Consider the following 70,771-nt stretch of genomic DNA (forward strand, 5'->3'; position numbering starts at 1 on the left):
AAACCCATCTAGTTGGTTTTTTTGGGGGGGGGGAACCAGCTCCCTCAAATATTTTATTGAGGTGGGGGCATTGAAGGGACCTCATCCCCCATGAGTTGGCTCTTACAGTTCGAACCCACAACCCCGAGAGGAGGAAGACCCATGGCCGAGCCATCTGAGCCCACCTGAGGCGGACCACAAACGAGCGCCCTGCTAGGGATGACGGGGTGAGGGAAGAGACCCTTCTCGCCCCTACGAATCCTGCCGCCTGAGGCCGTCGCCTCCCCTTGCCTCAGGGGTGGGCCGGCCCTGACCCCAATCCCCACTTAACGACTTGGGAGGGTTGCTCGGGTCCCGCCGGTTGGCGCCCCCACCCCACCCCACCGACGACGACGACCCCCTCGGCCCCCGCCTCCCCTGACAGAGGCGCCCTTCTCTTCCCCTCCCGCACCTGACGACGCCGCTGCTGAGGGAGCTGCTGCTGCTGAGGCGTTTGCCGGCCGACGGCAGCCTCGGGGAGCCTCCGCGACGCCTTCTCCGCAGCAGCAGCAGCAGGAGGCGGCGGCAAACGGGGGCGCAGGTCGCCGCCGCCGCCGCCGCCATGTCCGAAGGCCGAGGACGTCGCCGGCCTCTCGCACCGGTCCGGGTCGCCGGCCGGCTTCGGGAAGGCTCCGCCTCCGGCTCCTCCCTGCGCCCGCCCAAAGGAAGGCCTCGCCGCCGCCGCCGCCGAGAGAGGCACCGGGGCGCTGGGGGGCAGCCCGAGCGGGGAGCGGGAGGGGGAAGGAAAGAGGGACCGGCTTCATCCGTATCAGGGAGGGGAGCTGATCTGTCTCTTTCTCTTTTTTCTTTCTCTCTCCACCCCCCCCCCTCGTTTCCCCCCCTCTCTTTCTATCTCTGCCTAGCTCTCTCTTTCTATCTACCGCTTTCTCTTTCTTTCTTTCTTTCTTTCCTTCTTTCTTTCTTTCTCTCTCTCTCTCTCTCTCTCTCTCTCTGTGCACCTCTCTTTATTTCTGTCTATCTCAACCTCTCTACCTCTTTCTTTCTTTCTCTCTTTCTTTCTTTCTCTCTCTCTTTCTCTCCCTCTCCCTCCCTCCCTCTCCCTCTTTCTTTCTTTCTTTCTTTCTTTCTTTCTTTCTTTCTTTCTTTCTTTCTTTCTTTCTTTCTTTCTTTCTTTCTGTCTATCTCCGCCTCTATCTCTAGCTCTGTGTATCTATCAACAGTGCCGGCTTTACATATAAGCTAAACAAGCTATAGCTTAGGGTCCCACTCTCTTGGGGGCGCCAAAAATATACTTCTTCTTAATTGTATTTCACTATTAATATACTACTTCTTAATTGTATTTCACTATTAATATACTTCTTCTTAATTGTATTTCACTATTAATATACTTCTTAATTGTATTACAGTTCAACAATTATTTCGATAAAATACATATTTTGTTATGTGCAAATGTGACCTCATGAGGGGGGATACTTTTTTGCACTGCGTAAATGGCCACCCAACCTTTCTCAACCTTGAGTCCCCTGCTGTTGCTGGACCACAACTCCCATCATCCCTAGCTAACAGGACCAGTGGTCAGGGATGGTGGGAGTTGTAGTCCCAAAACATATGGGGACCCAAGGTTAAGAAAGGCTGCTCTTTACAAATTTCTTCCCCACCTACCTCTGCATTAACATTCATACGCAAACACTGCGTTGGGCGTGGTTTTTGACTTGTGTGCCCTTCACCTTAAAAAGTGCTCTTTCATTTGTTTTTCTATGTACAACCACCAGATGTCAGCAGATGGGTATTTGTTGGAAAGTGGGAATTTATAAAGTTCTGTAGATTTTGTTTGGATAAAAGTCTTAATTGCAGAACCAGCCCTACCATTAGGTGGCATAGTGTGGCTGCCTTAGGGGGCTGATTTGGGGTATTGTGAAAGCATAGCAAATTTATATTTATTGCATTTTTTATTTTTATTTTTTTACAGCCAAGGTAGGAGAAGCGGCATTTCTCGGGTTTTCTCTTCAGGTGCCAAAAGTTCTGAGTAAACATGATAGTTAGGATCAGACTGAAGTAGTACCTAATAATCTTTTCCTCACCTATTAAACCAAGTATTTCTTTTGGGTATTTTTAAGAGTCAACATTTAGAGAAATGACATCCTAATGCTCATTTAGCATTTTCTACCACAGGAACATCTTTTGGGAGAGTACCGGTATATATATTCTTATATGTGACAGCTGCTGCCAAGATTCTAATTGCAAAAAAATTGGAAGGGAGATATAGTTCCTTCAATAGCGGAATGGCAGACTAAACTCTGTGAATTTATTGAACTGGCCAAAATGACAGCAGCAATTAGATTGCAATCTAATCAAAAACTAAGGAAAGAATTGGAATGTGTAGAGGAATATATGTCCAAACATTGTTCCAAAAGAAACTTACTGATACACTCAGACTGAAGTTCGTAAAGTTAAGAGATGGAAAAGATTATACGGGTTATTATGTAAAGTATTTTGCATTAACACAACATTGGAAGAAATAAGATAACTGAGTAATGCCAAGCACGGGTGGAGGGAAGTCACAGGGATAGAAAGGGAGAAAACATATAGTTGTAAATGGATGTATAGTAAGAAATGTAAAGTAAGAAATGTTGTGTTTTCTTTCTTATATGTAACATTGCAAAAAAAAAAAGATTAAAAGATTCCTTCTCTTTGCATCTCCAAGACAAATTTGAATTTGTTTTGTACATTTTTGCAATTTTACTTGGTGTTAAATACCAATAGTACATCATTTTCATATAGTTTCCTTTCACCTGCACTCTTGAGCTGACGGGGAATTTTCCTCTGCATTTAAATCCCCATCGCTCCTCAGCAGGGCAGATGTTCCAGGAACAGGAGGGAAATGAAATCTGCTACCCCTGTTCAGCTGTTACAGCCAATGCTGGTCACTGTCAGAGTTTCTGCTGATGCCAGGAAGGGATTCCCAGTGATTCCCAGTTCCATCCATCCCTGACCCAAAAGAGGCAGATTTAGGGCAGCATGACCAGTTCTGCCACATGGGGCGCTGAGCCAAGGGGGCGCTGCGGGGCATCGCAACTGTGACACAATGAATTGAGCAGAACAGAAAGCGATAGGGCAAGTTGGAGGGCAAATTTTGGCCTTGCGCAGGGCGCCGCTAAACTTTGAAAACACAAAGTCCACCCCTGAACCCAAACACCTTCTGAATCACCTGAGCCATCTCATTGCGGTTCTGGTCTTTTCTGTAAAAAGGTAGCTCCAGGTGGTGGTGCTTTGCAGGTGCGACTCAAACTGTGCCTGGAAAAAATTGTTTGTTCCTTTGCATTCCCAGACTGGCTTCAAGCTATGCCTGCACTCTCGATTCATTCACTTGAGGTTGGTGACATCAGATGATTGGCAGGCGGGAAACCCCACCCAACTCTCAAGGTGTTTTGCATCCAACCCACTGGTCAGATCCATTTTCATTACACTCTACAGTGGTACCTTGGTTCTCAAACGCCTTGGTACTCAAACAACTTGGAACCCAAACACTACAAACCTGGAAGTAAGTGTGGCGGTTTGCAAACTTTTTCAGAAGTTGAACATGCTCCGCTTTGAGTGTTAGGCTTCCGAGTTGAGTGTTACGCTTCCGTCTTGAGTGCCACACTTCCCTTTTGAGTGTTACGCTGAGGTTTTGCTATTTATTTTTTGTTTTTGTTTTAGCGGCTCTTTTTTAGTTTGTCTTTTTGTGATTGTGTGGAACCCAGTTCAGCTACTGATTGATTGGTTGTGTGACTGCAGTACATGGTTTATTGCAGGGGTGGCCAACTCCCAAGAGACTGCGATTACTTTCTATGGGGAAGCGTGCCTTGGTTTTGGAACACTTTGGTTTTGGAACGGACTTCCAGAACAGATTAAGTTTGAGTACCGAGGTACCACTGTAGTCCGTAACTATTGTTTTCCAATCTTTTTAGCAACTCTGCCTTTAGATAGAAGAGTGGGATAAAGGAGCATGGAAATATTAATGTATACTGTATGTGTGTAACCTTCTCCCTGGTTTATCGGCCATGCTCCCAAAGCACAGGAAATGAAGTGATGTCCCAAAAGGAGAATTACTGCACATCGCTTGCATGCGATACAAGTGACGCACATTGTCTAGAATCACTTGAAGACACTGAAATTGTCAGCCCAAAGCTAATGACCAAAAAGGAAGACAAAAGATGATTCAGCAAATTCATCTTTAGCTTTCCAACGTTTCTGGTTTCCCCCCAAAGCGATTATTTCTGAGACTTCTGCGCTGCCTTTTGGAATCCACATACACCCCATCATGATATAAGGGCTGAACTCCATGGTACATGCAGTTTGACGTTCTTTTAAGATGAGATTTCTAATGTTTCTTATTAGAGAATTAGAAATATATGTGACAGTCAGCAACTGGAAGAAGAAGGAAGGCATGGGAGTTGGTTGAACAGAAGGGCTCATGTCATTTCCCTTATGGAAAATCTCCGCTAAGCTGCTATTACCCCCACTGGGGAAAATATTACAGCTATCCCACCCCAGTAGTGATAAAAACAGGAGCGGGAAGCGTGTTAAGAAGTGCCATTTCCTCTCCCACCAGTCTTCCTTTTCAAATTACTGTCCAAGCAACTGTCTTGTGCAAATAGTATGGAGAATTCACACACACACACTAATCCATAGCATTAGTGAAAATGTTTGTGAACAATCAGCATCCCATGGATTGGGGTTTCCATAACCGAGTTAAAACGTGCCTGTTTTCCTGAGCATTTGGAGGCAATATATTTCATGATTTGGAGTCTTCAGTTTCTATTCTGCGCTGCTGTTACTTTTGCTGTTTGATGAAGATTTGTTTTTTTATTATAAACTATGTTTTATGAGATATGGGGAAACTCTCTGTGATCACTATATGAGCTAAAGGGCGGTCTACAAATCCAGTAAATACATAATCACATTTTTAAAAATTCATTTATGTACAGTGCTGTCCTGTCTCTCTTCTGTCATGAAACCCAAGGCAGTATATATGTGATCCCGTGCATTGACCAGATGGCCTGCCTTAACTTCATAAATAAGTGTTGGAAATGTAAAATAGATGAATATCTGAAGTACAGTGGTGCCTAGGTTCTCAAACTTAATCCGTTCCGGGAGTCCGTTCAACTCCTGAAATTGTTAAAAAACCAAGGCGCAGCTTCCGATTGGCTGCAGAAGCTTCCTGCACTCAATCGGAAGCTGCGAAGCCGCATCAGACATTCGGCTTCCAAAAAATGTTTGCAAACTGAAACCCTCACTTCCGGGTTTGCGGCGTTTGGGAGCTGATTTTTTCGGGAGCCAAGCCGTTCGAGTACCAAGGTACTACTGTAGATGAATAAATGAGTGAATGAAGTTAATTTGGAATGTGCAGAAAATATAAAAAACAAATTGAAGGAACCACAGAAAGAGGGGGAAGGAAGTCGAGTTTTGAAATGTTGAAATGATTGTAAAATAATTATTGAAAGGTCTAAAAATGAAAATCATAAATAAGTAATAAAAAAGGCCTGCCTAACTACAGCACAGTGGCAGTTGCACGTGATTCGGACCATGTTAACATGAAAGTGATAAGTGAAGATTGTCTATCAAATATTATTCTATATGGGCCAGTTGTTTGGTCACACATGGAAAAAAATCCACCATAAATCGGGTCCTCCCTAACAAGCGGGCACATGTTGCAGTGGGACCAGGCAACCAGACCCTGTGTTGTGGGTGGGAAGATTGGAGCAGCCACAACACCTTATTGGTGGTGCCTCGATCTTGGGAGCAATTGGGCCTGAGGGACGCCAGTCAAAGCGATCGAGGGACCATTATTTAACCCGCTGCACGTGTCCCTGAGATTCCTCTTTCAGGCTCAGTGCATCGGAAGACCCGCCCACCTCTCCCTATATTTAGGGTTTGCGCTTGACCTTGCTATGCCGTCGTGTGTCCCCTGTCATTGGGACAGGGGCACAGCAGGAATTTTCCCCACTTGACTGATTGGCTGGTACCACTTGGGTTTTGCCTGCCGCCGTGTAGCAAATTGTCACAACTTGTAAGGTTGCGGATAGGCTCTGGTTCAGGTGGATGGGGTGGCAGGATGCCTAGCCATCCCTATGCTTGGGTATTCCTTTAACAAGGAATCCACGGATTCATGGTTGGTCTTCCCCGTGCAAGGTTGTGCCCTGAGCCTGAGTCCAGGGGACATCTGGGTGGTGGCCTAGCAGGGCTCCTGCTTGCCACTGTCCCAGGTGTTCACCCAAGGCTGACTTACGGTTGGTGCCCAGGGTCAGCGCTGCCTGCAGGGCTGCAGGTAGCTAGTCAAACCAGAGCCTATGCAACCACTCACTTGATTGTAATCAATAAAGTTGTGGCCTAAATTCTGCCAAAAACCAAACCAAAAATTTGAGTCATGCCTGAATTTATTTCTTGGGGGTGGTTAAAAGGTCTCCACACAGAATTAGGTATCAGAATTTCTTCACCTACAAGAAAGAGCTCCGCCAAGAGGGAACATTTCAACTGCAAGCATCCGGGGTCTGCAAACAGAACAGAAAATAACCAAAGATAAATAACAAGAAATGCTGGGGAACATGTTGGAAGCAGGAAGAAGGGTAGAGAGTTGCAACAAAAACCCTGTGCCGGCATTCGGTAAGGGTGGGTACCTAATCATAGCTGCCAAGTCTCCCGTTTTCCCCGGCAAAACCCCCTTTTTTACTTACCTTTTCCCGGTGGTCCCCCATATCACTTCGTCTCCCATTTTTCTCCGTTATTTTCTCCTGCCGGTGGCCATTTTTTTCTTTCCGATTTGCCCTTCTATGGGCACAAAAAATGGCCGCCGCCAGCTTCAAAAGTCGCATCTACGCATGTCCAGAAGTGCATAGACGTGACTTCCGGTGTTGGCGGCGGCCATTTTTGGTGCCCATAGATGGGTGGAGCGACACCGGAAGTTGCGTCGGCGCACTTCCTGACATGCGTACAAGCGACTTTCGAAGCCGCCGCCAGCCATTTTGAGTGCCCATAGAAGGGCAAAGCGACACCGGAAGTTACATTGACGCAACCTCTGGTATCAAATGGCTGCCGGTCCCGGATTCTGCAGTCCGGAACTTGGAAGGTAAGTACCTAATGCATGAAGTGGTTTCTGAAGATGTGGTCAACTAGGCCTGCCCCCTAGATGTTCATGGGTGCCCCCTGCTCCCCAGCGATGCACAATTGATGCACTGTCTGAAGGAACATATACATCTGTACCAAACCACTGGACAGGGCTGAAGAATTACTGCAACAGAGCAGACCCAGTTTAGGGTGGGCTGTTTTTGTGTACTCCAGATTCCTCAACCTCGGCCATCCAGATGTTTTTGGCCTACAACTCCCATGATCCCTAGCTAGCAGGACCAGTGGTCAGGGATGTTGGGAATTGTAGTCTCAAAACATCTGGAGGGCTGAGGTTGAGGAAGCCTAGTCTACTCAATGACATAGTGTGAGCTGAGAGGGTTAAATTGCTAAGTGTTTGCCCTGCAATCACAGGCCTATGACATCTACATCCAGGAATAGTATGTACTGTTGTATTCTCTGTAATGTGAGACGTCCTTATTTTTTTCTGTATTGTCGTGTCATTGCTTTACAGTCAGGAGGAAGTGAAACTCTCGGCTGCGGAGTTCCTAAGTAAACATCTGTGTTTTAATGAGAAAGGAGTTGCTCTTCGTTATTTACGGACACAGAGGCTGACTACTTTCTAGCTGCTAATTAATACTCTGCTAGTTTGGACTGAGAAGAAAGGTTTTTGAGACTTTGGCAGCAGAAATGTGCACAGTGCGTACTGGGCGAAATGGCACAGCCTGATATTGCTAGTGAGCAGATAGGTTTTTTTACCTTATGCTTCAGCTGCTGTGCCGTATCTTTTTCAAGATACGCCTTACATGGTTCACAACGGGATTCTGGAATAAGATCTGAAGATAAAAGAGGAGATAAAAGATTGTTTATGTATGCAACAGCAGCAGCAATAATTCTTTTAGCCCAAAAATGGAAACAACAAGAAGTACCAACAAAAGAAGAGTAGCAGGTGAAAATGATGGACTTTGTGGAACTGGCAAAAACACAGTGTGTTTTTACATGAGTAGAATGCATGCTTTTATTTAAAATGCATCCCTGGGCTATTTGTAGGGCACATGAATTCATTCATCCACACACACACCCAAATATAATTCGGGCCCCCCAGAGGTCTGAGGGACAGTGGACTGGCTCCCTGCTGGAAACATTTGCTGACTCCTGGTATAGAACCTGTTTGTTCCAAAGCAGCATCTTACAATGTTAAGACCTGCTTCAGACTAAAGCCCTGTTCATGCTCCCCCCCCCACACACAATTCCTGCCCTCACCCCATTGTTATGTTTCTGAGCACAATTCAAAGTGTTGGTGGAGACCTTTAAAGCCCTAAACGGCCTCAGCCTAGTATACCTGAAGGAGCGTCTCCACCCCCATCATTCAGCCCGGACACTGAGGTTCAGCGCCGAGGGCCTTCTGGCAGTTCCCTCCCTGCGAGAAGTGAGGTTGCAAGGAACCAGGCAGAGGGAGAGCAATCCTGAAGCCATTTGGACTCTCCCAATGACCTCAAATATTCCTCTGCAGTAAAGGAGGCAAATGGTGAAGGCCTTCCCATTGTCTTTTTGCTTACGAATCCTGTCTTAAAGGTGTATTTATGTATGAAGAGGGTGAGCCTATATACCTTTCAACACACAGCCCATTGGTTTTGTGCACCCTGTATGGGAAACACTGTTATAAGCTATTTGAATTTCCTTTCTGTAGGTTGGGAGGGGGAGTGTTCTTTTAAACAATCTAAGTAGGCAAAATTTCTTTTGCATATAGGAATGGAAAATTCAAAATATGGCCAAAGAAGTGTCCCAAATATTTTATGACTGTCCTTGTCACACACAGCCACTTGCCACCAATTCTTCTGCCATGCTTGCATATTAATTTTAGTTCATTTCCCCTTTGAACTATTATCAGCCAAAGCTTCGTTACAGATACCTACCCTGTCTCCTTTAGGGCCTCGTTTCCACTGAGGACCCTGCCAAATAGGAAGATAATAGTGATTAGCTGGTTATCAAACAGAAAACAAAACTAATGCTTAGCTGCCAAGTATCTCGTTTTCGCCGGGAAACTCCCTTTTTTCCTACCGTTTCCCGGCGATCTCCCGTATTGGTTATTATCCCGTTATTCTCCCTTAAATCCGCTCCTGCCGGCGGCCATTTTTCTGGTGCCGCTTTGCCCTTCTACGGGCACCAGAAAATGGTGGCGCCGGAAATCGATTTTACGCGTTTCCGGTCATGCGTAGAAGCGACTTCCGGCACCGGTGCCGCCATTTTCTGGTGCCCATAGAAGGTCAAAGCGCCACCAGAAGTTGCGTCTATGTAACTTCCGGTGTCGCGCGGCTGCCGATCCTGGATTTTTCCGTCCAGGACTTGGCAGGTATGCTAATGCATCCAAATAAATGGAAGTTAGGGTTACCAAAAGATAATTTACCTCTGCTCCAGTGGCTTCTGGGAAAGGTTCACTGGAGTCTTGAATACAAAGGGAAAAGGAATATTAAGAATCAGAACCATCACCCAGAATTTGTCATCATCACCTGGTACCATTAAAACCCCTCCCTTGCACCCACAATGCCCTCTGGTCTATCAGAACATCCTCCCCTTAATAAACATGGAATGAAGACCAGGCTTCTTTTCTTGTTGCTAAATCCCAGGCAAGCGTTAACAGGACTCTCATCTGAGTAGATCCATCTATGTAAGACAAAACACACAAGCTGTTTGTTCAGATCTATGTGTCTTATGACGCTGGTTGCTGGCAGCATTTTTCACTTGTAGTTCTCTGGCGGAAAGGGGTTGCATAATGGCTATCGATGTTTAGGGCTTAGCATAGTAGGGTATCTAATCCTAGTTTGTTTCTAAGCTTTCGTGGAGTCAAGAATATAGCTTTAGAAACATCTGTGTTGGTTTTCCTTATTATCTAAGTGTTTTACAACTGGGTAATAGGTTTAATAGACGTTTTGATGTTAAGAATCTCTGGCCACATTTTACGCCGTTTGTCGTTATTTTGGGCTTTTTGTATAACCGCGGTAGCTGGCACGAGACTAACCAGCCCTATATTATTATAGCTGAGTCAAGTTTTCACTTATAGCTCAATGTTTATTACTGCTGATTTACCCGTGGGGGTGTGGCATGGCAAGGCATTAAGTGTTTAGGTTAAAGTGCCCTCTTTCTGCGGTTCCTTAAATTTAATTTTAATATCTTCTGCATATCCAAATTAACTAAATTCACTCACGTATTCATCTATTTTAAATATATACTCTTATAAAACCGCAGGTTGTTACACTGATCCTGCCAATGTTTTTATCTGTTTATCTGTTAAATATTCAAGAAACCATTTCCATTCTTTTGTAAAAGATTTGTTATCTTGATTTTTATATATATATATACTTCTGCTGGGTCTGATGGCAGTTGGGATCCAATAAATTCTGGAGGACATCAGGTTGAGAGCAAGTCAACATTGGGAGGAAGAAAACAACATGCTTTTCTTATCATTCCATCAGTGCAAGCATTCCTCTCTATGCCCTGTTCGGGTGTGTGTGTGTTCCGCCCCCCCTCTCTTACACACACCGAGAGAGAACCAATTTTGGGGGCACCAACTGGGGAGGAAGGAAACCCCATTGTGCAAGCAGAAATCCCTGCTCAGGGCTTCAGCTGATGTGACTCCTTAGGTAGGGTTCCTAGGCAAGCAAGTCCTACCCAGATCGGAAGATTGGCAGTTCGAATCCCCGCAACAGAGTGAGCTCCTGTTGCTCTGTCCCAGCCCCTGTCAAACTAGCAGTTCGAAAGTACGCCAGTGCAAGTAGATAAATAGGTACCGCTGCAGCAGGAAGGTATATGGCATTTCTGTGCGCTCTGGTTTCTGTTACGGTGTCCCGTTGCGCCGGAAGCAGTTTAGTCCTGCTGGCCACATGACCCGGAAAGCTGTCTGTGGACAAACGCCTGCTCCCTCGGCTGAAAGTGAGATGAGCGCCGCAACCCTATAGTTGCCTTTGAGTGGACTTAACTGTCCAGGGGTCCTTTGTAGACCACAAACTTGACATGAGTCAGCAGTGTGATGCAGCAGCTAAAAAAGCCAATGCAATTCGGGGCTGCATCAATAATAGTATAGCATCTAGATCAAGGGAAGTAATAGTACCACTGTATTCTGCTCTGGTCAGACCTCACCTGGAGTACTGTGTCCAGTTCTGGGCACCAAAGTTCAAGAAGGATACTGACAAGCTGGAATGTGTCCAGAGGAGGGCAACCAAAATGGTCAAAGGCCTGGAAACGATGCCTTATGAGGATCGGCTTAGGGAGCTGGGTATGTTTAGCCTGGAGAAGAGAAGGTTAAGGGGTGATATGATAGCCATGTTCGAATACTGCATATAAAAGGATGTCATATGGAGGAGGGAGAAAGGTTGTTTTCTGCTGCTCCAGAGAAGCGGACACAGAGCAATGGATTCAAACTACAAGAAAGAAGATTCCACCTAAACATTAGGAAGAACTTCCTGGCAGTAAGAGCTGTTCAACAGTGGAATTTGCTGCCAAGGAGTGTGGTGGAGTCTCCTTCTTTGGAGGTCTTTAAGCAGAGGCTTGACAGCCATATGTCAGGAATGCTTGGATGGTGTTTTCTGCTTTGCAGGGGGTTGGACCTGGTGGTCTCTTCCAAATCTATGATTCTATGATTCTAAATAGGTGATGGAGCTATAGGTGGGTGGATAAATGGATGGGTGATTAGATGGCTGTTGATTGGTTGATAAAAAGAGAAGAGAGGGGAGAAGAGGAACTAGATAGGTAAACGAATGGGTTTTGGTGTACATTAGTAGAAGGTGGATGTTTCGTTTGGGCAGATGGGTGAATGAGTAAAATTAGAATACTGTAGATATCATGAGTAAATACGTTTGCAGGCAGGCAGTTTCTCCAGGAGATAGATTGGAGTATGTTTAAATGGAATGGGGGGTAACTGAGTGACCGTGGATGGACGGAACTGTAGGCAATACTAATGGTATGAGTGGATGGAAGAAGAGTAGATAAAGTCAGATTCCATACCAGGGCAAACAGGGCAGCATTCTCCAAAGCTGATCTTGGGATTTGGGCAGTCAGTTATTTCGTCACAGATCACACCGTCGCAAAGGATTTTGCCACTGTTGCACACGCAGGTCTGGCAGGGCTCTGGTTTCCATTTTGGTCACTGTACGTTATTCCGTCCTGTATGCAGCTTCCAGATGGAACTAATTGTAAGGTCTCAAATATAGAATAAATATTCGTAAATGCACATATATCTAAATATATAAACTATGTGTCTGAAATAGTATGGGAGAGCAATCCTGAAGCCATTTGGACCCTCCCAATGACCTCAAATATTCCTCTGCAGTAAAGGAGGCAAATGGTGAAGGCCTTCCCATTGTCTTTTTGCTTACGAATCCTGTCTTAAAGGTGTATTTATGTATGAAGAGGGTGAGCCTATACATTTCAACACACAGCCCATTGGTTTTGTGCACCCTGTATGGGAGACACTGTTATTAGCTATTTGAATTTCCTTTCTGTAGGTTGGGAGGGGGAGTGTTCTTTTAAACAATCTAAGTAGGCAGAATTTCTTTTGCATATAGGAATGGAAAATTCAAAATGCGGCCAAAGAAGTGTCCCAAATATTTTATGACTGTCCTAGTCACACACAGCCACTTGCCACCAATTCTTCTGCCATGCTTACATATTAATTTTATTTCATTTCCCCTTTGAACTATTATCAGCCAAAGCTTCGTTACAGATACCTACCCTGTCTCCTTTAGGGCCTCGTTCCCCCTGAGGACCCTGCCAATTAGGAAGATAATAGTGATTAGCTGGTTATCAAACAGAAAACAAAACTGATACAGCCAAATAAATGGAAGTTAGGGTTACCAGATAATTTACCTCTGCTACAGTGGCTTCTGGGAAAGGTTCACTAGAGTCTTGAATACAAAAGGAAAAGGAATATTAAGAATCAGATCCATCACCCATAATTTGTCATCATCACCTGGTACCATTGCACCCACAATGCCCTCTGGTATATCAGAACATCCTTCCCTTAATAAACATTGAATGAAGACCAGGCTACTTTTCTTGTTGATACCAAATCTAGGTACATTTAGAGGTTGATAGGAATTGGCAACTCCTATCATTGGCCTAATCAGAATATGTAATGGGCCAATCTGAAGGACCATCCGAATTCACATCATCCAGACTACTTGGGCAATCCTATTTGAAGGGTTGACTTTTCAAAGAAAGGAAATGAAGCCAAATTTCCTTCCACAATGCACCAATATAGCATCAACTAAAGCTAAGATGCCCAAAAGGCCCTCTCCCAGCTCTTCACTCTCTGCAGAATTTTCTTGGCCAAATTTCTGCAATCTCTCAAGGAAGGGATGCAAATATATGAAACCCGTGGTTTGTTGTTGTTGTTTACGATGAAAACAAAACCTCAGGCAACTGAACCAGGAGACAGACGGTTTGGTGGGTGGATGGACAGTTAGATAGCACATAGAGGGATGGATACGAAGAAACAAATAAATAGGTGATGGGGCTATAGGTGGATGGATAAATGGATGGGTGATTAGATGGCTGTTGATTGGTTGATAAAAAGAGAAGAGGAACTAGATAGGTAAATGAGTGGATTTTGCTGTACATTAGTAGAAGGTGGATGTTTTGTTTGGGCAGATGGATGAATGAGTAAAATTAGAATAGATATAATGAGTAAATACATTTGCAGGTAGGCAGTTTATCCAGGAGAGTGATTGGAGTATGCTTAAATGGCATTGGGTGGGGGGGGGGTGACTGAGTGTCCGTGGACGGACAGAACTGTAGGCAATGCTGATGGTATGAGTGGATGGAAGAAGAGTAGGTAAAATCAGTATCCATACCAGGGCAAACAGGGCAGCATTCTCCAAAGGGGATCTCAGGATTTGGGCACTCAGTTGTGTCGTCACAGATCGCATCGTCGCAAAGGATTTTGCCACTGTCGCACACGCAGATCTGGCAGGGCTCTGGTTTCCAAACATCTCGGTCACTGTACGTTATTCTGTTCTGTGTGCAGCTTCCAGATTGAACTAAAGAAGGAGGTGAAACAAGAAATGAGGTAGGCGAGGGAGGAAGGGAAGGGTCCTTTGAGAGCCAGCAGTGTTGGCAGAATGGCTAAACTTAGCAACCAAGGTGCAAACGTTTGAACCTCTTAAAACAGATCGATCTGGAGAGCGCATACATTTTTTTAAAAAAAATTAAATTATTTCTGATGGCTGGCTTCCCTACCCTGCTCCTCCTGCTCTCCACTTAATGCTGACATTTTGTGTGTGCGCTCTAAGAAAACCCTCATTTGCTTTTCATCAAGCAAATTCTATGACACAGGAAACGAGCCAGCCTCACAATACCTCTTTCCAGTTGCTTTGGAATTTAAACAAAACTTCTGGCCGGTTGTTGCATCCAAATTGATAACCTCAATGTTCTGAGCTGAAGCCAAGCCAAACACAGAAAGGAGAAAGAAATTCACAGCCTTCTAAGAAGGAAAAGAGATAAAGAGGAGAGAGGGAGAGAGAGTGTGTGTGTGTGTCAGGAATTTGGATTTTGGATTGGAGGAGGACCCACGTAGGGGAAGAAATTGCATCCCACTGATGGTGTGTGGCCTTGGGAAATCAGCTCCACTGCAAACCATTTAGGTAGGTTGAGGAGTCAGCAGGTGTGGAACATGATAGGGCAGGCTCACTAGGCCTCCCACCTTGGCTGAAATCCGACACCAGCTTGTTCAACCATGGATGTTAACTGTGTAGCATACCTAAGCTAAGGATGGTACCAAGAGATATGACCAAGGACGAATGCTGGAGAAGAAGTAAGAATTTGTTTTTCTAGCAGATTTTGTTTTTGGTTTTTAAATGAGGGACTGTGCATTTTATAAATTATTTCCTCCTTTTAAAATTGAGCACTGGACCGTTGATACTGGACAGGGAGGGAGAAAGAAAATCCGCTATTCTGGGGAAAAGTTAAGGGGAAAGGAGAGATAAAAGAGTCAAGGAGCTTTGGGAACATGAAACTTATGTTAGATAACACCCTCCTGGGATGCTGCAGGAAAACTTCCCATCCACTAGATGGCAGCAAAACTTCCATAATTGGAGTGAAGAATATACTACACAAAAAAAATGTTTCTTGCTTGATGGTAAATTGATTTCCCTTCGGTGAGGAGTTCTTTACCAATCCTATTCAGTTGTTGACCCTGGAGATACACTCCCTTTGATCATTGCTGATCCATTTTAAGGCCATTCCCCACAACCCATAGCTGCCAAGTTATCCCTTTTTTAAAGGGATTTTCCCTTATGCTGAATAGGCTTCCTCGCGAGAAAAGGGAAAACTTGGCAGCTATGCCACAACCCCACCCCTGGCATGTCTATAGAAGAATGCCAAGGTGAGGCGAATCCCTTGATGGCCAGTAGATGTTGCCATTGGACTTGCTCGAAGAGCAAAATTGATTCCCTCCAATCCTTTACCACCCAAAAGGCTTTGTCTATGAAGTGATGTCTAGACTCCAGCGCTTTATAAGTTCCTGAAACATTTTCCTTATGAATCATCCTGAAACTTCTCTCCCCCCCCCCCAAATATTTACCTGGTGGGGTGGCTGTTGCAGACTTCTTCGACAAGGCAGGGAAAACAGCTTTGTCCTCCTCTCCCCGCCTCTCCTCCCTCTCAACCACTTGGCTTTCCAAGAACGCACAATGAGTTTTCCATCATTTGCCATGCTCCCCTTTCCTCCCCCCCCTCCAGTGACAAGGGACATGTTAAGAGAAAAGAGGGAGGGAGGGAGAGACCAAAGGTAAGACGCCCAAGGCTATGCACAGTTTGCTTCTAGAAGAGTGGTTTGTTTTCTCCATAGAGCACTTTCAGGAGAAATCTGTGGGGTGAGAGAGATACCTTCTTTTTCAGTCTCTTAAGCCTTCCTCCCCGCATTGCCTTCATGCCAACTCCTGAAGGTTTGGAAAGGTCACAAACATGTGTTGACCTTTCTCAATTTTTTTCTTTCTTTTTTAAGGAACCTTAAGACCATATATAACAAGCGCTTTCTTCGCCTGGCCTTAGATCTACATCTCTCAAAGAGATGTACGAGAGTACATACGATGCTGTACTTACAGTCTTCTTTGCCTTGACCTTTGGTGAGTAGAACAGTTGCTGCTATCAAAAGCAGTAACCGGGAATCCACAAAGGTGAACATGTCTAAATAATAGACTTGAAGACTTGTATCCTTGGTTCTGCTTTAGAGACCAGTCATACAGGGATGGTCTGGTTTATGTAGTTCCACTCCAGACCCCAGCAGAAACTTCCTATTGACTCTGTCAAGTTTTTAGCCTCCCTTTTTATACGGTCCAGTGTCCCAGAGGTGGATCCCTTCTTCGTTTGCTTCTGAGTGTTGATGGGGGGATCTTGGGCCAATCAGAGGAGCCCAACCTGCCCCCAAGGCGCACACAGACGCACAGACACACACACTCACTCCCAAAAAGTGGAGAAACCAAACCAAGCCCCTTTCTAAACAGTACATTCTGCAGGAAGGGGAAGGAATGTAATGGGGTACCTGTAATCCTCTGTTTGTATAATATCTACAAGTGTATCCGTTTTGCTGATGAAGCCAGAGATGGCAAAACAGGGATAGATTAATCCGGATATCCTTGTCCTTCTCACTTACTACTTCATAGAACTGCTACTTCTCTTGTTTGGATTGTTACTGAATTCTATGCGACATCAAAAGATCACGTTTTGTCACCTCATGGAATATCCAATGTTTGGATGGCACTGGACTCTATGAACCTTCATATGAACTCTTAGATGTATTATGGACTTTTGTGTTTAGCTGTACCATTGACGACGCATTGATTCATTTTGGTTCATATTATGTTATGTTATGTTATGTTATGTTATGTTATGTTATGTTATGTTATGTTATGTTATGTTATATTATATTATATTATATTATATTATATTATATTATATTATATGACTGATTTGGTCGTTCTGTATGTCTCATGTTATGGTGATTACAGAATAAGGAGATATTAGAATTGTGATAATCAGCCTAGGTTCATTGTTGTCTGTTGGTTTTGTCCAATATTCAAGGCATAGCTCAGCCGATAGAGCATGAGACTCTTAAGCCCAGGGTTGTGAGTTCAAGCCCCACATTGGGCAAAAGATTCCTGCATTGGAGTACATTGTCAGCAATATAAAGGTAAAGGTAAAAGGTAAAATACTCCTGGGCAGGGTTAAGTCCAGTCAAAGACCGGACTTAACCCATAGTTGCGGCGCAACTATGGAGTTGCGGCGCCCATCTCGCTTTCAGGATGAGGGAGCTGGCGTTTGTCCACAGACAGCTTTCTGGGTCATGTGGTCAGCATGACTAAACCACTCCTGGCACAATGGAACACCATGACGGAAACCAGAGCGCACGGAAATGCCGTTTAGCTCCCCGCCACAGTGGTACCTATTTATCTACTTGCACTGGCGTGTTCTCGACCTGCTAGTTGGCAGGAGCTGGGCCAGAGCAAAGGGAGCTCACCCCGTCATGGGGATTCGAACCGCCAACCTTCTGATCGGCAAGCCCAAGAGGCTCAGTGGTTTAGACCACAGCGCCACCCGCAAAATGCTGATGACACGCAGCTCTACTTTTCCTTTACAGAACCTCCTGGTTCATTATTTCCTATCAGCAGAAGTGCAAAGATTTCCTATTTATAACTCTTGAGTATCTTTCATGTGTCCACAAGGCACATCTTTCATATATCTAAATATTTAAAAGAGTAAGACATAAAAATACTAACAACAACAATAACAACAACAATGTATTCCATATCTAAGAGAATGGGCAGACATGTAAACAAGTGCACACAATAAGACATTACAAGTTTGAGCTGCCTCAACATGCATGAGATTATCATTGCGACTTTTCCAAGAAAAGATGATGAGTTATCAGAATTGTTAACAGAAGGACTTTAATGGGCCTTCATGGCCTTAAACTCTCCCCTCTCCCCCTCTGGAATGTGATATTATAAGAGCAGAGGAAGAGATGGAGAGAAGCAGGTCAGTCAGAGTTGGACAGAATCGGGAGCTGGCTGAGAAATCCATGCTTCCTTCCCTGTTCCCAAACTGCTCTCATCACATATTTGTAAACAAACAGCTATGTCTTATCCAAAGGAAATTAAATCCTGGACTTCTCAGTGGTCAAGAAAGTGAGGAGAAGAAGTTGGGACAGAAAACACATCAAAGCTAGCGCCTTCCGGTTATGTACTGGGTTTAACGCATCTTTGGTTGCCAGGTGCGCTTCCAACCAATCGTATAAGCATTGGCAGACGAATGTTCTAATGGCAATAAGCGCAGGCACTCTCAACTGTCAACTGTCAACTGTCAGTTTCTTGCTGGGGTTTTTAGTGTGTGCGTCCTGTGAGCTCTGTTCTTGTTTGTTTGTCTATGAGTGAACGGTTGTCACTGACAAATATTTAATAAACGTAGTTGATGAATTTATACTGCCTTGGGCCTCTGACTTTTCTGAACATTTAACATTGGCGACGAGGATGGGATGCTGATCTCCCGCCAGCTACCAGAGGCCCAAGACTGCACCGCAGCACTGCCGCCTGCTGCCACGCAGTAAGTGCGACCTCACCGCCACGCTGGACTCAGTAAGAAGCCCCGGAAACGAGACCGCACCTGCCGCGTCATCTCTGGTGTATGGGAAAGGTGGAAACTGGGAACAGGGCCATTTCTGTGCTGGCGACCACATTAGGGAATACTCTGCCCAGGGACATCTGTCTGGCACCAAGTAAGTTTCAGTTTCCAGGTCCAAACAATTTTCTTGCTATGTGGTTCCATGCCAATTTTACCGTTGTTTCGTGTACCAATGGGAGCTTTTGAAAGGTACGTCTAATTGCTGCAGAGGAAGGTGACTTTTGTGGGGAGAATCACGTTCTCCACGGGTTGTGGCCCTGATTCCAATTGGCTTCCCTAGCCCTTATTATTAAATGAACCCCCACCCTCCTAGCTTATGACAATGCACTCTAAGCATTTAATGTAGCCAGTTCTTCTTCCTGTTGCCAGATCTGCTCAAGGAAGAAGAACTTGGAAGGCTATGGTGGAGAGTCTTGCCATCTATGACCAGTCTTTCCCCAAGGGGGAAACAAAAAACATTGGCTAGCTTGTCCAATATCAAACATACCACACATGAACGTAACCGGCTGAGTATCACAATTCTAATATCTCCTTATTCTGTAATCACCATAACATGAGACATACAGACAGAACGACCAATTCAGTCATATCATATAATATAATATGAACCAAAATGAATCAATGTGTGGTCGATGGTACAGCTAAACACAAAAGTCCATAATACATATAAGAGTTCATATGAAGGTTCATAGATTCCAGTGCCATTCAAACATTGCATATTCCACGAGGTGACAAAACGTGACCTTTTGATGTTGCATGGAATTCAGTAACAATCCAAACAAGAGAAGTAGCAGGTCCGTGAAGTAGTAAGAGAAGAGAGAAGGACAAGGATATCTGGATTAATCAATCCCTGTTTTGCCATCTCTGGCTCCATCAGCCAAACGGATACACTTGTAGATATACAAACACAGCCTCCAGCCATGTCTAGAGTACCTGTAATCCTCTGTTTGTATAATATCTACAAGTGTATCCGTTTGGCTGATGAAGCCAGAGACCGCACCTGCCACGTCTTCGCACCACCGGACTTTGATATGAGCCATCCTGCAGAATGGCCGCAGTGGCTCCGCCGAAGAAGCTACATCCGACTACAAGACTTCACTAGGGAAGCAAAAAAGGTGGGTGTGCTACTGACGGTGCTGGGAAGTTCCGCCATCACTCTACTGGAAGGTCTGATGGCACCCAGGGACATAGAGGCATGCATTTTCCAGGAGCTGACACAGGCTATGACAAGACACCTCGCGCCTCAGCCAACTAAGAACCCTTGCCGCTACGACTTTACGCACAGAGAGTAACAAGCGCAAGAGTCACTGAGGGAGTACATCACAGCGCTCCGGGCAATTGTGATGTATTGTCAATTCACTGACATCGAGGAACGACTCAATCATTGGCCGTGCAAGATAGCTGTCTCCGCTGCATGCTGCTAGCAAAAGACGACATCACAATGATGGAAGCAATGAATATGGTCACGGCCTTTGAGAAGCATGACGCCCATGAGGCGGCCCACAGCCCACGAACCGAAAGGAGAACTCACCGCATCCAGCGAGACCAGTCGTCGTCCATAGATTGCCACAATGAGGATGTCCACTGAGCTTCAGACCAATCCGACCAACACCACTGCTCCCAAACTACGAGCGCATCGCCGAACCATCAATAATCTGATGCACCTCGAGGGAGCTGCGCCAGCTGTGGGGGAAACCATGAGCATTGGACATGCATGTTTCAGGAGGCCACATGTTGCAGCTGTGAGAAGACTGAACACATTGGTCGAGTCTGCCACTCCAAGACCTCTGGAGCAATGTGTCCATGAAGCCTACATAGAGGAGGAGATACAGTCCACATCTTCAGCCAAGGTACTTCAACTTCCATCCCCGGGGTCCAATAAGCCTAGGGTGCAACTCAAGATAGAGGGAACCCCGTGTATGGAGTTGGATACCGGCTCATCCTACTCCACAATATCTGCTAAGACCCTGAAAGAGCTTTGCCCTGACGGCGGTCCTCCTCTCCGCCCGGCCCTGTGGGATTTCGAGAGAGAAAGAATCCAGCTAAAGGGTATGGGCACCTTCAAGGTCCAGTTTAAGAAGTACACCAAGAATTTGGATCTCATCATAACTGAGGGCCCATTCACTAGCGTTCTAGGCCTAGCATGATTTGGGCCATTAGGCTTAGGTGTTTCAGGGCTTAATCAGATTTCCCCAGGGACAGAATTTGAATCGATCTGCCAGGAGCTTCCATCAGTCTTTGATGGAACCCTGGGCCTGTACAATGGACCCCCGATTTCCCTACAGCTCAACTCCATGGTGCAACCCATCCAGGTCAAGGCCCATAGAGTCCCGTTTGCACTTAAACCCAGGATCAATGAGGAGCTTGATCACTTAGTCGCCCAAGGGGTCTTAGAGCCAGTAGCTTTGGGGACCTGGGAAACCCCAATCGTCACACCAGTTAAGCCGGATGGCTCAGTCCTTATCTGCGGCAATTACAAATGCACCCTGAACCAGGCCTTACAGGACCATGTGTACCCGGTTCCTGTAGTGAGCCACGTGTTAGCGACCCTGGCTGGAGCCAAGATCTTTGGGAAGCTGGATTTATTGCAAGCTTATCAGCAGCTAACTGTTGACGAGGCCACCGCAGATGCACAGACAATCGTGACCCACAGGGGTGCTTTCAGGGTCAAACGCCTACAGTTTGGAGTTAGCGTGGCCCCAGGGTTAGCTGCTTTGGCAATGTTTGGAGGGTCATGGCAATGCCTGCTCCAGTTTGGCCGTACTTACCTACCTGCCTTTATTTACAAAGCAGTAAATCCAGCGTTTCCCAGTGAACATCATTCTATGGCTGCTCTGGTTGGAAAAGGAAACCAGAATAAAGCGTACAGAGACAAAGAGCAATGTCCCGTACAGTGGTGCCTCGCTTAACGAATGCCCTGCTTAACGAAATTTCCGCTTAACAAAAGGTTTTTTCTAGCAGAGGTTGCCTCGCTAGACGAATTCGTTTTACAAAAAATACGTCTAGCGAATCGCGGTTTCCCATAGGAATGCATTGAAATTCAATTAACGCGTTCCTATGGGCAAAAAATTTTTTCAAAAAAATTCAATGTATTCCTATGGGATTTGCTAGACGAATTTTTCGTTATAAGAAAAGACCCATGGAACGAATTAAATTCGTCTAGCGAGGCACCTGTATGTGCTATGCCCACCCAATCTCCCAGCATCCAGTGCGCTTCCAGCAGAGCATTAACCCTGTCAGCTCTGTCACACCTCACATAATCTTCATTCCTTGGGGATGTGTGGTATGGAGGATTCTCCCTGCACTGCTGACCACAGTCTGTCCAAAGGTATTAGGAACTACAGTTCCCACAATGCAGCACAAGGCTTAGGCTGTTTGCAGCTTGCACTCCAGCAATCAGCCCTACCTTGTTGCACGTGTCACCCCCAGAAGATTCTCAAGCTGCCAGGGAGGACCCCAACTCATTCCACACAGAGACCTCAAAGTGCCGATGAAGGGCGGTCCTAAGCTCAGCACTGTTGATGCTGCAGCTGTGCACAAGGGCCTCGGGAAGTTCTCCGCCTAATTTGTGGGCAGAGAAATTGCAGTGCTGCTGGGGAAAACCAGCTCACTAAATCTCTACAGCCGAAAGATAAATTCTCCCAATGGTTTCTCTGGGGTGGGGCTCACCATTAGCAGTGGTAGGAGCACAATGCTTCCCCTTCCCCCAGAAATATTTTGGGGGCACCAGAAGCCACTTGCCAAAGCTCGCTTCCCAGGAGCGGGGGGGCTCACTTACCAGAAGGGGGAAAGCCGAGGGAGCAGGGAGGTCGATGTTGTGGGCAAACAGTGGCGCTTTGCCAGCTGCCCCACCACCCTGCCCCTCTCCCTCCTGGTGAGAACAAACGACCCAGCTGCTAGGAAGCTAGCGCAGCGGCTCTGCCCCAACCTCCTAGCCACTTCTGGCTGCTGCTTCAGGTGGCAACAGCTGCTGCCACCGTACTGGCAGCCCGGCAGCCATTTTGCCTCAAATCTAGCATCGCCTCAGGGCCTTGTGTGTATGAGATGTGCCTCCCCCCAAAAAATCCAGAGAAAATTCTGCACAGCTCCTCCAAAAGGCTTTGCACTCTACAAATCTGTCTGATTGTTGGGTATGTGCACACACACCCTCTCATCTGGAACAAGGTGTTCCATTCATCTCTACACCCCTCACTCTGTACCAATATAGATCCGATTTTTTGACAGGATGGAATCTCATGTTCTTGAAACCCACTTTACAATATATCTACAGTACCTAAGTGGGCAAGCCATAGGTCCCCTATCCAGAGAATTCACAGGAAGAAAGGACCATGTGGGCTCTAGTACTTGTGCAATTACCATACGCACGGACCAAGAGGGACTCATTACGCAGGTCAAAAACCACACTCACTCTCGTTCGTATCCGACCTTAGAGTCTGCTCTGACAGCTATACTCCTCCCCTTTACCCACGAATTACCTAACCTAGACCTCATGGAAACCTTCCGTACAGGGCGCATTGAATGGCCTCTGGCCAGATTGTTTTGGGTGTGGTCATCAAGAGCATACATGTGGATTACTATTCACATGCAGGGGTCCCGCTTCCTCAGCCATATTCACCCCAGATTCCGGGCAACTCTCACGTTACCTAACAGCCGCTTGAGAAATAGGCGATCCCTTGAATGCATCACATTGTCAAAGCCCAAAGCGAACAGGAAACGTGGCTCAGAGCCCTGCTCCCTGCTTACGGCACATTCTCTAATCATTTAGATATCCTGAGGTTAACGGATGTCCTGCTTTAATTTATGAAGGAATCTGAGGCAACTACTAAGTCCCTCCTCACAGAGCTTACACAGGTCCGTCAATTCTCGATTCAAAACAGACTTCCTTTGGACTTTTTATTGTCTTCCCAGGGAGGGGTTTGTAAGCTCATCAGGGCAGAGTGCTGCTCATGTGTCACTGACCAAACTCTTAATATTACTGCCCATTTAAATACGATCAGTTCCCTGACAGATACCCTTGACTCCATCCAACATGAAGGTATCTCTTCCTGGGACCCCTTCTCATGGCTCCTGAACACGCTATGGATACGTGAAACCCTTAAAAGTATTCTTATAACATTCTCACAGCTGTATTACCTTGTTTTGCTATGCCAAATTAGGAGCTAGGTCTTTAATCATTGGATCTTGACTGATTAAAGTATTCCTTTCATTGGCTTAAAATCGCAATACCTCGTGGGGTTAATGAGGATATATACTCGGCGTCTAGAGGTGCAAATGGCCCTCCCTTGACGACCTTTGTCGAAGCAAATGCCTGACGTTGAGAAGATTGCTGAAAGTCGGCCAGAGTGTTTGCCATGCCCCTTGTGGGAGTGCAGGGGCGGAGGGAGAGACTTTGTGATTTAATTTTAAGACGGCACTTTTATGTGTGAGTATGTTAGATAGTAATATCAATTAAGGTTTTTTGTTTTTATGTGTATGCTTTGTAAGAAACGTGCACCCTCTTTATAAGTAATTTTAGTTACAATAAATACTGAAAAGTGTTTCTTGGTTGGTCTTACTTGCCTTTGAATGAGTGAAGCTGAATCCAGAGCCAGACCATTCAACCACTACTAGATACTTTGTTGTTAATTGGGTTATAATTTGTGAGTTAAACTGTGCAACCCAGATAAGGGCAGCAGGAGTCTCCCTAAACCTTCTAAGTAATAGCACGACTGGGAGTGGTGGCAGCCTAACTGTATTGCTAAGCTCTAAGAGAGCCCCTGGCTTTATCTAAGTTCCCGCTGGGGTAGAAGGGGCTACAAAGAATCGCTACAGCCCCTCTCCCTCCCCCACTCCCTTACAAGCAACTTTGAGAACGGCCAACTCTCATCCTGAGATCCTTCCCATGTCCCACCTTAGGGAAGGTGAATACGTCACCATTAATGTGAGGCAATAAATTTTGATATAAAAATTAAGCCTCAAAGGGGGGAATTGTTGTGAGAGGTTGCCATGGTTACATAGGACACGAGTTTTTAAAGAAACAAGGGGGGGGGTGAAGGTAATTGCGCTGCAAAATAAAGGAATCATTCCCGCAGTTCCAAACCTCCGTATGCAAAGCCACCACCTTAATAAAATAAGATTGTTTTCACACCTCACTACCTTATTATCGCTCCAGGCTTAAATAAACTGAGAAGGATCACTCATGGAAAAACAAGCTGCGGTTCTGTCAAAATGCTATATGAAACAAGAAAACAATTGTATAGTCTCAAAGCTTGCAACTCTGTATCTCTGGTCTCTTGCTACACTCTTCTTTATGCTTGAATTGTGAAACCGCCTGTTTAAACAATGTATCTCTGAAATGTACACTTCCATTCCCTTATGCAAGACTTCTGTACCCCAGGAGCGAATGGATCTGTCCCTCCCAAATCCCCGAATTAACCCAATGGTCCATCATCTTCATTTGCCATTCTTCAATGGTTGGCAATGATTGTTTCTTCCAATATTTTGCCATTAATATTCTCGCTGCTGTTGTGGCATACAGAAAAAAAAGTAACATCTTTTTGGGGGATTTCTTCCCCCACTATTCCAAGTAGAAATGCTTCTGGTTTCTTAATAAATGTGTTTTTCAACACCTTTTTCATCTCATTACAGTTACAGTTATATCAAAAATTACTGATTTGGTTATACTATTAGAAATACATAGATAATTATGAAATCATTGTGAGGTTTAATAAGTTAACTGTTTATATTTGGACAACTTTTCTGCTATGCTTTATTGGAAGGAGAAAAATAATCCTTTCCTTAATAACAATTTGAGCAATTTATGTAACTAAAACAACAACATTATAGCATATTTATCCACGTTTGTTAACTGATGTGGTTAAACATTTTTTAAAAACCAAACCCAACTTAGACTGAGTTTCAGCACACATGAAAAACTTAAAACACATCCTTATTTTCTGTTGAATAGCCTTTGGACTATAATGTAATGTAACTTAAATAGAAAACTATCCTTAGAAATATTTTTCCTCCAAAAGCATTTTATTTTAAAAAATCCTATTAATTTTTTTTAAAATCCAATTTAATTTTTTTTTAAAAAAATCCGATTTAAATTTTAAAAATCCTATTATTATTTTTAATCATTGATTTTTATCCACCCTGGACCAAATGAACTACATGCAAGTCTTGGCTGCAGATTGAGATCCATTCCAAGATGAACAAACAACCACCCCCAGTGTAAAGCTAATAGGCAGAGAATGAATTGCCTCTCCCCTAAGTCCCAGTCAGCCGTCATCGCCAGAAGCCAGGTATGAGAGTAAGGTTAAAAAAAAATGGTAAAGGACCCCTGGACTGCTAAGTCCAGTCAAAGGCGACTATGGGGTTGCGGCACTCATCTTGCTTTCAGGAGAGCAGGGGGGGGGGAACCCTGGAAGGGCTGCTTGAGATCTCATGGGGGCCCTCATGCAAGGCCCTCATGCAAGCCCAGTAAACAAGGCAGGGGGCTCAGCGCTGGCTTCAGACAGGTATCAATGGTCTGTGGGGCCATGCCGGCTTTATGCAATTTTGCTTATACACACAATAGCCTCTCTCTTTTTCTACCCTTCTATCTCTATCATCTATCTATCTATCAATCATCTATCTATCTATCTATCTATCTATCTATCTATCTATCTATCTATCTTTTTATCTCATTCATTCTCTCCCCCCCCACTCTTTCTATTGTGATCTACCTCCCTGTCGCTCTCTATCATCCCTTTCTCGTTTTTTCTCCATCTCTACCCTACCATCCATTTATCTACCATAGTTATCTATCTTGGATAGCTCAGCCAGTAGAGAATGGGACTCTTAATCTCAGGGTTGTGGCTTGGATCCCCACATTGAGCAAAATGATTCCAGCATTGCTGGGGGTGGACTAGATGACCGTTGTGGTCCCTTCCGACTCTACAATTCTATTATTCTATTTCTGTCTCTCTACCTTTGTCTGTCTATCCATCTAAATTAATACATAGGCTGCAGTTGACTATACTCACTTACATGGGAGTAAGACCCATGGGTCTCAACAGGACTCACTTTGAAGTAGACTCATATAGCAGAGACTTCTGCTGCAAGTTGTGTGAGTGGAATTATAAGCATTTCTTCAACGCATGATTCCATTTGTAGCATCTGTAAACAAGGCCCTTCGGTGTCCTGTGTCTCCTGTATCTTATACAACGCTATGGAGAGCAGGGGTGCCAACTAAAATAAAATATTAGGGTGGGGGCAGGTAAGTCCTGCCCCACATAACCATAAGAAGTGGGGGACACACACCATTTGAATGGCAATGCACACACTTTTTGTACAGACCTTTAAAGCCCTAAACGGCCTCGGTCCAGTATAACTGAAGGAGCGTCTCCTCCCCCATCGTTCTGCCCGGACACTGAGGTCCAGCGCCAAGGGCCTTCTGGCGGTTCCCTCGCTACGATAAGCCAAGTTACAGGGAACCAGGCAGAGGGCCTTCTCGGTAGTGGCACCCACCCTGTGGAATACCCTCCCACCAGAGGTCAAAGAGAACAACAGCTACCAGACCTTTAGAAGGCATCTCAAGGCAGCCCTGTTTAGGGAAGCTTTTAATGTTTGATGGATTTCTGTATTTTAATATTTTGTTGGAGGCTGCCCAGAGTGGCTGGGGGAACCCGGCCAGATGGGCGGGGTATAAATAATAAATTATTATTATTATAATTCTCCCCAGTAACAAATAAGGTGACCATGAGTCCTGCTTTACAATCCTCTGTTTGGAGGAGTCTTATCTGAACAGTTAAACAATAAAGGACCACAAGAAGGGAGCTTGAAGTAGCCCAACAAAAGTTAACAACAGGCTGAGCAAGCACACACCTGGCCACACTCTTCCACATATGCTGAGATTTATTGCATTTTTGTTTAGGTTCTAGTCTTTACTTCTAAATTTGCACCCATGGGTATAAATTAGCATATGCAAACCAGTGACCTCATGAGGGGGGGGGATACTTTTTTTGCAATGCGTAAATGGCCACCCAACCTTTCTCAACCTTGAGTCCCCTGGTGTTGCTGGACCACAACTCCCATCATCCCTAGCTAACAGGACCAGTGGTCAGGGATGGTGGGAGTTGTAGTCCCAAAACATATGGGGACCCAAGGTTAAGAAAGGCTGCTCTTTACAAATTTCTTCCCCACCTACCTCTGCATTAACATTCATACGCAAACATTGCGTTGGGCATGGTTTTTGACTTGTGTGCCCTTCACCTTAAAAAGTGCTCTTTCATTTGTTTTTCTATGTACAACCACCAGATGTCAGCAGATAGGTATTTGTTAGAAAGTGGGAATTTTGTTTGGATAAAAGTCTTAATTGCAGAACCAGCCCTACCATTAGGTGGCATAGTGTGGCTGCCTTAGGGGGCTGATTTGGGGTATTGTGAAAGCATAGCAAATTTATATTTTTTTATTTTTATTTTTTTATTGCTTTTTTTTACAGCTGATATAGGCAAAAATCTGCCTTTATTCCCTTATTGGGTTCTCCATCGGTTGGAGAATATAACAGAGGCCAACCAGAGAAGTTTGAGAAGCAAAGCCTTTATTTTCGCTGTTGCAACAGGGTCCTTCCCCTCACGCAGGAGAACAAGGAAGGAACCCCAAACAAAGGTGTCTTGCCCTTAAAAAGAAATTTGAAATTGGTTTCAGCCCACCCCCCAGAAGCATCATCCATATGTCACAGAAGGGGTGTAGCCCAAGACCCCTCTCCCTAGATTCATCATAGGTGCATCATGAACGGGGAGGTCTGGTGGCAGTAATCTGAGCATCCTGGACCCTGCCCCCTGCCCCCAAAACCTAATCAACAAAAGAGAGAGATATTTACATTTCACTGTTCCCCAGCCAAGTTAATCACACCCTTTTGTCTGGCACCCAGGTATCAGGACGCCAGGGATTATCACTTTAATTCCTGAGACAATGAGAAGGTTCCCCCCACCCCACTTCTTCCTTGCAGAGGAACACCTGGTCAGAGAGAGTCAAAATGGTGTCAGTCAGGCCTGTTTTCCTGTGCTGCTTCAGACATGTTTCTGTACATTCATGTACATGTTTTATGAACAATTATTATTATATATATATATATATATATATACGACCTCAAAATTCTTATAACACAGCCAAGGTAGGAGAAGCGGCATTTCTCGGGTTTTCTCTTCAGGTGCCAAAAGTTCTGAGTAAACATGGTAGTTAGGATCAGACTGAAGTAGTACCTACAATCTTTTCCTCACCTATTAAACCAAGTATTTCTTTTGGGTATTTTTAAGAGTCAACATTTAGAGAAATGACATCCTGTTATAAGGGGCAGGGTAAGAGGAATTTGCCCCCATGCATTACGAGACTACCAATGTACAGAGAGGGGACAGTTTAGCCAGAGAGAAGCCATTTTCTTGACTTCATGGTTCAAAAGTCAAGAGAAGCCTATTCTGCCGTATCAAGGTAAATTAATCCCCTGCTGACCCAGACAGTTCCTCCAGACCTCTTGGAAAACACACGCACCCTTTTACATAACCCATTGCTAAATCCTGTCTCACACCCACATGGAAACTTGCATAATCGCACCTCCAGCCAGATAACCAAAAACGATAACGATCACCCATTCTCGGAACTTCCACCCTCCCAAATCCCCGCCTGAGGTGCCCTCCCTTGTACTTTTCATGACCCAGATTCAGCTGAACCATGGACCTTTTTAAGATATATATATTTATCCCTAATAAACTATTCCGTTGTTCCTTTAGTAATGTTATGGTGTCCTCTATCATGTTACCCGATGCATCTCCCTATTCTCTACTCTGTATGAAACTGTATCTATTTACGAAACCGCAATAATATAACCTTGCACTGATACCTTGAACCTTTCTATCAAATTGTACCTGTTTAAAAAATCCTGCCATCCTGAAGAATTAATTGTTTGACTCTACTATTTGCAAAGGTTTCCACTTATGCACCCTTCTAAGCTTTTAGTTCGTTGTCCTTGATAAAATGTTATAAGCTGTCAAACATCGCTCTGAACTGTGAACGTTTTACCGCTGTTAGAATTGTATCCTCTCTGTGTATTATTAGTTACTGTATAATATCTTCTTCTTCTTTAACTTTAAGTGTAGTCTTTTCTCTCTATTGCAAACGTTGAATATTTGTATAAACTTTGTTGCAAGTTAATAGGCACCTCTGTGGCACAACATATTTTACGGACTGTTTCCACTTCTTCTTGATACCACACTGCCACCTAGCCAGTCTAAAAGAGCACGACTCAAATACACACTTTCAGTGAGAACAACAATTTTATTTGATAAACAGGTGTTATCAACAATCTTCCCACATCCGCAGAGTCTTCCTGTCAAACAATAAGGAGACATGCATAATCATTACCTGGACTATCACCATGATATCTTACATCAAGAATTCCATCAACCCCTTTGTCCTCTCGCGATTACCCCCTCCCAGAACCCATTTCCCCACCTTTTATGCAATTCTGTACTATTGGAAATGAAACCTATAAATTTGTGAAGCTTCCTTTGTTCGGGGTCCCTTCACTTCAACTTGCTTGTGTGGACGGATCGCTATTGCAATAGCTTTATTATTTAATTAATAAAGTACCTTGCTTCGTACGTCCTGGTTTGGCCTCTGTTATTTGGTAGGCAGGAGACGCTCAAACTTCGTCTGCCTGCCAGGATACCTGGACTCTTCCTGGGTCAAGGATCCACTTAATTCTAGGACCGTGTAGCTCTGCAAATTTTTACAACAGTTTGGCGACCACTTCGGGGACCCAGTTTTGCCTTGAGCTCCGGGTTCACTGAGGAAGGGGAGCCCAGCGCGCCCTTGCCTCTTTTGCAGGGGGGTAAACCAACCTCAGGACCCGAGGCGCTTGGTAGTAATTGAGAGTCCAAGCGGGACCCCCAGGACGAAGCAACGTTTAAAGGGACAAGGCTGTTTTTTCTTCAGGAACCAGTGGGAAGCTGGAGACAACGGGATTCGACTGAAAGGATCGGTCGTGAGTATTAAAAGGGGACACGCGGTGGGCTGATTACTGCAGCAACTAAAATTCTAAAACTTCACTCTTCACTGTTCTCTCCTTTTCTGTTTCTTATCTTGGGCTCTAGTTGCAGCTAAGCTGTAAAGGCATAAGGGATAAAGAAGAATTAGAGCCTTTGGGATCCGTCCTTTCGTTAAACGAAATACCCAGAAGGACGGACCCAGCTCGCTCCTGCCAATCTGCGCAGGAGTTCTGAGCAATCTACCCAACCTTTTTTCCGTATTCCTCTGCTCTTAATCTTCGGGTGAAGCCGCCCCTAGACACCCCCGATCCCCACCGGGAAGTGACGGGGTTGTTCTAGATCGCAAGGTCACCCGTTCTTTTCAAAAAACCTTCCTTCCAAGGCTAACCACCCGGCATTGCGTGGGCAAGCGTCCAGGGCAGGTAGTCTTTCTATTAGATTGTAAGAGGCAGGAAAGTTGCTGCAGGACCCTAGGCAATTGATGACCAGAAGGGGGTCCTTAGGTATCTAGCTGCACCAGGCCGCCTAGTAGTTAGTGCACGCGAACGGCAGGCAGGAACACCACAAGGACGTGGGGGTGAGTCATAGACTCGGGAAGTTAAGAGTGTCCAGGAACAGGGTCGGGGACCCAGAACTGCAGTATAAAGAGCCAGAATAAACATGGGTGCGCATAATTCAAAGGAATTCCTGTCCCAGACTCCCAGCCGTGGCAAAGCTCAATGGAAGCTTCGCCAAAGTGGGGACTCTGAGGATGAAAGCCCATTACAATTCATATTCGAACATTGGCATGAATTACCTGGGGTGGAAAAACTTGACAAAAATCGGCTAAAAAGACTCTGTCAGAAAGACTGGATCCGCGTCACTGCGGACCATCCAGAGGGGGAAAAATGGATCCCGAGAGGTTCCCTTAATGCCCAGCGAATCTCTGCACTAAGAATAACACTGGAAGACCAATACCCCTTGCAAATTCGATATCTCAACTTATTTGAAAAGGCAAAAATCCTTCTTAAAGGGACTGAAGGTCCAACAGCCCCACAAATGCCAGTAATAACGGAAAGGAGTTCAAGACCCCCACCGTACCAGGAAACAATTATAGAAGAGCCGGTAGACCAGCTCTGCAGCCCTGCCGAAGCCCCGGCACCATCTCCTTCTAACGCAAACAGACAACGGGAGGCTGAGGTCCAAGACTCCCGGAGTGCAGTGGAGGGCGGATCTGTAACTCCTGCCATGCCTAGTCTAAGTCCAGCACCTCAGGGCAACCTCGAAGCCCGAATTCCTGCTGAAGTACCCCCCCAGCTAAGTCCTGTTGCTAGCAGAACTCGTAGTCGTGACCCAGAAACCAATTTAGTGGAGCAACTAGTGACAGTTTTATCGGAATTAAAGGGATCGTCCACAAAGGAAAGAGACCCCATAGAAAAGGAACCAGAGGCTACCGAGAAAACCCAGGGACAATATCCCTTAAGGTCAGTCCCAGTTTCAGATGGGACGAACTTCGTCTATTCCCATGTTCCCTTTTTAACCTCAGACCTACTGAATTGGGCTCAGCAGATGTCGACCTTAAAAGACAATCCTGACATGTGCTATCGTAAAATTGCCATTATTTTTTCTACTCATAATCCCTCCTGGGCAGACGTACACATGCTCCTGAATGGTCTTTTTAATGAGCCCGAACGGGAGGAGATTTTAGAGAAAGCAACAGAAGCCCTAAAATTACCTGATGTCCAACTCAATAAACCTGCAGGGATCGAGCCTCTAACTGCAGCCCAACTTAGAACCGAACCAGAATGGGACTATAACACCACGCCTGGGATTTGGTATCTGAAGGCGTTTCGAAAAGCCATCTTACATGGGATAAGGCTCGCGGGAAAAAAATCTACAAATTGGACTAAGATCAGGGAGGTAACCCAAGAACCTGATGAAACTCCCACCGCCTTCTATACCAGGCTAATAACCGCCTTTCGAACATGGGGGGGGATCGATCCTGATACCCCAGACAACCAAGTAGTGGTGAAAAGCTTCTTTAAAGACCAAGCTTGTCCAGACATCAGAAAATTCCTCTCCCTCCAAGTAGCCTATGAAGGGAAACCCATGAGTGAGATCCTCGGGCTTGCGAAAACCATTTATGATGGAAGGGATGAGAAAAAGAAAAAGGAGGCAAGGAAGGAAAAGGAGGACGATGCTAGAGTCCTCGCCTTGGCTTTGAGTGCAGCCAGTACCGCATATAACCCCCAACCTAGTTACCCCTTCAGAAATTCAAAGGCTCCCACACAACCTAGAGGGATGAACGCACATGCAAATCGACAAGCCTCTCCTTACCAAAGGGCTAACAATGTCCAGCATCGAGAGACCACCTCTCAATGCTTTTTCTGCAATCAAATAGGGCATTTCAAGCGAAATTGTCCATTATTCTTAAATACCGTGGCACCAAAACCAGCTCTAGGGATGGGATCCAATGCAGCACAAAACCCTAACCCGATAGCGCCAAACCCTTTCCAGAATCAGCGCCCATTCCAACTACCGCTGGAATTTAACCAGGAGCAAATGCAACCCACTCTTAATTCAGAGACTAACCAATGACAATTAAACGGGGATCCTTCAAACCTTGCCCTGGTATGCCCGACAATTGCCTTATCAGCCCATGACCCCATATGCACAATCACCATAGATGGCCATGAGTATCAGTGTTTACTAGATACAGGGGCAACTTTCTCAACTTTAAACGACAGTCATCTGAGGTCCAGTCAGCAAAAACAACGTATAATGGGCATTGATGGGATCCCCAGGACATGCGCTCTTTCAGAGCCAGCGAAAGTAACGATAGGGCCCCTGACTGCTGAGCACTCATTTCTACTGACCCCGAGCCCTGTCAACCTACTAGGGCGAGACCTACTATGTAAATTACAGGCAACTATAACTTGCAGCACTGAGGGTATCTACCTCCACATGCCAGAAGAGGCGGCAGTCTCCTTTCAAGGCATTTTAAAGGAAGAAAACCTGACTGATTTAGAAATACCAACCCCTCTGATTGACAAGGTACCAGTTCACCTATGGGGAAATACTAATACCTCTGTGGGACTCTTAAAATCGGCAGATCCCGTTGTTATTAAATACCGCACTGATGTCCCATACGCCTCCATCAAACAGTACCCCTTGCCGCAGGAGGCAATAGAAGGATTGAGGCCAATGATACAGGATTTTATGGATCAAGGCATCCTTGTTCCCTGCGTCAGCCCATGCAATAGTCCACTCCTGCCGGTACGCAAGCCATCACCCCCGGGTGCCCCAGTTAAATACAGGCTTGTCCAAGACCTCAGAATTATCAACAACTTTGTGATACCCCGCCACGCCATCACCGCCAACCCTAATACAATTTTGACCGGAATCCCACCAGATAGTACATATTTCAGTGTCATTGATTTATGCTCCGCCTTCTTTTCCATAAGAGTGCATGAGAAAAGCCAATTTCTGTTCGCCTTTACGTGGGAAAAAGGACAGCTGACTTGGACTAGACTCCCACAGGGATATGTAGAGAGCCCAACAATTTTTGCTTGTGCATTGCATAGGGACCTACAAGACCTCTCCTTTCCTGCTGGCTCCTCCCTTTTAATATATGTAGATGACTTGATAATTTGCTCCACCTCCGCAACTAATTGCCACATGGACACCGTCCATCTACTAACCGCCCTTGCCGACAAGGGCCACAAGGTCTCACCAAAAAAACTACAATATTGCCAAACTGAAGTAAAATACTTGGGCCACATAATTGGCCACGGAACAAGAGCTTTGACAACTGAAAGAGTAGATGCTATAGCTAAGGTTCCCCTGCCAAAGACCAAGAAACAGCTCCGCGGGTTTCTAGGAATGAGCGGATTTTGCAGGTCATGGATCCCAGGGTATGGAGAATTAACCAAACCCCTTGTAAAGATGACTAATAAGGACGAACCAGAACCCCTTGAATGGTCCAAAGAAAGCCTACAAAATTTTGAAACTATCAAAAGGGAACTGAGGTCCGCTCCAGCCTTAGGATTGCCAGACTACCGTCTCCCCTTTTCGCTGTTCGTGCATGAACAGAAAGGGGTAGCCTCCGGAGTTCTGACACAAACCTTCAGAGGCCAGGAACGTCCTGTCGCCTACTACAGTATTCAATTAGACCCGGTAGCTAAGGGGACTGTAGGTTGCCTCAGGGCAATTGCTGCCGCTGCGGAATTAGTGGACAGAGCCCTAGAAATCGTTCAAAATCAAGAACTAATCCTAAATGTACCACATGCTGTAGCCACCTTGTTAAACTTACGAAACTGTCAACATTTTAGTAACGAACGACTAAATCAGTACGAAGCTGCCCTGCTCACACCATCCAACGTGCGCATTAAAAGAGTCAATACCCTAAATCCAGCCACCCTACTGCCTCTGCCCGACGACGGGACCCCCCATCACGATTGCACCTTAGCAGTCCGCTTGGCCGAAAGGCCACGGGAAGATTTAGACCACCTTCCCTTGGAAAACCCAGATATCTCAATCTTTACAGATGGAAGTTCCAAGGTCGTGGCTGGAACAAGACAAACTGGGTACGCTGTGGTAACACACGACACCATCCTAGAAGCTGCACCTATAAACCCGCGCTACAGTGCGCAGGCAGCTGAGCTTATTGCCCTTATCAGAGCTTGCGAATTGAGTGAAGGCAAGCGCGTAAATATCTATACTGATTCCAAATATTGTTTCGGACTGGTACACGCTACGGGTACCCTCTGGAAACAGAGGGGATTCCTAACAGCTGCAGGAACACAAATCTCTCACGCACCGCTAGTGAAAAGACTAATGGACTCCATACATTTCCCGAAGGCCATCTCAGTAATACACTGCAAAGCACACACAAATGGCACGGACTTTGTCTCCTTAGGGAATAGTATTGCGGACGCCGCTGCCCAGAAGGCAGCGGCCATGAGAGGGGAAATGTATGAAAATGAATTTCAAGCCATCTTAGTTCCAGCCGATGTAGACTTCAATCGAATGTATCGCACCGCTAGTGTAGAAGAAATAAGCTCATGGCAACAACTGGGGGCACACCAAAGGGACAATGCGTGGGTTTTGCCGGACGGACGTCTAGCAATGCCTAAAGCCTGGGTACCCCGCCACCTCCGGGTTTTACACAATTTCACACACTGGGGAGCAAACCGCCTAGCAGACAGCATCCTTAGGCATTGGTATGCCCCAGGTGCACACCAATTTGCGAAGGCAGTATCCAAAAATTGCACCATCTGCGCCGGATTCAACCCAAAACAAGAACCACGCAAACCACCAGGGTCTAGACCTTGGGCATATATACCCTTTGAAAGCCTACAACTAGATTTTGCAGAACTCCCGAACTGTATGGGGTTTAAACAATTACTTGTCATAACAGACCGACTTTCAGGTTGGCCAGAAGCTTTTCCATGCAAACGAGCAAATGCTCAAACCGTTGCCAAAATCCTCATGCAGGAAATAATTCCCAGATACGGAGTTCCACGTCGATTAGACTCTGACCGTGGGACACATTTCGCTGCAGAGGTAGTTCAGTCTGTCACCAAGGCATTTGGAATTAAATGGGAACTCCACACCCCGTACCATCCGGCCTCTTCAGGTCAGACGGAGCGGATGAATGGACTTATAAAAACCCAATTGGGAAAAATCTGTAAGGCTACCGGGCTAAAATGGATAAATGCTCTTCCGTTAGTCCTACATAATATTCGTAGCCAGCCGAGAGGACTCTTGAAACTATCTCCCTATGAACTCCTGTTCGCCAGACCCTCCCCGACTCATACCACCCAACTCCCCGTCTCTGAGCTAGAGACTGGGGAAAACGAACTGACTGTATATGTTACACAATTACAACGACAACTAAAGAAACTACACCATTATGCAGCAACCTGTCAGAATGTTCCCCTTGATGTCGATGCTCACTCCTTCACGCCTGGACAGTGGATTTGGGTTAAAACTTACAGGCGAGCCACCTTACAACCCCAGTGGGAAGGACCCTACCAGATTCTCCTGACGACCCCAACTGCAATCAAGGTCTCTGAACGTTCTGCCTGGATTCATCACACCTTCTGTAAGTCCGCACCAAACCCCAACGACCTGGGTGACGTTGCAAGGACCTCCCCATCTTCCATCAACTCCACCGAAGACACCGTCCCACTCGACAATCCCGCGCCAGCCATCGAATCCCCCCAAGACCCTCCCGAGGAACCCACCTCGATCCCAATAACAGCCAAGGAAGGTGACCAAGGAGACCTGGAGAAGTGGATGTCAAAGATCCTTGTAGTACCTGAACCAGACGACCCAGATCATCCACCCATACGAATGCAGTTCCGGAAACAGAAATGCCACGACACCGGGAGCGGGACCTGAAACCCCAGTTTTTGTTTTACCTTCCCTTTCTCATACCACCTTCCCAAAACCCAACCCAGTTTTCCCACCCTCCTCCCTTATCTTTCTCAAACCCAAAAACCACCACCCCCTCCCTTCCCTAACTGTATCGTGTCTGTCGAGTTCTTTCTTTATTTTTATACAGATTTTCGCCTCTGCCAACCCGTGAGATGGACCGGACCCTGCTCCTGGGATACTGTCTCGCCTTCATCACCTACGTCGCAGCCCAGCAGCTCAATTGTGGAGAAAATCCTTCTGAGTTCTTCTTCCTGGATCATCGGACCGTCGACTCCTCTGACCCTACTTCCTTGAACAACCTTGGAGACTTCAAATTCTGCCTTCCCGGAACTAAGAGGTGGCTACCACATGCCTTTCGACCCCAACTGCGAGGCACCCAAACCTGGGAATTACTTATAAGGTCTGCCTCCTTCTCTATATTGGGACGTGCTTTCTTTACCCTTGACCATTCCTGGAACCGGTTAACTTGCCACAATGGAACTTCTCATCAGACCCAATGGGGCACCACTATTAAGACTTTTGACCCCGCAGAACAAGGACAAGGACTTTGGGGGGAATACACGGACTCTATGCATTATGACTTTTGGACTTATGGATTCATGTGTACCAATCCATCCACTGCTACGACCATTCAAGGTATCTGCGTTCGAAAATTTTGTTGTATATGGGACATAGGGACGGCATCAACCTGGGAAGGAAATAGGTATGTCGAGGGATGGTTACACTCAGTTGGAGGTGGGGCTAGTACGGAATGGGACCATGTAGGACCCCAGAGATGCGGGGGAGTCTCAACTGACCTACACTTACTCCACCGACAGGACCCTTTACAGCCCCTCGGCACTGCCCCTAGAAACGTCAACCTTACAGGACTTCCCTTGCCCCCGCGCATTTCCGATATCTCTGCATGGCAAAGTAATACGTACGTCCAGCTCCTTCAGCGGGCCGCCCATGCCACGAATTTAACTGACTGCTGGATCTGCACCCATATCCCATCCCACATAGAGCAGGGAGTGCCTTTCGTTGCAAACCCCCTCACCCTCCAACAGTATAAGAGTACCTACCTCCTGAACCGGAACCTTACTTTCTTAAAGCCCACTTCACAGTATATATACCTGAGTGGTGAGTCCCAAGGACCCATTTGTAGAGAATTTACAGGAACTGGAAGCCATGTGGGTTCTAGCAAATGCCCCGTTACGATCTTAATAAACCCCGGAGAGGACCTCACCTTAGTCAGGAATCACACGCATTCCCGTTCTTACCCTGATCTCAAGTCTGCCCTGACAGCCGTCTTGTTCCCGTTCATTCAAGAATCACCCATTGACGGTCTCATAGAAGCCTTTAGCACCGGACGAATTGGGAAACCCCTCAGCGGGCTATTCTGGCTCTGTTCCTCCCAAGGTTATACGTGGGTCAGTATTCACATGAGAGGATCCTGCTTCCTCGGCCACATACACCCAGGGTTCCGGGTAACCCAGGACTTACCTACCGGCCGCTTGAGAAACAGGAGGTCCCCGACTACCCCGTTAAAACCTAAGGCAAAGGCAGAGACCTGGCTCCGCGCAGTGTTCCCAGCCTATGGGGCTTTCTCGAACCATATGGACATCTTAAAACTAACGGATATTTTGTTGCGGTTCATCAATGAATCTGAGGCCGCCACGCTAGCAGTGTTAACAGAACTCACTCAGGTCCGATCCCTCTCTATTCAGAACCGCTTGGCTCTTGATCTCCTCCTGTCAGCGCAGGGCGGGACCTGTAAGCTCATCGGGGCGGAGTGCTGTATGTATGTATCCGATCAGACCCTGAATATAACAGCACACCTCCGAGCCATCGATTCCCTAACAAAAGATCTCCACGAGGTGCAGAATGAAGGGGTCTCAGACTGGGATATCTGGTCGTGGCTTCCCAATGCCTCCTGGCTCAGGGAAATCGTGAAAGGCACCCTTTTTCTAGCTCTATCTTTGATCCTCCTCCTTACCTCCCTTTGCTGTTGCCTCCAATGTTTCCCGGCTATGTTAACTCCCCGCAGACAAAAGCCCTCCCCAACCTCCTTTCAAGCTCCGTTATGTCCTTCCCCTGAGTTCCCCGAGATAGTACCGATGTTCCACCTTGGGAGTGGGGAGTACATTACCCCGGTGTGCGGAAATAATTTTTAATTACTTAAAAATTAATCCGCAGAGAGGGGAAATGTTATAAGGGGCAGGGTAAGAGGAATTTGCCCCCATGCATTACGAGACTACCAATGTACAGAGAGGGGACAGTTTAGCCAGAGAGAAGCCATTTTCTTGACTTCATGGTTCAAAAGTCAAGAGAAGCCTATTCTGCCGTATCAAGGTAAATTAATCCCCTGCTGACCCAGACAGTTCCTCCAGACCTCTTGGAAAACACACGCACCCTTTTACATAACCCATTGCTAAATCCTGTCTCACACCCACATGGAAACTTGCATAATCGCACCTCCAGCCAGATAACCAAAAACGATAACGATCACCCATTCTCGGAACTTCCACCCTCCCAAATCCCCGCCTGAGGTGCCCTCCCTTGTACTTTTCATGACCCAGATTCAGCTGAACCATGGACCTTTTTAAGATATATATATTTATCCCTAATAAACTATTCCGTTGTTCCTTTAGTAATGTTATGGTGTCCTCTATCATGTTACCCGATGCATCTCCCTATTCTCTACTCTGTATGAAACTGTATCTATTTACGAAACCGCAATAATATAACCTTGCACTGATACCTTGAACCTTTCTATCAAATTGTACCTGTTTAAAAAATCCTGCCATCCTGAAGAATTAATTGTTTGACTCTACTATTTGCAAAGGTTTCCACTTATGCACCCTTCTAAGCTTTTAGTTCGTTGTCCTTGATAAAATGTTATAAGCTGTCAAACATCGCTCTGAACTGTGAACGTTTTACCGCTGTTAGAATTGTATCCTCTCTGTGTATTATTAGTTACTGTATAATATCTTCTTCTTCTTTAACTTTAAGTGTAGTCTTTTCTCTCTATTGCAAACGTTGAATATTTGTATAAACTTTGTTGCAAGTTAATAGGCACCTCTGTGGCACAACATATTTTACGGACTGTTTCCACTTCTTCTTGATACCACACTGCCACCTAGCCAGTCTAAAAGAGCACGACTCAAATACACACTTTCAGTGAGAACAACAATTTTATTTGATAAACAGGTGTTATCAACAATCTTCCCACATCCGCAGAGTCTTCCTGTCAAACAATAAGGAGACATGCATAATCATTACCTGGACTATCACCATGATATCTTACATCAAGAATTCCATCAACCCCTTTGTCCTCTCGCGATTACCCCCTCCCAGAACCCATTTCCCCACCTTTTATGCAATTCTGTACTATTGGAAATGAAACCTATAAATTTGTGAAGCTTCCTTTGTTCGGGGTCCCTTCACTTCAACTTGCTTGTGTGGACGGATCGCTATTGCAATAGCTTTATTATTTAATTAATAAAGTACCTTGCTTCGTACGTCCTGGTTTGGCCTCTGTTATTTGGTAGGCAGGAGACGCTCAAACTTCGTCTGCCTGCCAGGATACCTGGACTCTTCCTGGGTCAAGGATCCACTTAATTCTAGGACCGTGTAGCTCTGCAAATTTTTACAACACATCCTAATGCTCATTTAGCATTTTCTACCACAGGAACATCTTTTGGGAGAGTAATTCTTTGAGGAACTGAATGACGATTAAATTGGTTTTGTACTAATGACTGGGCTTATGCTCTGCCCTGAGCCATATTAACTTTTGTGTAGTCTCCTGGAATTGGAAGAATTGCTAGTTTCATTATAGCTTTGCCTCAAGTTATTCCTACAGTTTTCTTACAGAATGCCACTATTTGGTAGTAGTAGTAATAATAATAATAATAATAATAATAATAATAATAATATATTTTTATTTATACCCCGCCCTCCCCAGTCAAAAACCGGACTCAGGGCGGCTCACACCAACAAAACCACAATAAAACATAAAAACAATTAATTAAAATACAGATTAAAATACAGTATTAAAATTTAAAATGCAGCCTCATTTCAAGTAGTCCATAAATCCAGGCCATGAGGGAGGAAAACACAGGGGTCAGGCTAAGTCCAACCCAAAGGCCAGGTGGAACAGCTCTGCCTTGCAGGCCCTGCGGAAAGATGACAAATCCCGCAGGGCCCTGGTCTCCTGGGAAAGAGCGTTCCACCAAGTTGGGGCCAATACTGAAAAGGCCCTGGCTCTAGTAGAGGCCAATCTAGCCACCTTATGGCTCGGGATCTCCAGAATATTGTTGTTTGTGGACCTTAAGGTCCTCCGCGGGGCATACCAGGAGAGGCGGTCCCGTAGGTACGAGGGTTCCAAGCCGCATAGGGTAGATATGTGTATTAGTGTGAAGCTATTCCCATGGAAAGATCACTACCTGCTGGAGGCATGTGTGTGGATCTGGCTGGCCTCCTTTGCTGTGGGCTAGGATGGTCCGGCCATAGAAGCTGAAAGATTGCTTTGAATTCCAAAAATGCTCTGAGAATGATGCTGCCCCAGGAAGATGTGAAGCAGGAAGACTATCTGGGGCAATTGACACTCTCCCACCTAAACAGGCCTGGCTCCCTGCAGTTTTATGAGGAGTTGACCATTTGATAGATATATCAATATAGTCCTGGACTGTGTCGCTTGCACAAATGTCCTAAATAAGTTTGTTCCACTCAGTTTACACATTAACGTGTGTTTATTTATTTATTTTAAGGAAACAGCATGAAAATATTGGGAAAAATCAAGATGGGAAATATTGGGAAAAATGTTTCCCTTCTTGCTGTTCCAAGCAGCAGGAATGCCCAGCTTTGGGCTTGTCCACACTGGAGTTTATTGTGTGTTTGCAGCTGAAGTATTTTTTAAAAGGCAGTTCTTGGGCCACCTCCTAAGAGTGTGAGTAGGTCTCAGAACTGAGCAATTTGCGGGATAAGTGCACACTGATCCACACATTAGTCCAGGTCGAGCATCCCTATGCAAAATCTGACATGCCATAGAACCACCACCAGGAGGCAGTGGTGGTAAATAACTTTTTTTTTTCTCCTGCACTACGGCTGCTTAAGCAAAATTGTGTCTGGCAGACCTTTTTCTGGTGGATTTCTAACTAGCTAGTAAAAATGATTCACCAAATGACAAGTCAACTATATCCTGCTGGGACAATATCACACAATTCTTTGCAGATAAAATCACCCAGCTTTGTTCCAACTTGTATGCCACAGTTCAGCTCATCATAATTATTTGGATAATCACATTGGCACAATTTATCTCAAGGATGCCGACAGCTTACTTGGCATTGCGAAGGGTACCACATGTAGCTTGCTCCCCATTCCATCATGTGAAAGTCACTTTGAGTGGCAGGGGTTTGGTCCAAATAATGAATGTCTCCTTGAATGAGGAAGGAGTCTTATCTCATTATGGAGGTGATGGTAATCATGCGATCACATTGGGGATGCATTGCAAAACACCTGATATGCATGTAAGGACACTGAGGGTTGGGGCACCCCAAGTCTGAGTCATGCAATCTTTTTGAATGCCCAGAGAGTGCTAGGGTATCAAATGGTTGTGGAGATCGGGAGTTAAAAACTTAGCTGGCGCAGAGACTAAGAGAAGTATTTGTTTCCACTGGCAGGCCAAAATCCTACACCTATAAAGTGTCAGGAAGAGGAGCTAGCAGTAAATCACTCCATGCATGTTGGAGTTAACTCTTCATTAGCAAAAACACAATCTGTGTCAGGCCTAATGAGGACAGCAACCCATCTCCGGTAGGTCTTGCGCCCATGAAGCAGGTGATGGACTGAAGGTCCCTGCCTCCCCACAGCTGCCTAACAACTTTCTCCAGGGTTCCCCCCCCAAGCAATTGGAAACTGGGTCTGCGCATCACTAATCTTTTCTCCACCTTCTTCATTCTCATTTGGTTCTGGAAGACAAGGCAGGAGGGGAGCTTGTTACAGCAGGAGGGAGAGACACCAGCCTGACTCATCTCTGCCTCTTGGCCTCTCTCCTCCCATTCCGATCCTGATTCTGGACTGCCGTCTGCCACAGACTCTCCCTGCTCACTAAACCCTGTTACCTCTTCAGCTTCCGACACCACTCTTCTCCCTCTGACCACTCATCATAGTTCCACCATCAGGGGCTCTGAGCCTTCTTCCTTTGGTGGTTCCCCAGCTGGTTCCTCCCACCATTCCTCTGCCTCCAACCCATCCATGACATAACCACTGAGGCTGTAAGAAAGAAAAGATTATCTCTGAGCATGCATTAATTAATGGGCTTGGTTCCAGCCTTCATCATTTTAAGTAGCAGAACGAGTCTCCCATATCTGCAGCCAGCAAAGCCTTAGCTTACCACACAATATTTTCAGGAGATTTTTAGAGAAGGAACAGGTAGATTCAAGTCACAGAGACCATAACAATACAAAACTAAACTCAGTCTGCAGCATCTCTAGTTAAAAGGTCCTTAAGTTGCAATGCTATAAAAGTCCCCCACTCAATTTGAGACCCTGGGGAGCTTACCTTCCAAGTTCTGGACTGCAGAATCCGGGACCGGCAGCCGTGTGACACCGGAAGTTGCATCGACGTACCTTCCGATGTCACTTTGCCCTTCTATGGGCACCAAAAATGCCACCGCCGGCTTCAAAAGTAGCTTTTACGCATGACCGGAAGTGCGTCAACGCAACTTCCGGTGTCGCCCCGCCCATCTATGGGCACCAAAATGGCCGTCGCCGACACCGGAAGTCGCATCTACGCACTTCCGGTCATGCGTAGATGCGACTTTTGAAGCCGGCGGCAGCCATGTTTTGTGCCCATAGAAGGGCAAATCAGAAAGAGAAAAAAATGGCCGCCAACAGGAGAAAATAACGGAGAAAAACAGGAGACGAAGTGATACGGGGGACCACCGGGAAAAGGTAAGTAAAAACGGGGGTTTCCCGGGGAAAACGGGAGACTTGGCAGCTATGCTGAGGAGTCACAGCCCGGGTAGGTGGATCACTAGTACGATACAGGAATTTATTGAGTTCAGTGATACATGTTCAGCACTCTGAGAGAATTGACAACTAGCTTGATACTGTATATCAATGAAAGCTTGCGCCTAGCTTCTTTTATGCCAGTGAGTTCTTCAGAAAAGTGATTGAACTGAATGACCACTCAGTGACTAAAATAAATAATCGGGGTAGGCCATACACTTCATGTTTCCTTTAATGAATCCATTCACTTGTTTCCCACAATATGGCACTCTTTGGGAACTCTACTGCTTTTGGATATGCGAAGCAACAACGTCAGTCATGTATGTCAATAGGCCAGTGGCTGTGGTGATTGTCATAAGGTAAAGGTAAAGGGACCCCTGACTATTAGGTCCAGTCGTGACCGACTCTGGGGTTGCGCGCTCATCTCGCATTATTGGCCGAGGGAGCCGGCGTATAGCTTCCAGGTCATGTGGCCAGCATGACAAAGCCGCTTCTGGCAAACCAGAGCAGCACATGGAAATGCCGTTTACCTTCCCGCTGTAGCGGTTCTTATTTATCTACTTGCATTTTGACGTGCTTTCGAACTGCTAGGTTGGCAGTTTGAGCTTGGTGTGTCAAAATTGGCAGTTTGAGCTTGGTGTGTCAAAATTCGCCAAAAAACCGAGCATAACTCGGGTGGTGTGTCACTTTGAGAAAAAAATCCATAATTTCACGATATTTATAGTTTAAATAACAAAAATGTATAATTGTAATATATAACTGTATTTAATAAACCAAAAACTAATTATTTAACCAAACCAAACAAAAAACCCCTTATTTATCACAAAGTGCACAGAGTTATTGAGCTTTTGGGGGGGAGCCGCTGACAAGTTTTGGAGGTTTTTTTGGGGGGGGTGCCCCAAAGCTGCTGCGCTTTTTAGGGGGGAAAGAGAACAGAAATAAATGACGAATAATACCTTCGCTGGAACTAACACGCGGCACCAACAGTCTGCCACAGCGCCAAAAAACCAGCACAGAACAGGTTAAAAAATGAACGCTTTTACACCCATAGTCTGCCAAAGCGCAAGAAAAACAGCACAGAAAGGGTTAAAAAACCAATCTCTGGCTACCAGCAGCAACAACAGCAACAACAACGGATCCGGGTTTTAACAGCGGAGACAAACTGTAGCGGAGACAAGCTGTAGGAGGAGCAGGAGAACAAATGGAGGGGTGAAAACAACAACAACAGCGTGAATGGGCCGATGGGGCGCATGCCAGCAGTGGGGGCTCTGCGTGTCACAGGTTCGCCATCACTGATCTAGGGGGAGAATTGCTCGTTTTACTGATAAATAGCACAAAGCTGCACAAACATCACAAAATGGATTATTTTGCTGACATGCCCGACTGAAGCATGTCTCACTGCTGTTTGTTCATGCCTTCACAGGAAAACACAACACGTCTTCCAGTAACTGTACACAACTCCCGACCAAAAGGTAAAAACCCCATGGTTGTGAAATGGAATGCTTCACTCCTCACATGTGGCAGAATGTAAATGAAAGGAAGTGGAAACATGGTGCATATGGCCGAGGAAGAAGCGAAAGGAAGATGTCTGTCCAAGGATGCCTAACACGAATTTATTTATTTATTGGAAGTATTTTTATTAAAGATTTCTTGAAGTCGCATTGATCAAGGAAATTTCCCTGACACAAATTAAGAGCTGTAGAGAAGAGCAGTACCCTGCGCTTGCAAAACTCCCACACATTTCATCAACAAGACTTGAATTAATCCCTGGATTGTGCCCTTAGCATCCAAAGTCCTCTTCCAATATGATAGGGTTGCTCTCTCCTGCATTCCTTCCAGATGTTGCTGAACTCCAAATTTAATCACCGGAGCAGGGCCGGATTTAGGTTTGATGAGGCCCTAACCTACTGAAGGTAATGGGGCCCTTTATATGTCCAGCTGTCTATTGTCATCAACAAATTGGTATCTAAAGCCATAATAGGATCAAAATAAATAAATTATGTATTACATGAAATCAATCAGTAGGCATAAGACTCATACCCTTAGTCTATGGTGCCTGATCATCAGTCTACAAGCACTCTTTAATATTCAGGTACAACAGCTTGCCGATCAGAAGGTCAGCGGTTCGAATCCCCGCAACGGGGTGAGCTCCCGTTGCTCGGTCCCGTTGCTCAGCTCCTGCCGACCTAGCAGTTCGAAAGCACGTCAAAGTGCAAGTAGATAAATAGGTACTGTGTGCTGGCTCCCTCAGCCAGTAAAGCGAGATGAGCGCCACAACCCCAGAGTTGTCCGCGACTGGACCTAATGGTCAGGGGCATAGCTGCCAAGTACTGTACCCCGTTTCCCCCAGGAAACCCCCGTATTTTCTTACCGTTTCCCGCAGGTGTCCCGAATGGCAAAATACCCCGTATTCCCCCGGATTGCGGAGCTCCTGCCGGCGGCCATGTTCTTCTGGTGCCGCGCCTGCACTGGAAGTCGCTTCTACGCACTTCCGGACATGCGTAGAAGTGACTTCCAATGCCGCTGTGCCCATTTCCAAAACGTCTGCATGCATAGAAGCGACTTCTGGCGCTGCGGACATTTTGGAAATGGGCACAGCGGCATCAGAAGTCACTTCTACGCATGTCCAGAAGTGCGTAGAAGCGACTTCCGGTGTCGCGCCGCTGCTGATCCCGGATTTTTCAATCCGGAACTTGGCACCTATGGTCAGGGGTCCCTTTACCTTTACCTTTACAACAGCTTGACCTACATTCAACTGTGCTGCCCTGGAGCTGCATGCTACATGTTGCCATGAAACCAGTCCATGCAGAATGTAGGCACCCTATATATATAGAAATGAGCAAACCAGTGATATTTTAGGGAGCAGGTTAGCAGGCGGGGCCCATTATCTACATCAGGCATCCCCAAACTGCGGCCCTCCAGATGTTTTGGCCTACAACTCCCATGATCCCTAGCTAACAGGACTAGTGGTCAGGGATGATGGGAATTGTAGTCCAAAACATCTGGAGGGCCGAAGTTTGGGGATGCCTGATCTACATCATAGGAGCCTACACAACACTAAACACTGCTGCTGTATGCTGGTTTTATTTTATTTGTCTTTTATCTTATATTTTGGAAATGCACATCCAGGTGTTTTTTCCTTTAATTTTTTTGGGGCCCCCAAGAGAGTGGGGCCCTAAGCTATAGCTTGGTACAGAATAAGATGGCCCTTCAAGCTGGGAAAACCCAGCCAGATGGGTGGGGTATAAATAATAATTTATTATTATTGGTTGGTCCCAGGCTGCTTAGGTCTTTACCAGTGAGACCTGAAACTAAGCCTGTTGGCATACTGGCAGCCAATGCAGTTTCTTCAGAAATGCAGGCATGCCCAACTTGCGGTTTTTCCCCGGTTTATTCTGGCACGGCAGCCATTTTGGAACTGGGCACAGCAGCATCAAAAGTCACTTCTGAGCATGCTCCACCCATTTCCAAAATGGCCGCCGCGCTACTTCCGGTATGCTACTTTCGGTCCGGTCCCTTATTTTTCAGAGAGGAACTTGGCAGGTATGCTAGGATCTATGCAGCACTTAGAAACAGCACAGGCCATGTCTGGGTTTAACATCTAAGACCAAAAGGAGGCTCAGGGGGGTGGTAGGAGGAGAATCCATCATAGAAGGCCTGGTTTAGTCATGAGAGATGGCCCCTTTGCTGACAGCTTTCTGTCGTGACTCAAAATCTTAGGCTGCCTACGCAACACCACTTGATGTGGCTCCAATGCATTCCCACCGCTGGCATCTGAAGCCAAGCACGCATGACATTAGCCACGATCCATAGGCACTCTGTGGCTTCTTGAGAAATACCCCTGCTCTGTTAGCTTCCCTGCGGACCAGCTTCCACTGGGTTTGAAAATGGAAGAGGTGCCAGCTGTCAGGGGCTGTCAGGGGAGCAGCTTCATCAACAGGTCAGAAGGGAGACTTGGAGACTCAAAGTAGAGTCAGCTGTTCTATTTAGGAAATTAGTATACAACACAGATCGCTCGGGCACAGCTGCCCCCGTGAAGACGTTGCCAAGTCTGGCTCTTGACACCTCCTCTTCCTTCTACCTATCCTCTTCTGGAGATCTTCCAAGCAGACGCAAACTCCGGCGGAGAGGAGGACACACACACCCCTTGGGCTTTCCCAGCTTTCCGCTCAACTACTTGTAAAGTTCTGCATGGCCTTTGAGTCAAAGTGGGAGGGGAGCTCAATGCAGAGGGACCGACCTGCCGCTGGGAAGCTGTTGCAGCGCCTGGCTCCTTCCTGTCCTCTCCTTCAGATCCTGAGCTCAAAGTGTGTCCCTCTGCATCCAGCCCTGTCCTTGGAGGGCTCCCTGCCTCTGGTTCTTCTTGTTCTTCCACCTCCCAGCTTCCTCCCTTCTCTGATCCGTCTTCTGTGTCCCACCACCACTCCTCTAGCTCTAAGCTGCCTTCTTCTGTGGCTTCCCTAGGGGGGTTCCTCAGCTGGAGCCTCCCAGGACTCCTCGCCATTCAACCAGTCCCTGATTCCAACCTTTCGGACAGCCATCGTGTTTGCGCTGATGAAAGCTTCAGAGAACTGGAGTTCCGAGTTGGGAAACAAATCCGGTAACGGCCATCGGTTGGAGACCTTCCTGCCCCTCTCCAGTCTGCACAGCAACATAAGAATGAGAATTGAAATGCAGTTGGTGGTGGTGCGAGAGAACAACTGCACTGCATTTCTGGCCATTAATGTGTATATAGCCTCAGTTGTCCCTGACCCTGGAGGAACAGGGACAGTGCTACAGAAGGAGGATATTGGGGTCTGAGGCCACGACAACAACCCTATTTAGTCTGCTACAATTCTTGAGGGTCAGCATGAGAAGCTTACACAAACCCTGCCGCAGATAGTTCCAGAAGGACCTCGGTGACCCTCAAGAAGACTGGAAATGGAGATGAGGGTTTATACAATAACTAGTATCTTGAAGCCCGTTAAATTAACGGGTGCTAGAACATGCAATTCCCCCCACCCATTCCCGCTCTCTCTCTCCCCCTCCCTTCTTTTCTCCACCCACACGCGCCGGGACTCTCCTGGGCTGCCACTGGCGCTGCTCTTCCGGCGCTGCTCCACCTCCTCCGCTGCTGCGGTTCATGCCTAGGCAGGGGAGGGGGAGGGGGAAGGTAGGGGCAGCCAGGGCCCTCTTTCCTTCCTGCCCTCCCCCTGGGCTCGAGCCCCCTCCTTGTCCGCCGCCTCAGGACCAGGCCTAGGACCTGCTGCTCCAGCGGCTGCTCCCACCGACGCTCTCCCTGTCGTTCGCTCCCCCTTGGCGGCGGCCACCGCCACAGCGCTACATGGCCGCCACCGTAGCCAACCAAAGTCAGTCAGGCACTCAGCCTCACAATTGCACCGTGAGGGAAACGGTAGGCAGAGGGGTGGGGTGGGGAGAGCGCTCTCACGTGTGTGTGACGCCCGCTTGCTGCTGTTCACCGGGGGGGGAGCGTAGGGGGGGAGGAAAAGAAAGCAGCCTCCTCCTCCTCGCGCTTTACCGCAAGCGCAGTGAGGCGCTGTCCGGCTCGGAGCAGCGCTTGGCAGCCGAAGGGAAACGGGAGGCAGGGGGGGAGCGTGTGCGTGTGTGCGTCCAGTCTCTGCATCCAATCCCTGTGTTCGTGGGGCACATGTGCAGTAGCGCAAACCCAGGGACACAGGGACTGGACGCAGAGACACTTGGACTTTATTATATAGGATTCAAGGTGTTTATTTAATTTATTAGGCTTTTAAAAAGATGGCTTTGGATTGTTTGCCGCAGCCCACGGCTAATTAGCACTTATTTGTCTTGCTTCAGACACAGGCGTCTCCTCAGTGTACTCGGCCGCTGAATAAATTTGCTGAAATCCAAATGCTAACTACTGATCTCGCCTAGGCAGAATGGCAAAACCTGGGATCTAAGACACAGGTATTTTTTTAAAAGCTTCAGCAATCTCCCCCCATGATTCCCTCTCTGTCCTCGTTTTTTTTATAAACAGGGCAAACACTAACTTCAGAAAGGGTATTATGATGGGTAATTCCTTTGCCTGTCAGCCGCCAAAGTGCCACAATAAAAAGCTTCTCGGCCAGGTAAATTGTGGGGAAGGAGTGGGCTTCCAGGCTGGGGGAGAGCCATAGCTCCATGATAAAGCATTTGCCTTGCATGCAGAAAGTCCCAGGTTTAATTCCCAGCATCTCCAGTCCAGATAGGGATGGGAATGTCCCCTGGCTGGAGAGCTGCTGTCGGTCAGTAGACTGTGCAAGATGAACTAAGTGTCTGGCTAGATATAGCACCTCCCTTCGCTGGTGGACTCTAGTTCCCATCAACCCTAGGCAGCACAGGCAAGGGGCAGGCTTTTTCCTCGAATCGTGATGACATGTAGCTGGTCTGTCCAAGCAATTTGGGATAGGCTATACCATATCCCTATCAGTGATGTAGCATGGGTTGCCAGTGCCCGAGGCCGTGCGAAGGGGGTGGATGGGTAACAGACGGAGTAAGAATGCACATTCAACTGCCTAACGGTATTTCTATCACCCAGGAGATCACAGCTGCAGAGATAAGAAAACTAAGAGTCGTTCCGTTATCTGGAGAGGTCCCTTCCTGGTTTGCATGGAGAAACCATTTTCAACGGGGCCCATAGGGATGTATTGAGGCAGCACCAGGTGTTGAAATAATGCGTCCCTAACAATTTTGTGCCTGGGGCAAACCCCCCCCCCCTATGCTATATCACTGGTTCCAATTTGAGCAGAACATACCAGAATACTGGACATACCAGTATAAAGCAGCTCCCAATGTTCCTTACTGTGACTCTGTTAAGCTACAAAAGTTGATGGAGTTCAACGTTTCACGTTAAGCTCTGCCTCATCCACAGTGTGGTGTAGTGAAGAGCGTGGGGCTAATGCCAGGAGGGAAGGCCAGAAATTCAAACCTGCACTTGGCTATGGAGCTCACGGGGCTATGAAACTCACCATCTCTCAGCCAAACACACCTTGCAGGTAATTTGACCTTTACAGATTGTTGGGAGGACAAAAATGGCGGTGGGGAAGAGAATCGTGTATGGCACCTTGAAGTCTTTCGAGAAAATCCAGGATTGAAAAGTCATCAACGCAATAAAAATGATTAATCTTACCTCATTGCCTCATCTTTGGCAAAATAAGTTTAAAAGGATGAATTAAAATAAACAGAAGAAATCATTACATGTGTTTCTGCCAAATCTATTTGCTTAATTTTCAAAAATCCAGGAAATGGAATGTGACTATTTTAGAAGTCTATGTCGTTGCTATGCCTCCCCCGCCCCGTTTTTTTTTAAAAAAAAACATGGCTGAGCTACTGATATCCTGGGCTTTTGTTCTGAGTGTGTAATTCCCAGTATTGCAAAAGAGTTGTGGCTTGATCAAACAGCAGTGATTCAGTCCACGAATGCTCCGTTTTCAAACTCTCAGAGCCCACAATGACTTACTGATCAGAGATGTCATGCTGTGAATTAGAATTGTTTGTTTCAAAAAGAGCCCCTGAACATCTTGCATGCACAGATCTCATAATGATGCTAAAGAGCTTCTTCATTGAAGGAGTAAAACCTGAGTAACAGTCCCCAAGGAGAATTAAAAGTGTTCTGTGGCCATGAAATGCTGACTAACTGGGGGGGGGGGGGCGACTTTGGAGAAAAACCATGCTGTGTTTGATTATCAGTGAGACAATTTATTGTTAGCTCATAGTTTGTTAAACAAACTATGGCTTAGCTTTGTGTGCAAACCAGGTCAATAGGCCTTTTTTTTCCTGAATAAACACGCAAAGGGAGCAGGATCTTTGTGATCTTTGTGATCTTTGTGTTTTTCCCCCCATATACTTTTTATTGAGTTTTTTCATACATAATCATCTCAACAAACTTATCTGTTCTCTTTTAGAATAAATATCCATAGCAAAATAATGTTCATATATAATCCAAGGTGATATTAACTACAATGTCAAAAACAATTATAACACAAAATGTGACCAAAAGCAAAACCCCCTAGACAACCCCCTTTGTTATCTTAACTTCTTTTCTCATCGTCTATCTCCCTTGGTTCCGCAGAACCAGACTTCCACCTTCTCTCACATTTGGTTTTCTGTCCTCTGTTGTCTAATCTCTGCTCTTCCTCCTTCATTTCCATATATTTTCTTTTAACCCAATCTCAGTTAATTTCCATTATTACAGTTGTAGATATTATCTTATACCGACTAGTGTTATTGTTGGTTTACCATATTTTTTTAGATATTCCATAAATTTACACCTTTCTTTTGGGGCTTTCTGATCTTTTTGTTCCCTTATCCTCCCAGTCAATTTGGCCAATTCCACATATTCTGCCAATTCCACATATTCTGATCTTTGTGAATCTTCCTTAAATTTCTCTCTCTCCATAGAACCATAGCACAGGCACCCCCAAACTGCGGCCCTCCAGCTGTTTTGACCTACAACTCCCATGATCCCTAGCTAACAGGACCAGTGGTCGGGGAAGATGGGAATTGTAGTCCAAAACATCTGGAGGGCCGAAGTTTGGGGGTGGCTGCCATAGCAGCACTGCACAATATCGTGTAGATGTGACAGAGGAGGAACAAGCAGATAATTTGTTTCCTGAAGCAAAGGACAAGATGGCACCTCGTACCCATTCCTATATACATAAGCAGCAAGGTGAAAAATTGCAGCCCTTATCAAGTCAAAATGTTACCAACCGCCACAGGATGAAGCCATTAGTGTTATAAACTTGATGACTGCTGCATGAAGTAGTCTAGGCCTTTTGGCCTAAGACTTTTGTATTTCAGAAAGCCTTTCAGGTAGGAGGTAGTGTGTGCTGAGGTTGTTGTTGTTGTTGTTTTAAGGGGAGGGTCCTTTTGCTGTAGGGACGTGGGTGGCGCTGTGGTCTAAACCACTGAGCCTAGGGCTTGCCGATCGGAAGGTCGGCAGTTCGAATCCCCTCGATAGGGTGAGCTCCCGTTGCTCTGTCCCAGCTCCTGCCAACCTAGCAGTTCGAAAGCACATCAAAGGCGCAAGTAGATAAATAGGTACCGCTTCGGCGGGAAGGTAAACAGCGTTTCCGTTCGCTGTTCTGGTTCACCAGAAGTGGCTTAGTCATGGTGGCCACATGACCTGGAAAAACTGTCTGCAGACAAACGTCGGCTCCCTAGGCCTATAGAGCGAGATGAGCGCCGCAACCGCAGAGTCGTTCGCGACTGAGCTTAACTGTCAGGGGTCCTTTACCCTTTTACTTTTGCTATACTGTAACATTTTTATCTCCTTATTTTATATTGCCTGCTGCTTATGTGTAAAATTTTAATTTACATTATATATAAAAACAGGCCATAAGGCAGAACACAATAATAAAATAAAATAATAATAATAATAATAATAATAATAATAATAATAATAATAATTTATTATTTATACCCCGCCCATTTGACCAGGTTCCCCCAGCCACTCTGGGCGGCTTCCAACAAAATATTAAAATACAGAAATCCATCAAACATTAAAAGCTTCCCTAAACAGGGCTGCCTTGAAATGCTTTCTAAAGGTCTGGTAATTGTTATTCTCTTTGACCTCTGGTGGGAGGGCATTCCACAGGGTGGGTGCCACTACTGAGAAGGCCCTCTGCCTGGTTCCCTGTAACTTGGCTTCTCGTAGTGAGGGAACCGCCAGAAGGCCCTCGGCGCTAGACCTCAGTGTCCGGGCAGAACGATGGGGGTGGAGACGCTCCTTCAGGTATACTGGACTGAGGCCATTTACGGCTTTAAACACAATAATAAATGTTTATTCGGCCTGAGCCTTGAGCTCAGCCCTGAAGGCTTTCTTGGTTTTGATGCCGTTTCAGTTAGCAGAAACCGGGGAGAGTCTTTTCTGTGGTGGCGCCTTGTTTAATGGAGGAGCCTCTAATAAGCTCCAACCTTGGTTCTATTTTGGTGTTTGTTAAAAACATGTGTGCTCTCAATCTTTTCCTGTGTTTCCTAAAGGTCAGGAATTAATAGTGCTCTTAGGGTTATCAACTGCATTTTTAAAAAATGTACTTTTCCTGTTATTTGTTTTAACTTTTGAGTTAATTGGTAGTATATAAATAAATGAAAATTCAGCAACAGAATCTGGAAGAAAAATGTAGTTCAGTGCACTATAATTAGAAAAAAAACCCATTTTTATACAGAATGTGTCGCATTCCACAGTTAAACAGATAAGAAAAGGAATTTATAATCCAGACACACAATAATAAAATGCTCATTCCCTAAAAAAAACCATGGCAGTATGCCATACATTGAAGACATGAAATATCCAAGTGTACATAGAACATCGCTGTTCTTTACAATATTTTTTTAAATAAAAAATCCTTATTTAAATATACTCATTAAGCAAAGTTCATTAAGCAAAATTCATTCCATAGCTTCATAGCCAGGTTTGCAGCAATAATATCAGAATAATATCAGTGTGTTGTACCTTCACAGCAATGGGCCAGTGTGTCTGGCTATAAACCAGAAGTTTAGTGGTTCAAGCCCACCCAGGGACAGCTGTGGGCAAGATTTCTGCTTTGCAGGGGGTTGGACTAGATGACCCACAGGGTCCCTTCCAACTCCACAATTCTATGAATATACGTGTAATCAAAAACGTGCCAGGACTCTTGTGCTGCTCCCATTCATTTCAGCGGGAGCTGCCCAGAAGACTATTAGCTGAATGGCACTCTGGCATTTTATCGATATACTTAATACAGAGAATATTTCTACCCCATCCTCCATTGCAGAAACAGTGCTCAGAGTGGGCGGCAACCTATCAAAAAGCGCCCAAGTGTTGCAGTGTGTACATTCAGTTGGCTTCACAGAATACATAACAGTGGCATCTAGCGTGCTGAATCCACCAGGCGGCCGGATAGAGCTACAGGTAGCAATAAATACATTCCAATCAGTTTCGATAATAAATACGAGTGGATAGTTGTTAAGTGGTTCAGTTCTTAAGGTGCTCGACCGTAGACTTTGCATCCAGCTTCTCTAACCAGAGGCTTCCCACAACTGCTCCGTATCCATGCCCAAAGCATTTTCCGCAGCTTGTCGTGTTAGGGCTGAAACCAGAAAAAGGAAGAGATATATATATATATGCAAATGAGAACATGAGAAACTGCAATGCTTGTTTCCTCATCTGACCTTCTGAAAGCACTTCATGCCACAACCCAATAGGTATATGTCATCATGAGCTACATCATGTCAGCTGCCTGAATGATTTAATTTAATTTAATTTCTTATTTAATTTACAGTATTTAATTTAACTTAAAGGTAAAGGTAAAGGGACCCATGACCATTAGGTCCAGTCGTGACCGACTCTGGGGTTGCGCGCTCATCTCGCATTATTGGCCGAGGGAGCCGGCGTATAGCTTCCAGGTCATGTGGCCAGCATGACAAACCAGAGCAGCACATGGAAACACCGTTTACCTTCCCACTATAGCGGTTCCTATTTATCTACTTGCATTTTTATGTGCTTTCGAACTGCTAGGTTGGCAGGAGCTGGGACCAAGCAACGGGAGCTCGCCCCGTCACAGGGATTCGAACCGCCGACATTCTGATCAGCAAGCCCTAGGCTCAGTGGTTTAGCCCACAGCGCCACTTATTTCATTTCAAATGAGGCTGTATACCACCTTGATACCTTTTATAACATGGCAGCGCAGAAATCCTTTTTATAAATACAGTGGTACCTCGGTTTAAGTACACAATTGGTTCCAGAAGTCTGTACTTAAGGCTGAAGCGTACTTAACCTGAAGCGAACCTTTCCATTGAAAGTAATGGAAAGTGGATTCATCCGTTCCAGATGGGTCCGTGGAGTACTTAAACTGAAAGTACTCAAACCGAAGCGTACTTAAACCGAGGTAGGACTGTGAAAGGACTGATGCCATTAATTTGGGTTTCCCACACAATTGTTTTCAGCAATAAAAGGGAGGGGGGAGAGGCTCTCAGACACAGAGCTAAAAGCGCCCACCTGAACCTAGAAATGTAGCACAAAAAGGAAGCCCTCCCCCTGAGACGAGCCCTGAGATTTCCACTATGGATCCCAAATGATATGGCGGCTCCTTCTCAGCGCTTTCTGTAGTTACCTTTGCGATAATCTTGTTGACAATCAGCTTGACCCACGGCGCTTGGGGGTCCAGGCAGACTTTCCTCCCGTTGTTCAGGGTGGCTCTGTTCAAAGGAGGGAAGAGAAGGCAAAGAATTGAGCTGGTGAGCTGAAATATACTCGGAGTCAAGAGTGAATTTCATGCTCTTTATTCGGCTCATAGTCATCAAGGAGAAGAAGAGAAGAATAGCTCTTTTCCCAAAACCATCTGCTTATATACCTTATTTACACAATGGGTCTTGCGTGATTGGCTACTTCAGGGCTACACCTGTGGGCCAATCAGGTTACGGATTCACTTCCACCTGGAGTTGGATTGGGTAGCTCCTGCGGACCAATCAGACTGCTGATTCTGAATCCTATTGTTCTAGGATTCAGCTCAGTACATAACATGAGCGAAGGGGCTTTTCGCACAGCACACAGTCACAAGGAAGGAGCTGGGCCCAGGCCAGGACACTTACATGACTTCAGGAACGGCACAGTGAGGTCCCTCGGGGAGGAGAATGACGGAAGCAATTTGCTTGCGTGGAATCGCACGGGAGACCGTTTGGATGCATTGACACCGTAGCTCCCCGGTCATAGGAGCAGCTGCGGAGAAAGAGCACAGAAACTTAACAATGCAACCCTAGGCATATTTACTGAGAAGCAAATCACAAACGCAGGCGGCACTGTGGGTTAAACCACTGAGCCTAGGGCTTGCTGATCAGAAGGTCGGCGGTTTGAATCCCTGCGACGGGGTGAGCTCCCGTTGCTTGGTCCCAGCTCCTGCCAACCTAGCAGTTCGAAAGCATGTCAAAGTGCAAGTAGATAAATAGGAACCGCTACAGCAGGAAGGTAAACGGCATTTCCATGTGCTGCTCTGGTTTGCCAGAAGCGGCTTAGTCATGCTGGCCACATGACCTGGAAGCTGTACGCAGGCTCCCTCGGCCAGTAAAGCGAGATGAGCACCGCAGCCCCAGAGTCAGTCACGACTGGACCTAATGGTCAGGGGTCCCTTTACCTAAATCACAAAAGGTATCTTTTCCTGGCTTCCTGTTTAGGGAAGTTTTTAATCTTCAAGAAATTAGTGTATTTTAATATTTCTGTTGGAAGCCGCCCAGAGTGGCTGGGGAAACCCAGCCAGATGGGCGGGGTATAAATAATAAATTATTATTATTATTATTATTATTATTATTATTATTATTATTCCCAGGAAAAGATATCTGTGCAACCACACTGAACGCTGAACCCAACCTACCTCTAACAGGTAAATACACACACACACACACACAAACACAGTATATATTTAATAAAAATACAACACATTGCCTCAAAGCTTAAGTCCACATTAGAGGGCAAATTGTTAGCTTACATTCAGTCCTTTCTATCAAACCAGCACGTACAGCACCGTCAAGGTTTCCCATTTCCTTTCAGCATCCAGCACAGTATTTCAATCTCACAAACTTTGCTGGCATTTTAAACTGCACTGACGCCTTCCCCTGTCTGTCACACGCCTTCAAGGTTCATTTTAACGCAATCATGGCCAGCCCTTCTGCCACTTTGCCTTCTGATGGACAGATATCCTCGGTCTCTTCCAGTATTTAGTTCTGAACAGACACACCGGTGCATTGTCGAGCAGCACCTTAGGCTGCATGTAGTCTCTGGGAAATTAGCTTCCCAAGCCCCCTGAATTACGAGCTTAATAGCATCGCTACTCCCAATGAAACACTTTCAATATTTCAGCCTCCCCAAAATGGGGTGTGCCAGCTTGGAGCAAAGGAGTGCCACTCCCACAGCCGAATCTGAGCCAGATTTCTGCCTGTGAACTTGATCTCCATATGAACATGTGCAAGGTGAATTTCCTCCATGGCTGTACAGCCTCAAACTAGCTCACACGCACCCCTGGCGAAGTTGTGCAGCTTCCATTCAGGCGTGAACCAAGCCCCTTTCATTTAAGGAATGAAATGCGATTAGCAAGCGCATGTTAAGTTCCATGGCCAAGGGAAATGCTGGTTCTTCAAAGGGCACCTGAGTTGAAAGCAGTATATGCAGCCTAATTCTTTCAGGAGCACAAACACCGAGGGGGCTGACAACTCTGCAGCCAGGAGGCACCAAACTCTTGAGAATTTTGCCCAGAGCACCAGGTCTTGCCAGCTCCAGAATGGCATTCTAACTTAGATGCTTCAATAGTATAGGCACCATCCAATCGCAGACGCTTTTAAACTTTCACCGCTGTTGGACTTGAGATGCCCAGCTCTGGCTAGATCCTTTATTAAGATTTTAGATGCCTAGTCTTAGAGCTCTGGGCACTCCCATCTCCTAGTTGTATCGTCCAGGCTTTAGCACAACTAAATTCTCTGCATGGTTATTTTCACCAAATGAAGACCGAAGGTCTCTGGAACCTGACCATTACATAACCAGCCTTGGAGCAGAAGTGTAGCAAAGCCCTCTTCAAACATTTGCTGAGCTTGGGGAGTTGGGGGGTGGGATGGTGTTGCTCCCAACCTCAATGTGTTCATAATGGTGTGAAAAGAGCCTAAAATTCTGTATGTTGCATGCCTGTCCAATCAACTTGCCTTAACTAGCTACTCAACTTCTCCAAATTAACCCCCCCCCTTGAAGGGTTCTAAAAAAGCTGTAGCATGACTTGGGAATGCAAAAAATATTTTGGTGAAATCTATATAATTTAGTTTTGCTTGGCAAGTAAAAAAAAAGCATATAAAATTGTATAGGAATAATAATTAAAAGGGGGGACCCAGGTGGCGCTGTGGGTTAAACCACTGAGCCTAGGGCTTGCTGATCAGCAGGTCCCAGCTCCTGCCAACCTAGCAGTTCGAAAGCACGTCAAAATGCAAGTAGATAAATAGGAACCGCTAGAGCGGGAAGGTAAACATCGTTTCCGTGCGCTGCTCTGGTTTGCCAGAAGTGGCTTTGTCATGCTGGCCACATGACCTGGAAGCTATACGCCGGCTCCCTCGGCCAATAATGCGAGATGAGCGCGCAACCCCAGAGTCGGTCACGACTGGACCTAATGGTCAGGGGTCCCTTTACCTTTAATAATTAAAAAATGATACCTTTACCTTTAATAATTAAAAAATGATAGCCAATTATTTGCAGTGATGATGCTGATGGCCTGACATTTTCCTGAAGGTAAAAGAACAAATTCTTTGGTTTTCTGAAAGCAGTTCATCATCAGAGTCCTACCAAGCTAAATATTACCCAATCACAAAAATAGCAGATTTGAATCCCTCATATCTGAAAACATATTTTTAATACCCCCCCCAATAAATCTGCAAAAGCTAAGTTTCACCCCCTAAAACGGCACACTTTAGTGGTACAACTTCACCCCTCTGCCCCCCATTTATCCAGCAAAAAAGTAACTTTAATGTGAACAGCCCAGAGGTGAAGAGCTCCTCTGAGCGTGAGCAGAGTTCTGCCTCAAAACACAGCAAATCCACAGACAGTGGGGACAGGGAGCTGGGTTTACAAAATTTCCATGCCGAAAAGCATGGTATCTGCTATCTCCCATCACCTCGCGTTTTAGAAGCTGTGCCCCACCTGTCGCAGATCTTTAAGTCATCTTTAGGACCCTCGGCGAAGTCTGCCTCTCTACCAACCGTCTAGCTGGCTTTTTGTTTGTTTGTTTCGTTTCCGAGCCAGGATTCCCTCCCCTGAATGCGGCTTTAAATTTGCAACGGCGGCGGCGGAGCTTGCGGAGTTTTCTCACCCCCGACGGCTGCCCCAAAGGATGGATTTTGGAACCTACCAGAGCTTCCAGGAAACCCCGGCACTTGGCCCCCGCATGCAATCGCCCACCCACCCCCGAAATGGAAATCAGCGCTGAAAGGATGTTAATGGACCGCCCCGTCGATGCACCTGAGGTTAACATACCCTGGCTGTGCGAAGCGCTCCCGGCTAGCAGCAAGTAGACCAGCAGGACGGCCACGCAGGGGACTGGACGGCACGGATTCATTGTTGCAGCAACGGATGCCAAGGCGCTTAGAGGCTAGGCGGATCCCCGACGTGATGCTGCAGCGGCCGTCGAGACGCTCTGAGCTGCTCTGTCCCGCCGGCCGGTCTTTTATTGTCCTCAGCTGCTGCGATCCCCGCCGGCGCCGCTGAGGGGCGCTCGAGGTACGAGTCCCGCCCCTTTCCCCTCGCACTGCCTTGGCATTGGCGGGGTGCGGGCGTCGGGCCAATAGGTCGGGTGAGAGATGCGACGGAGCGGTCCTTGCCAGGGGCAATTCCCGTCGGAAGCAGCAGGTGTCGCTGTCTGCTGAACCAATTGGAGATGGTGGGGTTTTTTTAACCCTTTCCTTTTCTTGCCAGCTGGGTGAATGGATCCACATCATCAATGCCTGTTTTTCATTCTGGCTCCAGATTTTGCTTTATCTACCGGTGTTTTGTGTGTGTGTGTGTGTGTGTGTGTGTGTGTGTGTGTAACTGATTTTATTTGTTGCGCATTGCCTTGCTCCGATCGTGCAGGAGGCATCGAACAAATTAAAATGAATAATAATTCCTCCCCCCTCCCCACCCAGCAAGATCAAGTATTCCAAAGGGTCTGGAGTAAATTTATACGATATCTGAAAGATTATTGTAAGCAATTAACATCGTTAGCATGGTTGTCTGAAGACTTGTAACGAGAAATTTTCTACCTTTTTATATTTATTTAAATTTTGAGTTATTTTGTAATGAGCATAATTAGAATTGTAAAATGTACAAAATGTAATGCTATAAAAGTTAATTTTGAAAGCCATGAGGCGGGAGAGAAGGAAGTCGATAGGCTCTAAAAGAGCCAGTGACAATAAAGTACAGTATTTCTATTTCTAATTCTATTAAATGGGAAACAAATAAGAATTATATATAAAAAATAAAAATAAAATGAACAATAATTTCTCAGCCTGCCTTAGCTGGGTCATTTGGCATGCACACACCAAAAGGGAAATTGGAGAAGAGGAAATTAGGGCTGCAGTGAAGAACAAGCTGTCTTCATCCTGTCTTGGGCAGTTTGTTTGAAGTATGAAAACTGAGCTCGTTTTATCCTTTATATGATTTTGTGTTACATAACTGAGTTGGGTATGTTTAGCCTGGGAAAGAGGAGACGGCGACTGACTATGTTTGCCATATTCAGACATCTGAAGACATGGAAGATGGAGCAAGCTTGTTTTTCTCCTGCTCCTTGTTTGGGCAGGACCCAAACCAATGGGTTCAAGTTGCATGGAAGGAGATTCGTACTAAACATCATGAAGAACTTTCTGACGGTAGGGGCTGCTAGTGGAACGGGCTCCGCTTGCTTTTTGAGCAGAGGCTGGGTGGTCAGTTATCAGGGATGGTTCAGTTGTGATTACTGCATGGTAGGGGATTGGACCCAGGTGGCGCTGTGGGTTAAACCACTGAGCCTAGGGCTTGCCGATCAGAAGGTCGGTGGTTCGAATCCCTGTGACGGGGTGAGCTCCCGTTGCTTGGTCCCAGCTCCTGCCAACCTAGCAGTTCGAAAGCACGTCAAAATGCAAGTAGATAAATAGGAACCGCTACAGCAGGAAGGTAAACGGTGTTTCCGTGTGCTGCTCTGGTTCACCAGAAGAGGCTTTGTCATGCTGGCCACATGAGCTGGAAGCTATACGCCGGCTCCCTCGGCCAATAATGCAAGATGAGCGCGCAACCCCAGAGTCGGTCACGACTGGACCACGACTGGTCAGGGGTCCCTTTACCTTTACCTTTAGGGGATTGGACTAGAGAACCCTTGAACTCTACAATTCTGTAGTTCTATGACATTGCTTGTCATTCAAATGCTGAATAAGCACACAATATGTAGACCCTTTGACTGGTGAACAAGTCAAACGGAAGGTTTGCAAACAGTAATAAATGTAATTGGTTGAATTACTGCGTTTTCCAAACCCCCTTCTAACCAAAGTATACAAAGTGATGCATGGGATAAATATGATAAATCTGATTAATAATAATAATAATATAAAAAAGATTTTTTAAAAACCATTATAATGGGTAATTACAGTATAAAACTGCCATGAGCATGCAACGTAACAACATGACAATATTTTGGATTGCCATCAAGTTAAAAAAAATTGGGTAATAAGGAAATGCCTCTCTTTCCTGGTTTTTAAGTGACTGAACATTACTAAGCAGTCAGGGAGGGTGTTGTGCAAACATTCCATTTCTCAGGAAATGGGGAAGTTGAGAAAGTAAATGGATTTTGGTGCACAGATATAAATTTTATTACCCATCATTTGCTGTGGAGTTGAATTTCCATTTCAAACATGGCAATGGCTAACTCCGCCGACTCTTTCATATTTAGGGTGTTCTTATCTTCTTCCTTTCCTGAATATTTGTGGGAAATTGCTACCCAGGAGACCATTCGCCTGGTGAAGAGGGCACACCGTGGTGCGAGGTCCAACTGGAAGTCGATCAAAGCAATGGGTTGGTGTTGGGTACCAGGAGAAGCTAGTTCAGCATCATCAGATTTAATGTTCTCCCTTCTGTCTTACTACAGGGCAGATTTGAGGGTAAACCATATACAGCACGGGTCTGCCCTTGTGGCTCGAAGGAAGTAGAAACTGCTTCACAAGTACTGCTACGACGTTTTTATGAGGATATACATTTGACTTTTATTACACCTGTTTTGCAAAAGTCCATGAAAGAATCTGAACACCATAGTTTAAAACTACTGTTAGAGGACAAAGAATCCCAAGACTACATTAAATGTAGCCAAATTCTGTGTGTCTGCAATCAATCGCAGGAAGCAAGTGGTATCCCATAATGATCAAACCCCTAAATGTTAACTACAGGGGGTACGCTAACAATTAATTTTAATTTTTTTATATTTAAATCCTTGTTATATTCATACTGTCCTTTGTATTTTTGATATGATTTATGATCTGTGATATTGTGCGTGTTGATGCTGGTCTGCGACCGTATTAATAAATTCATTCATTCATTCACCTGCCTTAAGAAGCCTTAAGGGCATGGGCTTCGCTTGGTTCTTTGGTTCATGCACTCCCTTCTCCTTGCACGTAGTGATTCTTTGGCTACTTGTCTAGTTTCAGGCAAGTAACTGTATGCCATTTCCCCTGAACCTGCAGATGAGGCCCTGCACGACAGAATTGGAAAATTGCAGCCTAAGGCTTGCTTCAAAATCAGAAAGAAAATAGGGAATAACTATGCTGGGGGTCCCCTTCATGGCGTGGCGAAGGGACTTGAATAACTCCAAGAAGCTATGAGCTATGCCGTGCAGGGCCACCCAAGACGGACAGCAGGTCATAGCCGAGAGTTTAGACTAAATGTGATCCACCTGGAGAAGGAACTGGCTATCCACTCCAGTGTTTTGCCAAGAAAACTCCATGGACATAAAAAAGGAGAAGCTTTGAGAAGAAAGTGAGAGTTTCCAAGGCATGCTCTGGTCCATGGGGTCACGGAGAGTCGAACACGACTAAGACGACTAAACAACAACATTCTGGGGAGGTGGGGTGGAAGAAAGAGAGGTTTGCATGAATTGTAGTCAGGCTTGTACATGTACAGTCAAAACCTGGTTTAGTCCAATGTGTTAATAATGTATGACATATCAAATAGATTTGAGATGGGTCAGGCGGGTTGCCATCTTTTTGTCTTTTGGCCAAACTACACACTACATTAGGGACCCAGGTGGTGCTGTGGTTAAACCACTGAGCCTAGGGCTTGCTGATCAGAAGGTCGGCGGTTCGAATCCCTGTGACGGGGTGAGCTCCCGTTGCTTGGTCCCAGCTCCTGCCAACCTAGCAGTTCGAAAGCACGTCAAAATGCAAGTAGATAAATAGGAACCGCTACAGCGGGAAGGTAAACGGCGTTTCCATGTGCTGCTCTGGTTTGCCAGAAGCGGCTTTGTCATGCTGGCCACATGACCTGGAAGCTATACGCCGGCTCCCTCGGCCAATAATGCGAGATGAGCGCGCAACCCCAGAGTCGGTCACGACTGGACCTAATGGTCAGGGGTCCCTTTACCCTTTACCTTACACACGACATTAAAGGTGCGCTCACGATCTTCTCAGCTCATAAAACCTTGATGTGGCCTATGGTGCCTGGACAACGTGTCGTTGTACTAATAGCTCTTGAACCTCCTTGTCTTATGACCGATTTACGTACCAACGCACCAGTTAGCTTGTGTTTCCAGGAAACTCCCAAACTCTCCATGGTGACCCAGTGAAGTACACAAGGCGAATATTGATGTTAGCCATACCTGTTCTGTACTGGGCAACTATGCTTTGTGTGCTTTCCAGTGTGACTATACCTGCATTTTTCCCAAATGGAAGATTTTCGTGAGGCTCGGCGCGTCTTGCGGCACCTTAAAGACAAACAAATTTGTCATGTCATAAGTTTTTGTGGACTGCAGTGCAGTCCACTTCATCGGATGCACCTATCCAAAAGGAGAAAAGCTTATACTATCATAAAATTGTTAGCTTTCATGGGTTGGGGTTCTTTGCTGATTTTGCTGCAGCCAACTAACAAGGCTATTGGCTATGCTTCACCATTGGAATTTGTTAAGAACAGAAGCTCAGCAGTTATTGGCTCTGCTTGGTTCTGAGTTGCAAGCTGCTAGAAGTCAATGTATTTGTCCGTGTGGTTTTTGTGTGTGTATGTGATGTGCCTATTTGCAACCTTCCAAAACAAAGAGAAACTCGACAATTAATTTTTGCTCGGCTTGCTTCTGAGTTAGGAGGTATTAGAAACAAAGATATTTGATCTGCATCAGAGGAACCGAGTGGATGATCAAACTTCTCTTCATTAATTCAGCATGTCTTCATCACTGCTTTGTCTGGGATGTGATGCAAGATGATCTCGGGTATACAGAGATGCATCTGCGTTGAAGCCTCTAGAAGCATGGAGATGGCTAGGTTTGGTTCATCCAGCTTTCTGGCATTTACCTCTCTTTCAAAGCTCTACCTCTCTTTCAAATCAGTGAAGGCAGTGAAGGTCCTGTGTGAGTGCCTGGAGGCGGTTGGAGGATGGATGGTGGCTAACAGATTGAGGTTGAATCCTGACAAGACAAAAGTACTGTTCGTGGGGGACAGGAGGCGGGCAGGTGTGGAGGATTCCCTGGTTCTGAATGGGGTAACTGTGCCCCTGAAGGACCAGGTGCGCAGCCTGGGAGTCATTTTGGACTCACAGCTGTCCATGGAGGTGCAGGTCAATTCTGTGTCCAGGGCAGCTGTCTATCAGCTCTATCTGGTACGCAGGCTGAGACCCTACCTCCCTGCAGACTGTCTAGCAAGAGTGGTGCATGCTCTAGTTATCTCCCGCTTGGACTACTGCAATGCGCTCTACGTGGGGCTACCCTTCAAGGTGACTCGGAAACTACAACTAATCCAGAATGCGGCAGCTAGACTGGTGACAGGGAGCGGCCGCCGAGACCACATAACACCGGTCTTGAAAGATCTACATTGGCTCCCAGTACGTTTCCGAGCACAATTCAGAGTGTTGGTGCTTAACTTTAAAGCCCTAAATGGCCTCGGTCCAGTATACCTGAAGGAGCGTCTCCACCTCCATCATTCTGCCCGGACACTGAGGTCCAGCACCGAGGGCCTTCTGGCGGTTCCCTCATTGCGAGATGCCAAGTTGCAGGGAACTAGGCAGAGGGCCTTCTCGGTGGTGGCGCCTGCCCTGTGGAACGCCCTCCCATCAGATGTCAAAGAGGAAAACAACTACCAGACTTTTAGAAGACATCTGAAGGCAGCCCTGTTCAGGGAGGCTTTTAATGTTTAATAGATTATTATGTTTTATTTTTCTGTTGGAAGCCGCCCAGAGTGGCTGGGGAAACAGCCAGATGGGTGGGGTATAAATAATAAGTTGTTGTTGTTGTTGTTGTTATTATTATTATTATTATTATTATTATTATTATTATTATTATTAGACCAGAGAGTTCACAGCTACCTTTCCCCACAAAAATGGACTCTGAACACAACACCTTGAGTCATTCCATTCATTTGGTCTGAAGTAAATGAAAGGGCAAGTAAATGAAAGTGATGTGCTTTACAACCAAGGCTTTAGCACATTCAATACCACCCTCTCCCCTTTCCCTTGGAATTTACAAACATCTATACTTGTGTTTACCAACCTACAGATCCCCCTAACTAAGCTTACAGAAAACAGCCACGACCTCATTTCAGTGGTACCTTGGTTCTCAAACTTAATCCATTCTGGAAGTCCATTCCAAGACCCAAGTGTTCCAAAACCAAGGTGCGCTTTCCCATAGAAAGCAATGCAGAATGGATTAATCCGTTCCAGACATTTAAAAACAACCCCTAAAACAGCAATTTAACATGAGTTCTACTATCTAATGAGACCATTGATCCATAAAATGAAAGTAATAAACAATGTACTGCAGTCACACAATCAAGCAATCAGTAGCTGAACTGGGTTCCACACAGTCACACACAAAAAAGAGCCGAAAAAACAAAAACGCAAAATAAATAGCAAAAACAGACAGACCTCAGCGTAACACTCAAAACGGAAGTGTGGCACTCAAATCGTAACACTCAAATCATCAGCATAGCAATCAAATCGGAAGCGTTACACTCAAAACGGAGCACATTCGGCTTCCGAAAAAGGTTCGCAAACCGAAATACTTACTTCCGGGTTTGCAGTGTTTGGGTTCCAAGTTGTTTGAGAACAAAGGCGTTTGAGAACCAAGGTACCACTGTAATTTAGATAAAATGGCCACCCGCATGCTAGAATTGATGGCTTGATTATTTGCTTTATTTCTGCATTCCAAAATCTTATTAATTTCCATTTCATTCCAGTCATAATAATAATCCCTTACACAACAACTGCAATATTAATAACTTCTATTCGTGTTGACACATTAAATGATTTATAAAATTACAAGTGAGGCACTCAAACTATATCCTTGTTCTTCCAGTGTGTGGCAATTATTTTGTCCGTGGTATTTCTTCCTGTCCTTGTAAGATGTTATGTCTTTCTTTCCCCCAGTTGTTGCTGTTATCCATTATGTGTTGGGTGGAGCTGATACCCCATTGTTGTTCCAGAAATTTCTCTATGGCCGTTGCAAGGCATCTTCAGCTGGTCTCCGAGGCACCACTGTATTTAGGAAGTCTCATTTTATTTTCAACTGAGGTCACAACTAGAGAAAGCAGGTTGGATCTACAACAACATGTTGCAGTGCAGCTGCCTCACTTCCAAGCAGGAACGGGCCTGTTCAGAGTTCCATCCATGTTGTCCTCCAGTATAATCCTGCTCCAGGCTCTAAGGAACAGGGATGGACAGATATGTTAATTTCTACCAGTTTCTCATTTTTCCAGTCTTAAATTCAGTTTCCCACGCTTCCACGGCAATTTGCAATAAAACTCCTCATGAAAATCTCCCGCTCGAGACTCTGTTCAGGCCTGTGCTTTGAATACAAACGGGAAGCTGTATTCCTTTGTTTCTTCACCTACACACACAGGGATCTAGGATTAAATATTATCTACCAATCATTTAAAAATTACAGACACACACAAACAAACAAACAAACAAACACACAATAGATGATAGATAGATATAGTAATTTGTTTTTAATGTTTTCGTTGGTATTTTTAATAATTTAGGCTGCCTGCTGTAAACCCCTTGGAGATCTTTTGTTCTAGTAAGTAACAAGCATTCTGCTAAATAATGAAGCAACAACAAATTTCTTGAAAGCTGCAGTTGTAATACATTAATTGACTTTTCAGTTCAGTTGCCTAAATGATAACTTGGGGTTCAACCTCTGGGACACAACTGGGACACCCTTAATGGCTGCTAGATGTTTATTTTAAAAAAACCCAACAACAACCCGATCACAATCTTTTCTAAGTCCTTGATAACCAAGGAGGTAATCACTACAAATTTACCCTAAGAATGAAGTTTTGCTTTTGCTAACTCTATAAATCCGCTTGACGCTGCAGTGGTTAACATATTAACTGATGTTTCGGTTCAGTTGCTTCAGCAAATTCATGATTAATGGTCAGTTGAATTCAGCAAATACGTAACGTATGCTTCTCACACAATCATAAACTTCCTAAACAGATTTCTAGTTTTCCAGAAGCGTTTGGGTAATTTCCCCACAAAATTCCCAGAGGAGTTTTTGTCCATCCCCCCTCCGGAACTTGCATTTGTCTCAAGCTAGAGAGCAAGATTGTTAGTATCTCAGTTTCACATTCCTTGGCCAACTCTTGAGAAAACGAGTTTTTTTCAGCCACATTAAATCATTCAAAGAACACAAGGAAACCCCACAGCACAATCCACTTAAACTTCCTTCTACGCAAGCTCTGTTGAAACGACTGGTGGCTAAGGATGAAGAGCACTAAACTAAAGTGCTCTTACCAATCCATCTTGATGCAACTTCCACAGGTGAACACCTTCGTAGCCTGTGCGTACTTTTAAAAATTGGAATCGTTTTATTAGCTACGCAGCAAAGGCAGGCACCCACCAGGTAGATGATACATGATATTTCAGAGTAGAGAGTGATTTCTTTTTTGAGGCCAATGATACTGTACATGCGCCTAATCAGATTTTTCCAAGAATTCCACACTTTTGTTTATTCTGTTATTTTTAGGCACAGGTCTGAATGGCTTTTATTTTGTCCCACCGCTTTCCTTCCTGAATCAGCAGAACAAATGTCAATTCACAACATTCCCCAAAACTCTACTCCTGAAGGAGCATCTCCACCCCCATCGTTCACTAAGGTCCAGCGCCAAGGGCCTTCTGGTGGTTCCCTCACTGCAAGAAGTGAGCTTGCAGGGAACCAGGCAGAGGGCCTTCTCAGAGGTGGCGCCCGCCCTGTGGAACACCCTTCCATCAGGTGTCAAGGAAATAAACAACTACCTGACTTTTAGAAAACATCTGAAGGCAGCCCTGTTTAGGGAAGTTTTTAATGTTTGATGTTTGATCGTGTTTTTAATATTCTATTGGAAACTGCCCAGAGTGACTGGGGAAACCCAGCCAGATGAGCGGGGTATAAATAGGTAAAGGTAAAGGGCCCCCTGACCATCAGGTCCAGTCGTGTCCGACTCTGGGGTTGCGGCGCTCATCTCGCTCTATAGGCCGAGGGAGCTGGCGTTTGTCCGCAGACAGCTTCCAGGTCATGTGGCCAGCATGACAAAGCTGCTTCTGGTGAACCAGAGCAGCACACGGAAATGCCGTTTACCTTCCCGCCGGAGCGGTCCCTATTTATCTACTTGCACTTTGAGATGCTTTCAAACTGCTAGGTGGGCAGGAGCTGGGACCGAACAACGGGAGCTCACCCCATTGCAGGGATTCGAACCGCCGACCTTCTGATCAGCAAGCCCTAGACTCTGTGGTTTAACCCACAGCGCCACCTGAGTCCCACCGGGGTATAAATACATTATTATTATATTATTATTATTACTCCAAACTCTGGCTTTGCCTGTGGAGGGAGGGGCCCCCACCCATTTACTGTCTTGCACCGAGTCCCTTAATCCCTTTTAATGGCTCATCACCCAGACTGTAACCTCACCAGGAGGCTAGCCTGACTATTCCAAGAATTAGAAGCCTGGGTTAAATTCTAACACTAAGCTGGATCCAGGGGACTAGAGGGGTCAGGTACACAGTACAACATCCCAAACTCATAGCAATATAAAATACAATTATAATAAGGAATACAGGACAATCTGCAAATTCACACAGCAGCAACAGCATTTGAAAAGGACAAAATCCACAATGGGGTATTTAAATTTTTACCTTTACTGCCCGGATTGCTTACTGACAGTCTCCCTGCCTGAGCTGACAGAAGTAGTCTTGGATGTGGAATTGAGAGCCCTGCGGTTGTTGGCCTTGGGAGACTTCAACATTCATATTGAGGTCACTAAGTCTGGGGTGGTGCTGGACTGCATCACCGCTGTGACAACCATGGAGCTGTCCCAAATATGTCATCTGTCCAATACATGTGGCAGGCCACACTCTGATCTGGTCTTCTCAACAGGGCAGGAAGAGGGTGATCTCAGAGCGGGGAATTTGTAATATCAATGTCTTGTCTTAGTTGAATCCTCTTCTTTTTTTAATAGATAGATGATAGATAGATGATAGATAGATAGATAGATAGATAGATAGATAGATAGATAGATAACTTATTAAAAATATACAAAGGTTCATACCCATGGCAAGGTATCTTTTCATAATACATTGAAACAAAACAGCTACTTAATCTAAAAAAGAGCAAAGGCAGAAAGACAAAAAGACAAGAAAAGAAAAGAAAAGAAAAGAAAAGCAAAAGGAGAGAGAGAGAGAGATTAAAGAAAGATTAAATGACTTCCGGTTCTCTGTCCTGTAGCTAAATATAGTACAGTGGTACCTCAGGTTACGAACTTAATTCGTTCCGGAAGTCCATTCTTAACCCAAAGCGTTTGTAAGGAGGACGGAACATAACCCGAGGTACCGCTCTATTCACTCATTAAAATCCAACCATTGTATCTTATGCAAACCAGTATTTTTTTTCAATCTCCATGTCCCAATGTTACAAGTTTGCTTTCTCTTTC

At 45.7% G+C, this 70,771-nt stretch overlaps 3 protein-coding genes and 3 long non-coding RNA genes across 11 annotated transcripts in view; 2 read left to right on the plus strand and 4 right to left on the minus strand.

Moving 5' to 3' along the window:
* Positions 1-679, minus strand: part of MTHFD2L (methylenetetrahydrofolate dehydrogenase (NADP+ dependent) 2 like) — a 20,263-nt gene extending 19,584 nt beyond the window's left edge. For both annotated transcript variants that reach the window (XM_060282313.2, XM_088654951.1), the window contains exon 1: positions 431-679. In XM_060282313.2, coding sequence (XP_060138296.2) covers positions 431-582 — 152 coding nt within the window. In that variant the 5' untranslated portion in view covers positions 583-679. The remainder of the gene's footprint in view (positions 1-430) is intronic.
* A 5,701-nt stretch (positions 680-6,380) lies between these two features.
* LOC148683786 (collagen alpha-1(I) chain-like) lies at positions 6,381-16,982 on the minus strand. 5 transcript variants are annotated; one of them, XR_015946653.1, is made up of 8 exons: positions 16,180-16,982; positions 13,932-14,117; positions 12,811-12,983; positions 12,085-12,253; positions 9,491-9,528; positions 9,000-9,035; positions 7,843-7,919; positions 6,381-6,512 (listed from the first exon to the last, which is right to left on the minus strand). XR_015946653.1 is itself a non-coding variant. In XM_088655916.1 (6 exons), exons 1-5 carry the CDS (start codon positions 16,259-16,261, stop codon positions 7,851-7,853), a joined length of 411 nt encoding a protein of 136 aa, XP_088512042.1. In that variant the 5' UTR covers positions 16,262-16,451; the 3' UTR covers positions 6,381-6,512; positions 7,843-7,850. The 5 variants fall into 5 exon arrangements, 1 of the variants encoding a protein (XP_088512042.1); XR_015946650.1 differs by having other exon boundaries at positions 12,085-12,279; XR_015946651.1 differs by having other exon boundaries at positions 12,085-12,279; positions 15,659-16,505.
* Positions 16,983-18,225: 1,243 nt separating this feature from the next.
* Positions 18,226-51,277, plus strand: LOC148683787 (uncharacterized). The gene is made up of 3 exons (XR_015946654.1): positions 18,226-18,847; positions 49,985-50,095; positions 51,039-51,277. It is a non-coding gene; the product is annotated as an uncharacterized LOC148683787 (long non-coding RNA).
* LOC148683788 (uncharacterized) lies at positions 28,907-40,681 on the plus strand. The gene is made up of 2 exons (XR_015946528.1): positions 28,907-30,757; positions 37,309-40,681. It is a non-coding gene; the product is annotated as an uncharacterized LOC148683788 (long non-coding RNA).
* Positions 40,333-40,817, minus strand: LOC148683789 (uncharacterized). Its single transcript, XR_015946527.1, has 2 exons — positions 40,671-40,817; positions 40,333-40,407 (listed from the first exon to the last, which is right to left on the minus strand). It is a non-coding gene; the product is annotated as an uncharacterized LOC148683789 (long non-coding RNA).
* Positions 51,278-54,286: 3,009 nt separating the features above from the next.
* LOC118095131 (growth-regulated alpha protein-like) lies at positions 54,287-60,293 on the minus strand. Its single transcript, XM_035136146.3, has 4 exons — positions 60,147-60,293; positions 56,738-56,864; positions 56,260-56,344; positions 54,287-55,236 (listed from the first exon to the last, which is right to left on the minus strand). Exons 1-4 carry the CDS (start codon positions 60,226-60,228, stop codon positions 55,231-55,233), a joined length of 300 nt encoding a protein of 99 aa, XP_034992037.1. The 5' UTR covers positions 60,229-60,293; the 3' UTR covers positions 54,287-55,230.
* Between the last annotated feature and the right edge of the window lie 10,478 nt (positions 60,294-70,771).

The sequence above is a fragment of the Zootoca vivipara genome, chromosome 12, assembly GCF_965207765.1.
Source record: "Zootoca vivipara chromosome 12, rZooViv2.hap1.1, whole genome shotgun sequence".
In the NCBI taxonomy this organism is placed as follows: domain Eukaryota; kingdom Metazoa; phylum Chordata; class Lepidosauria; order Squamata; family Lacertidae; genus Zootoca; species Zootoca vivipara.

Coding starts and splice junctions, on each gene's coding strand:
- LOC148683786 (XM_088655916.1), bottom strand. CDS start 16,261: ATGTTCACCTTTGTGGATTCCCGGTTACTGCTTTTGATAGCAGCAACT. Junction 9,529..13,931: donor ATGCTGCCCTGTTTGCCCTG/GTATGGATACTG, acceptor TTTGTATTCAAG/ACTCCAGTGAACCTTTCCCA. Junction 9,036..9,490: donor CAGAAGCCACTGGAGCAGAG/GTAAATTATCTT, acceptor CCTATTTGGCAG/GGTCCTCAGTGGAAACGAGG.
- LOC118095131 (XM_035136146.3), bottom strand. CDS start 60,228: ATGAATCCGTGCCGTCCAGTCCCCTGCGTGGCCGTCCTGCTGGTCTAC. Junction 56,865..60,146: donor GAGCGCTTCGCACAGCCAGG/GTATGTTAACCT, acceptor CTTTCTCCGCAG/CTGCTCCTATGACCGGGGAG. Junction 56,345..56,737: donor TGTGCCGTTCCTGAAGTCAT/GTAAGTGTCCTG, acceptor TCCTTTGAACAG/AGCCACCCTGAACAACGGGA.